The sequence below is a fragment of the Abramis brama genome (assembly GCF_963993115.1).
Source record: "Abramis brama genome assembly, chromosome: 7".
Classification (NCBI taxonomy): domain Eukaryota; kingdom Metazoa; phylum Chordata; class Actinopteri; order Cypriniformes; family Leuciscidae; genus Abramis; species Abramis brama.
The window spans coordinates 19,373,203-19,445,291 of NC_139969.1; the positions used below are offsets into that span (position 1 = coordinate 19,373,203).

The following is a 72,089-nucleotide window of genomic DNA, read 5'->3' on the forward strand; positions in this document are numbered from 1 at the left end:
TGGTAATATTTAGGTAGCTAAACATTTAATATTTGACAATTGTTTTACTATATAAATGTTCAACAACCGACAGTAAAATCCAGTGAGGCAAACTACTCAACTTATTTATTTATTTATTTTAAAGGAAATGTCGCATTTTGAATTGCTATCATTTAGATAGGCTTAATGTAATTTATAAATCACTGTGATGAGACATTTAGCGTTTTCGACTTATTAGACATAGGCTACGAATAAGAGTGAATGTAGGCTATGCATGTTTAAAAAACAACAACAACAACAACAACAAAAAACCTTGGTTTATATTAAATTGATTAGCCTACTTCATAACTAAGCCTATAGACCTAGACAATATAGGCCTACCAATTGACCATTAGTCTCCCCCCAGTGTTGAAGACATAGTTACAGCCTTTGGAAGCAGGTGCTGGTCTTAAAGGAGAAGTTCACTTTTAAAATGAAAATTCTGTCATCATATAATCACCCTCATGTTGTTTCAAACCTGTATGAATTTCTTTCTTCTGCTGAACAGAAAGGAAGATATTTAGAAGAATATCAGTAACCAGACAGTTTTTGGGTCCCATTGACTTCCATAGTATATTTTTTTCCTACTATGGAAGTCAATGGGACCCAAAAACTGTCTGGTTACTGATATTCTTCTAAATATCTTCCTTTCTGTTCAGCAGAAGAAAGAAATTCATACAGGTTTGAAACAACATGAGGGTGATTATATGATGACAGAATTTTCATTTTAAAAGTGAACTTCTTTAAGCCTTGTCACTGACATTCACCTGTTTCTTATTAAGCTAAGCCTGTTAGTAGTTCAACAGCAAGTGCCCTGTCCAGACCCATCAATTAGAGCCCAGATGCAGCATGTCAGTGGCAAATGATGAAGTTCCTCTTGGCATTAATACCGTGCCAGAGAGATAGGCCTACTATTAGGATGCTATCAGAAAATACTTTGGTAGTTAAATCATCCCAATCAATGTTTCAATATAATTTATTGCCATTTTGCATTGATGGCTTAAATTAATTAAAATTGTTATTTTGGCATTGAGAATTTATTTTATTGGCTACTTTTATGCTGATATTTCAGTATTATTATACATGGGTGCAGCAAGCTTAACTCCATTTTTATATCCGTCTGTTTTTCTTGTAGCCGTTTCTGCAATGAGGGGGTGAAATAAAGGAAGTGCTGCTTCATGTTAGCTACACATTCAGGCATGGGGTAAATGATGGTGCCCTGCTGTGCAGGATGAAGAAGCTTTAAGTTTGTGAAGTTCAGCCTGTTGAGACAACCCTTGGAAGAAACCATGACCTGCTAAATCACAGCCATGCATTCTACCATCTCTCTCTCTCCCCCTTCTCTTTCTGTCCCATTTGTCCCTTCAGGATTGTGATGTCTAATTTTATCCATGGTTATTAAATAACAGTTCACGAGAAGGCAGAATCAGAGTCGGGTTGAATAATCGATCGTGCCACTCTGGCCGCTATAAATAGAAGTGGGCTAAGTGCTTCATCAGAGGGATGGAGAGGCCTGTGAAAAGACTTCACTGTGAACAAGGCTCAATGCCTTCAAGAGGAAAATCAGAAGATACGGGTCAGAAGTAAAATTTGTTGATTGATGAGTGATATAGTGACATTAAAGATTATTTGGAGGAATATCATCACACATAGATTCACTGGCTCTAAAGCAGCGAAGTCTATTTAATCTTAAGTGTTTATTGCACTACAGAGGTGAGGTGAGTGTCACTGGCTTTAAAGTCATTTGCAACTTAACACCTGAACTACCTCACCTCACCACTTGAGGGCTTCACAACACCTCAGACATCAGTCTGGCAGACAATCATGGTTATAAATCACTGCACACCCAAGCTTGGCTGGTCTTTTTCCAGCACATTCTGATGTACAATATTAGCAGAGAGGATTATGCATCTGTGGATTCATCACTAATTGTTACAAGTTTTATTAAAGTTAATAAATGTTGTAGAAAAATGTTTTTATTTTATTTAATATGATCAATATGACAACGTACGTTGTTAGGTTGCTTTAACTCATCAAAATACCCTTGTAAAAGTAGAAATGCCCCTGAAAATCAATTACAAGTGGCAATCTGAACAGGAATACAGTAAAAACAGTAATACGGTGACATATTATTAGAATTTAAAATAACTGTTTTCTATTTCAATATATTCTAAAATGTTATTTACTGCTGTGAAGCCAAAGCTGAATTTTCAGCATCATTACTCCAGTCATCAGTGTCACATGACCCTTCAGAATCATTTAAAATGCTGATTTTGCTTAAGAAACATTTCCGAAAACAGCTGTGCTGCTTAATATTTTTGTGCAAACATAATAATTCTTTGATGAATAGAAAGTTCAAATAACTGCATTTATTTACATTACAAATGTTTTACTATCACTTTTGATCAATTTAATACATCCCTGCTGAATAAAAACGTATTAATTTCCTTCAAAATAATTTTTTACTGACCCTAAACTTCTGAACGATTGTTATTTTTCAAGTTCATGAAAAATATTTTCTTTCCATTTGAAGTATTGACAATCCAATTTTATGCTAAGGCTGTGTTATCATGAACTTGCTTTATGAATGATTCTCTTAGTCCTTATTCATGATTTTGTGCTCATTCACTCAGGCTGAAGCAGTCGAGCTGAAGGAGGAAATGATAAGAGAAGTCCTGCTGTTAATAGACAGCCTCAGATACATGCATTAAATTAACTGTAGTCACGTTCACATGCTCTGCGAAGGACTAATGGGGAATGGTTGCTTTTATTCCACAGAGGAAATGGAAGGAACTGGATTCAGTTTTGTTAATTTAAACAATATCTCAAAACATATCTTTACTTTTCAGGTTTACACAAGCAAATAGCTGAGGACTAATTCCTATTTTGTGACCCAACACAACATTTTACCAAGTAGGACAAGGATAATACAGTTTATGTGCATAAACCATGTGTATTTTACACAGCAGCCATACATCAACATACTAATGCATGAACTTTGAGCACAGAATGAGATAGAATTCATGAAAAGGCTGCAGCTGGGACTGAATGAAATGGATTAATCAACTATACACAAGATCTTGTGGTGTTCCACAGGAATCCCCTTTTAACTTCACTTGACAAGTCACTACAAGCATGTTCCTTGCAGAGAGCTTACAAGACTCAGCTCACAGTTTTCCATTAGTCATTTAGAGTCAAGAATCAGGTGATCTATGGAGTGAATTCAATGTGAATCTGTAAAAAGGTTTCATTTGTGTGTAAACCTGTTAGCAGATGGACAGTTAAAATAAACCTTGCCTGTAAAATCATCAAAGAGTGCAAAGTGACCTGGATCATGTACAGAATTAGGGATCTCCAAACTTTGACAGTCTTCTCTCTGGACTTGGTGGCGCTCGCTGTAGCAGGCCTCCTCTTTTGGAGGTGCATTATTGATGGCTCACTCGGTGTTGCTGCTGCTTAGAGAGGGATACAGAGGCACTTAGGAAATTGAACTAGATGCAAACTTCATTGCACCAAACCTTTTAGTGATGTCATTAATTAACTGCATTGTGAATATAGAGTGTTTGGCAGGAGAGTGTGACAGCCATCGGCTGCTGGACTGACTGCTGAGAGTTTTGGGAAAAGTAGTTTTTAGTCGGCCATGAATTTACTATTGATTTGAAGCCAAAAATAAAATGATCCTACATTTAAAATGAAAGTTAAACCAAAAGCTACAGATAGATAAATAGATTAAGATTTCTAATATAATATTGTCTGTCTATATTGAGAACACTTATATAATCAAAATGTATAGATGTATATATAAAGATGTAAATATAAATAATAGATGACTGTAAAATAGAAAGAAAGAGGCAGGCAGACAGACACAGATAGATAGATGAGAGACAGATATATAGGTGGATAGATGATAGAGACAGACAGAGATAGATGGATACAAATTCTTGTTTTGCCATAATTTTGACTTTTGTCATGACTTTTTAAATCATAATTTAGACTAGACTATAGATCTCAAAATGATCTCAATTTAGACCTTTTATATCATAATTTCAACTTGTCATAATTATGACTTTTTATCTCATAATAATGATTTACCAAAGCATGATTTTATATTATTCTTTTTTCCCAAACTTGAATTTTAAATTTTACTTAATTTTATATAGCCATAATCACCAGATGCAAATGTTCTGAACATTTAATGCTTGTTTGAAGAACTTTCGGTTATCTGAAGGGCTTTTATTGGCTTCTCTTTGAAGAAACTCTGTTTGTCATAAAAAGCTTTCCAGTATCCCTGCCACTCATGGTTTCATGGGAAAGGTGATTTCGCTGCGGCCTCGGCTCTCACTAAAGGTGTTAGTTAGTTTACAGTCACATTGCAGGTACCTGTGGAAGGTGTGCTGTCCTCCGCCCTCACATTGACTTGTTTCTCTATATCGTCAGTCTGACAACAGAACTGACACCCTCATAAAAGCCCTGAGCTTGTGAATTGGCACTGCTAGAGCTCCTTTCTGTACCTCCTTCAATCCCTCCTCTATCTCTCCCTCCCCTTTCTCTCCGACCTTTCTTCAGGCTCTGAATGCCTCATTTGATCTGACCGATGTTTGTTTATGGTCTGCGCAAATACAAATTGAGTTTTCCCCCCACCTTTTCACCAAAGATGTGAAAGAGCAGGAAAAGGATGTGCTCTGTTTGGTTTGCATGGTGTTCCATTCATTTGTAAATGGCTGTGGATTGGAGAGGCTTGTCCAGGAGCTGTGACAGTTCAGTGAAAGGACTTATCCACAAAGAAGAGATCCAACTAATAAGCAACTTCAGAAGGACTAATTGCATAAGGAATGCATTCGGCCAGATGAGGTGTGAGGAGGTACGTGTGTGCGCTCCATCCATCAAGCTGCCCCTGTGAAAGGAAAAAGAGAGGAGGGGGGGGGGGGAGCTATTCTTTGTGGGAAATTGCTGTCTTTCAACGTTATAATTTTCAACTGTGCACATCTGAAATGTTTATGTAAAAACACTACACCTTTTTCTTAAATAATAGCTGAGGGCAATAGATTTTCAGTGTAATAATGCTGAATGAAGATCACCTACACTAGCTCATACGGACCATCTCTGAAAGCTGGAGAACCACAATCAACTCGGTACCAAGCCTCCACCCAAAAAACTGTCTAGACGTCTGTTATATGACCAATTTTTGGTTGGTTTGTCAAGAGCTTTCTGAACAAGGAGGAAAAGCGCAGGATGGCAGGACCACAATGGGCCTGATAAAAGTGTGGAGTGGAGATGCAGCTGTTCAAATAACAAGCATGTTGCATCTAGGCTACGATGAGTCATATAAGCCCCTTATGGGATATCAACAGGTTCTGCCTCCCAGGATTTGCCTGCTGCAGTTGAATAGATGAAAAAAGGGCAAATACCTTAAACAGTTTCCTAAAGCCTCTGTGAAAAGCCTACTTGAGAGAGGAGAGGGTGGTCGGCTGCGTTTTAAGTGTGATGGGAAAGATCCACAAGCCTTCACCGTTGGTCCACATGCATGTGAATTAACTTGTCAAAGGATAAACAGAGAGATATAATTGGTGACAGACAAGCCACCAAGGAAGGAATTCTAGGTAAATGAGCAGTGTTTTTTTAACAGTTTTTGACAGGGCTAAATCAGACAAAATGTTCGATAACAACACAAACAGTCCTTTCACATGATCAAGATTTCAGCTTAAACGACATACATATTTCAACAAACACTACACTGAAAACAATTAGGAAACAATGTTCAGTAACACTTTAGTTTAGGGTCCAATTCTAACTATTAACTAGCATGAATTTATCTAGGATTTTGGCAGTTTATTAGTCCTTAATAAAGCACATAAAAAGGCATATTAAAGCCTTATTCTGCGTGACCATTTTCTTCATCCCTTAATCCTACCAAATTCCTAAACTTAACAACTACCTTACTAACTACTAATAAGCAGTTATTAGGAGTATATTGAGGCAAAAGTGAGAACTGGACCCTAATCTAAAGTGTGGCCCAATTTTTATTCAGAAATCGCAAATAAATTTCACAAATAGTTACAAAGGAACTGCAAGTACTACATTGAATTAAAATTGGCATTTAGAGAGACTGAAATAGTATTTTCTTGTAAAACGTACTCTAATAATCTGTTTGATTTACAACTACAAACAATTAAAAAAAAAAAGTACAACATGATCAATTTATTTATGACTAAGCAAATTATGTTCTTAATCTGAATAACAAAATGCTTTGTTAGACTGTTAAAACAGGGATCTTTCTGCTGAAAGAAAGAAAGTTACAAATTAGTTAATTCTGTAATAGTACATACTCTAAAAGCCCAACCACAATGGAAAAAGCTTATCCATCACGGTCAATTCAAATCCCCCAGTGACTCCAATAAACATCTTTGGCTGGTAAAACAATTCAATCAACATCAACTGAAACATTTGTAACTCATTAGAAGAGAAGGTTTCCATGGTGCCTGATTGAACTTTTGACTGAATAGGAGAGCTAGACGAGTTTGTTGAATCCGGCTGGGTGACCCTCTGTTTGCTATGCAGCTTTACATTCCCACAATCCTTCCCATGCGCCATCCTCCACTTTGATACAACGGCATAGCAACCGTGAAGACTGGCATTTTAGTGACAGAGACACAAGAGAGGCAAACACAAGATACAAGAATCTGCTACACACAATTCTGAGTTATCTTGCTCCCTCTTTCTCTCTTATACCAGATTAATTTTTGTTTCTTATGACGTTAACTTTCCAAATCTTTAATTTTTTTAACGGCATTGCAGCCTTTTTCACATTTGAGTTAGTAATCACTCAGGCAAATGCGAACCACAATATCCATCTCTGAAAGTGCCGTTAATAGTTGCACAAGCTTATTTCATTGAAGATCTATTGATTTTTGCTCTGTGCATAAAATACTGTGGCCATAAATGTTTTATTTGCTATTAATAGTTGTTTCAAAATCTATTAACACTCATTCCTGAGAGGTTAACTTGTCGTAAAAACCAGATCAATGCTTTCTTCTCTTGCGTGAGGCAGAGGAACCATTAAAACAGGACTGACTGTTACTTTGTCATAAATCATCTTTACTACTGCTTGTGACCTGGTTTCTTCTGCTTCATTGATGACAAATAGTTATTTGCATGACAGAGAAAAAAAAACATATTGTCAAATATTTATTAATCCGTCATGCTCAATGCTATGCTAGCACTGGTGGGAATTTGGATGCATTTAGACGTCCTAACGGCGGCCGCATTGTGCCACCTGCTATTTGCAGAGATGTTTCTGTTGGCTATAGATATTTCAAAAACGCAACGTAATAAAAATGACCTCGTTAACACAGCAAAAGGTTAATTCAAAAAGCGGTACAAGCCTCTCTGCTCTGAAAACAGCCCGGGGAGACTGATTCATAAAGACGTTAACCTGGCGATGACAGATAGCAGATCTAAGAGAGAGACACCTAATCCTTACATTCTTTTTTCTGTCTGTTCACATTACCATTGCCAGACTGTAATAAAAATCACAAAGTATATCAAAGAAACACTATGAAGATCAAAACCTAGAGCAACACGTGCAATTAAAATCGCAATAAAATCATTTAAAGGTTAATACTGACTAAATTAACAGGTTTACACTGCCATTCAATGTTTTTGAAAGAAAACTCTTGTGCTCACCAAGGTTGCATTTATTTGATCAAAAATAAAGTAAAAACAGTAATATTGTGAAATATTATCACAATTTAAAATAACTGTAATATATCTGAATATATTTTAAAATATAATTTATTCTTGTGATGGCAAAGCTGAATTTTCAGCAACAGTCTTCAGTGTCACATGATCCTTCAGAAATCATTCTAATATGCTGATTTGCTGCTCAAAAAACTTTTCTTATCGGTGTTGTGCTGCTTAATGTTTTGTGGAAACTGATACTTTTTTTTTTCTTTTTTTCTCAGGATTATTTGATGAATAGAAAGTTTGAAAGACAACCATTTATTTGAAGTAGAAATCCTTGGTAACATTATAAAAGTCTTTTGATCAATTTGATGTGTTCTGGCTGAATGAAATTGTTAATTCCTCTCTTTCTTTCAAAAAACAGACAAACAAACAAAACATCATACCGACCCCAAACCTTTGAACATTAGTGTATCACAACTTGCACTGATTTTGAAGGTAACTCCACCCTTGATATAAAACTCTTATCCTTCATAGGCTGTTCTTTTTTATTACTTTTACTGATCCAAATTGATTCCCATCCACAAGGTGACCCAAAAAAAAAAGCCTGACACCTGAATGGCCCTGTGATACTATATGAGCGAGTGGTATGAGACACTTCAAATGACTGATGGATCAAGTCAAGTGACTGAGAGACTGGAACAGGATATTGTGGGTAATTATCAAGATCCATAAAAAGTTAAATATTACATCTTTCTAGAGATATTAATTAGGCTCACTATGGCTTTCTTTTACTTGAGGACAGAATAGAGTAAAATAAAATCAATACTGATGTATCAATCTCTTGTGAAATACTACAATAACAGGTAAGACTAATAAAATAACAGATTAAACTAGAATGCTTAAAACAAACTAAAAACGGGTCCAAATTCTAAGACGTCATTTTATACTGTATTTAATATTGATAAGATATTAGCATCAGTACTATTGTGATATTCATAAGCTATATAATGGACAGCGAGACCAGGCTCAGTGCCAAAGTTAAGCCTCCATTTCTGTTCCATATGATATGGCATATGACACTAATGGACAGAAAATGACACAAATGCATTCACAGTTTGTTTCATGATGACAGGACTGAGAGTGAAACACACCGCAAGTGAATAAAACATGCGCAATCAGATGGATGCCGGCGACCGAACGGAGGTAAGCAGACCAGGTTGAAAGAGTTCAAATGAACAGACGTGATGCGACTTCTGTGGATTAAATACAAATCATAAATTTTAATAGTAGACTTTGGTTTTACTTCATTTACTAAGTGCAGCATTACCTCATGCTCTCGTCCTCACAATGGATTTTCAATAAATCTCGGCACGCTCTAAATGATGGAGGGCTCTACATATCAAAAAAATATGACAGCACTTATTAGCCTTTGAGAAGTTATTGATCGGACAGTTTTGATTAATATTTTACGGCCTTCTGTAGCTTTGGTGCCCAGAGACAGTGATGAGGATTGGGCAAAGTTGCCAGTCCTATAGCACCGATGGTCCACAGCTTTTAAAACTACTTTTCTGAGACTACAAATACACCCCTCAAGATGACAACTTCTTTATAGAACAGTCACAAGTAGCAGATAATACACTTTCAGTTACTTATCAACAGAGAATTATTGATTTTGACCAGTGACTCCCAAAAAGAATCAACACAGACCTGAAGAACAAAGCTGATGTTGTCTTAGCAAAGTAAGTGTACTTTAAAAGTACAATAATTATTAAATGAAAATAGTTGTATTTTTAAATATGCACACCTGTTCAAAAGTACATTTTTAATTTTATTCAGCAATGATTGATTAAATTGATCAAAAGTGACATGGATGACTTTTATGTTACAAAAGATTTGTAATAAAGATTCAATTTTTTATTCGTCAAAGAATCCTGAAAAAAAAAAACTTTTATCACAATTTCCACAAAAATTTTAAGCAGCACAACTGTTTTCAATATGGATAATAATAAGAAATGTGTCTTGAGCATCAAATCAGCATAATAGAATGATTTCTGAAGAATCATGTGACACGGAAGACTGAAGTAATGATGCTGAAAATTCAGCTTTGCCATCACAGGGATACATGACATTTTAAAATATATTGAAATAGAAAACAGTTATTTTAAAAGGGAATTTATGTTTTTAATTTGTATTTTTGATCAAATAAATGCAGTCTTGGTGAGACTAGTAGTGTACCTGATGTTCTTCAGCTGTTAGTGCTTAACATCCATTCCTCTGTGGAGTTGAGAGGTCATCCAGTTTAGAGTATTTTGTCCTGCACTCTGATCCATGGGAATATGGCTAGAAAAAAGATTATGAAATAGAAACAAATCTTATTAGTGATCAGTAAGCAAGAATTAGGACTAATTCTTGTACACATTTCCCCTAAAATCCTCTTTTGTCAGTCGTTCTGTTCATGGGCTTCGCACTACTCCTTTTCACAAGTTCTTTTAATGACTTCAAATTCCTGCTGATGTCAGAGCACGCATTTTAACGTTGTGCCTCACTGAGCCGTTCACATGGTCAAAACCACAAAGATCAAAATGAGTGGCCAATGCATTATATTTTTGATAACAAGATCAAAAAGTCACATCAAGATCATAAAGTCCAGCTGAAAATTAAGCTAATTAGCCCTAGTGTGCTCAAAACACAATGTTTTTAAAGCACGGCTCGCTACTCAGCCAAGCTATTGTGAGCATGTTGCAATTATAACTGCGTCTGTGAATGAGGCTGCCTCGTCTAATCACGTTTTAAGTAGCTTTGTGCAAAATGTGATCCCAACTAAGCAATTCCCTTTAACAATTCGCCATTGTAACATGTTTTAATATCATGCATAGTCCCTTTTCTAACAGCCTGAGACAAATCATGCAAATATTACAAAACATTAAGGAGATTCTATCCAAATCATGTTGACTTTGTACATTGTGCAGTTTTAAATCATGTTGCTCAGATCGCTTTATCACTTCTCTTTGGCAATAAACAATATGAACAATAAATAGGGGGCATGATCGTGCTTCTGACTAATTTAGCAATCATTTTGGAGGCAGGCTTATTTATGTAGTTAAGACAGAAGCTTTTAACTGCATTCTTTATCGTTTATTACATTCTTATCTTGTAGCCCTGAGGTCACGTCTAAAAACCGCAACCATCGATCCCGAGATTCCCTCTTGAACATTGAAAACATCCTTTCTGTAACACTTTTTGTTCAGCAGTCTAAACATTAGGCACTCTTTAGGAACTATATTGTTTGATCCTAAATGATTTTTCACCATTGTTCCATATTATTACCATTATTACTAGACCACAATACAATATATCAAGGAAATGTTTCACACTGTGAAGATGTTTATCGGGAGCGTTTTGGAATGAATCATCCCTGACACATCTTTAAACATGCACACTCAGTTTTTCCTTATGTTTTCCTTCTGAACCCATAAAATAATTATATTAACTTTGCTATATAATTTTGCTTTGCTGTTGTTTTTGTTGGCTTGACTCTGCAAAACAGTAAGTAGCTCACTACCACATTAAATTATTCCAAGGAAAAGTGATCTCTAGGCAGGCATCTCACCATGCAAATATTATACCTTACATAACATCATAAGTCAGATTCTCAACCTTCTTGACCCAAAGATCACCCATTGTCCAACACAACCAACCCAAATGATAGGATATACAAGATATTTTCGCTATTTCTGTTGTAATCATGCAAGGCTGCTTCTGTCCAACCAAATGTTCCTCAATAAGAACATTATTACAAAAGTTAGTAAGGTGGGGGGAAATAAATGTTATTTTAATATATTAATAATTTATTAAATACTTTTTTTATTATTATTATTATTATTATTTTTTAAGTTATCCTGCAGCTCCCTGTACGTTTGATGAGGCCCTTGACTCCAGGCATGGTGAATTGGTGAATATTGCACAAATTAAGCTTATTTTAAAATACACTAAGCAAATGTGCATGCATAATAATAATTTTTCAACAATAAAGTTTTCATAATTAAATAACCATCATTAATAAACACATCAGCTAGTGAATTCAGTAATTGAGGAGAAAACCATGTCCCTTGACATTTTAACTATTCCTCTTTCTTCCTTAAGATAGTTTGATTGTAATTTCTAAGGCTACAATTCTGCCTTCTGACCCAGATAGACAGAGGCAAGACTCAACATGGCTCTAAAGTTGTGGTGGATGACAGTATGTGAGAACTCTGTTTAAAATTTTTAAATGGAAGTTTCCGTGACTGTTTATTTTAGGGCTGTTAAAAAAACGCATGCAATTATTTTTTTCATTTTAAAGCATAAAATATTTAATGTCCTTTGGCTGGCATTACATTTATATATGACCACACTCTTATTCATGCAAATGGTTTTAAACCATTCAAGTGTACCATTCACACTGTACTGGTGCGCTTCTGTGAATCTTCTGTCTGTGTGATACACACACGACATGCACACAGAAAGCCGCTTCAGACAGCACTTGAAAGGACAAACACACACAAAATTATGCCAAAATGCCCATTTTGTCAAGTATCCTCACAAGCACAGTCTTAAATGAGTTAAATGAACGTAAAGAGTTGTGAGAAAATTGGAGTGTCAGATTCACATCATGTGTGGCAGGTCTTAAAGTGACAGCAGCCAACCTGCTTCTGTCTGTAATTAAAGGGATAGTTCACCCAAAAATGAAAATGCTGTCATTATTTACTCACCCTCATGTCGTTCCAAACCCGTAAGACTTTTGTTCATCTTTGGAACACAAATGAAGATCTTTTTGATTAAATCTGAGAGCGCTGCAACACAGGCTCATTGGAAAAAAGTACCTGTGGCAACATTTCTGAAAAACGCAAAATACGTACCAATACATACATATTCATGCAGTTTCCAACAGAATTGAACACTAGAGGCAGTAATACAGCAAGCACTTTTAATCCTTTCCATACTAAATTATGATTACAGGGGCAGATTATGGATTAATAAAGACTTATTTTCATGCGGCTCCGTACAAAATATTATATTATCACCACAAAACATGTTTTAATAGTGCATGATTTGTCAACGAATACATTGGAGTTCTCTTTCATAGGTTCACTCAACGCTGCGTAGTGATGACGCAATGGGAAACGCCCTTGGGGCGGTGCTGATTGTCTGAACCGTATAGAATCACACCAATTTATTGGCTGAGGGCGCAGGCGCCGCCTCAGCAGTACTACGTCACTCACTCTTGATATAGTGAACGCGCCATCTGCTCCTTAGATTTTCTTCAGAAGAAGAAGCGGTTTAGCTGGCCCATGCTAGTTAAACAATTTAGTTTTGGATGTTCTCTCTTTGTGCTTCGGCGACCACATATAGTGGAACTTGCTTCGTTCTCCTCTCGGTGAAGCACAATGGATCTGCGTTGTTGCCGGCCACAGTGCTCTCGCTTCATTGCAAGCGACGACCCGCACGGTAAGTGTGTGAAATGCCTCAGCCTGTTGCATGCTCTGTTTTTTTCACCGCGGCATCTGATTCGGAGGATTTTGGGCTCGCGGCTGAGACTAGAGGCTAAGAAGCGAGGCCTTCTGCGGCCTACACTGAGCTCATGGACGTGATAACCCGTGCTACTGAGAAGCTCAACATTGAATGCCTACTAGCCTCGCTATTTTCAGTCTTCCAAGCTCTATGAGCGTTTTCTGCGCGGCCAATCTAATTCGCACCCCATTGGAAGGAAGTTGCCATTTTTCAGTGATCTTCATTACGAGATCTCAGGATCCTGGAAGCAGCCTTTTTCCCATTCTGCCAACCTCGCCACCTGTCATGTTTCGCACAGTTGCATCTGAGTCAGTCCCTTGACGCTGCGTCATCGGTATGCTCGCATCCTCTGAGTAGCATTCCAGCAGTTAAAGGAGTAGTTCACTTTAAAATGAAAATTACCCCATGATTTACTCACCCTCAAGCCATCCTAGGTGCATATGACTTTCTTCTTTCAAACGAATACAATACAACCACAACTTTTTTGAGGTTCATACTGATAGTTGAAATTCACTGCCATTATAAAGCTCGGAAGCGTCAGGGTGTTTATTAATATAAGTCCGATTGTATTCGTCTGAAAGAAAAAAGTCACATACACCTAGGATGGCTTCATTTTAAAGTGAACTACTCCTTTAAGGGCACGCTGGCCACATTTCTAAAAACTTTTAAAAAAACTTCCGCTCCATCTCGGAAGTCTAAAGTCTAAGCTCCCTTCTATGCCCTGTAGGACCACTTCCAAATCCTACATGGCGGCTGGCCAGGCAGATTTGGCGCTTCATGCATAGGCCATTCTTCAGGCCTACCAAGCGGACGTCCTTAAGGAAATGGACGAGGGTGGGGGCCTGTCACCGGAAGCAGTCAAGGAGCTCTGCAGAGCTACTGACCTGCCACTGTGTGCGACTAAGCACACTGCACATGCGGTTGGGAGCACAATGGTGGGTTTGGTGGCTGTTGAATGCCATCTTTGGTTGAATCTCACTGATATTCGTGAAAAGGAGAAAGTCTTCCTACTGGGCGCCCCTATTTCCCAGTTAGGTTTATTTGGAGAAGCGGTCAGCTCAGTGACCTTACCAGAAGCGTGCAGGCTTCTGCCAGGTGTGTCGCAATTGGTTCACCGCATGATCCAATTCGGATACACTCTCCAGTTCTATTGAAATCCTCCTTGCTTTGACGGGGTTCATCCCATGGTTGCGAACAGCACCCTAGAGGCTTCTGTTCTACAGCTGGAAGTAATGTCGCTCCTGCTGAAGGGAGCGATAGAACTGCAGCCTTTTCAGCCGCTACTTCGTTCCGAAGAAGGACGGGGGTCTGAGCCCCATATGGGACCTACGCCGTCTGAATTTTTCCCTCTACAAGGAAAATTCAAGATGCTAGAGTAAAAAAAAAAAAAAAAAACTATACTGCCGCAGATCCGAACAGGGGACTGGTTTGTTACCATGGACCTGAAAAACGCCTATTTCCACATCCAGGTCATTACATGGCATAGGAGGTTCCTCAGGTTCACATTTGGGGGAAAGGCATACTAATATCAGGTCCTTCCAATTGGTCTGGCTTTGGCTCCACGGACACGCTTCCAAGCGCATGGATGCAGCTCCGGCCCCATTGAGACTCTAGGGCATTCGTGTACTAAATTACCTAGACAAAAGTCTGATTCTGGCTAAATCCAGAGAGTTAGTGTGTCATCACAGGGACGTCCTTCTCCACCACCTCTGGTCTCTTGGTCTCAGGCTGAATGCTCAGAAGAGCGTCTTAACACCTTCTCAGCGGACCATTTTCTTTGGTGTCCTGCTCGATTCTCTCTCAATGCAGGCCTGCTTGGCTCCTGCTCGAGTTTCCAGTCTCTGTGTGTGCTTGGCCCGTTTCAGGCTTGGCCATCATGTCGTGGTGGGCACGTCACAGACTTCTGGAGCTCATGGCAGAAGCCTCTCCTGTGCTGCATTTGGGTCTGCTTCATATGATGAAACTCAGGGGCATTCACCCTTCTTGGTCAGCTTTCCGTCTGCTGAGAGTATCACACAGTTGCCTTTGTGCTCTCTGGAGGTGGAAAGACCCTCTCTTTTTGCTTCAAGGAGTCAAGATGGGCACGGTCTGCTGCCGTCAGATTATCACGACAGACGCCTCCCTGACTGGTTGGGGTGCTGTCTTCGAGGACAGACCGGCTTAAAACGGCGTTTGGACGGGCGAGCTGCTCTCGTGGCACATAAACTGCCTAGAGTTGTGAGCCGTCTCTCTGGCTCTGGATCACTTCTTTCCGGCCCTGACAGGCTGTCATTTTATTGTCAGGATGGACAACGTGGCAGTGGTGTCCCACATAAATCGCCAGAGAGGTTTGCGGTCATGCACCTCCTTTCACTGACAGCAGTTCACGTTCCAGGAGCCTTAAACCTTGCAGGAGAACTTCCTGTTGACAGGTCAAGGAGTGGATGCTGCAGATTTGGAGCCTTTTCGGCAAGGCGGTAGGTGGACCTCTTTGTGTTGCAAGACTCGACTCCGCACCCCCTGTGGTTCTCCCTGTCTCATCCGGCACCTCTGGGGATAGATGCCTTTGTTCATCCATGGCCGGATTTTTAATGTTTGGGAGACCATTAAAAACGCTTGTGCGCCTTCTACTAGATGGCTGTTTTTCTAAGTGATACGTCTTTGAGTCTTGGTGTACGGCTCAAGTCGTACACCAGTAAAGGAGTATGTTGGCGCAGTGGATCCAGTCAGCTGCCCAGTTGGTTCAGTGCTGGAATTCCTGCGTGATAAGTTTGCAGCCAAAGCAGCTGCGATTACTTTGAGGGTTTACTTCGTGGCTATCACTGCATGTCGGGAGTCAGACAAGGTCCCCTTAGGTAGACTCCGTCTGGTCTCTTCATTTATGCGTGGAGTTAGATGATTGAGGCCTGAGCGTCCTGTTAGTGTCCCCACCTGGAATTTGTCGGTTGTTTTGGAGGGGTTATTGGAACCTCCTTTGAACCTTTGAAGTCAGTTCCTGACCGGATTCTGACTGTCAAGTTGGCGCTTTGGTTAGCATTAGCTTCTCTCAAACGTGTGGGGGATCTGCAGGCTCTTTCTGTGAGTGGGACTTGCATGGAGTTTGCCCCAGGTCTTGTGAAGGTGTTTCTGCGATCCAGGGCTGGTTATGCCCCCAAAGTTTTGTCCACGTTATTTAGGCTCCATTTGCTTTGGCCTGTTTGGGGTTTAAAGGTGTGTGTGGACCGCTCTGGCCAGTGGCGCAAGTCCTCTCAGTTGGTTGAATGCTTATTCACATTAAAACATTGATCAGCAAACATAATCAGAAGCTCAACCGAACCTGCTTGACGCGCGAGAACAAACCTCATTGGTTCTTGTGGAAGCTCAGACGTAACACATGAGAATGAACCTCATTGGTCCTCGTGGAAGCTCAAACATACTGCGTAAACACGAGAATGAAACTAATTGGTTCTCGCAAGTTAAGCAAACATGCTTGAGCTTCCATTTACCACAACTGATGTGTGAGTTAATGAATGTTTATAAGTGAATCAAAGCCTTAATTCAATAATTTAATCATATAAAGCGATCGTGTCTCTTCAGAAAATTTGGACTAAACTGCTCAATTTATATGGGTTAGTTTTTTTATCTCTTTTCGAACTGATCAAACTTTTTGAAGCTTCAAATTGGCAGTTGCATAGCTGTCTATGGACAGTACAGAAAGCTCTCAGATTTCATCAAAAAGATCTTAATTTATGTTCCGAAGATGAACGAAAGTCTTAAGGGTTTAGGACGACATGAGGGTGAGTAATTAATGACAGAATTTTCATTTTTGGGTGAACTATCCCTTTAAGGATAATAAAAGAACTAAAGAAAAAAAAACTCCATAAAAAGTCATTATAAGCCATTAAACAAATATTTAAAATATAGGCTACTGTCTTAATGTTCTTTCTACATTAATCTGAAGATTAAATGTGAAATTATTATAATATAAAAATGTACTAAAAACTTTAATGTTAGGTGTGATTAATTGAAGAAAAATGTGAGATTAATTAGTAAAAAAATTTAAATCGACTGACTGCACTAGTTAATTTATTTACAGTATTAGCATGTGGTGAAAACCTAAACTGTAGGTTTGTGATATACAGTAACCGTACAGGTAGGCAGGTACTGTTCAATCAAACTGCACTGGGCTAAAATGCATGACATCTTTGTAGCAAACCTCTACTGAATTCACTGTTGGTGTAAAAAAAAGCAAAAGCATCACACCGCAAAGGCTTAACGCATTGGTTTAACCTCAAACGGGAGAATTTCTAGCATTCCTCCTCCAGTTGTAATCTTCTTTCATAGTTGCTTGTAATTAGACTGAAAACACACATTAATCTGGAGAGGTCAGGAGATCTGTAGCTAATTTTCTTTGCCAAAAGTAAAAGCGTACACCGAAAGAAAAGTTTTTCAATCCCAAAACATATACATTTGGGATTTATCAATACCAACTCACAACACACTTTGGATTAGGGCCTGAATTAGAATTGTGAACAGAATGCATCACGGAATGTATCACATCTGTTTTCAACAATAATGTTTCTTGAGCATCAAATCAACAATTTAGAATGATTTCTGAAGGATCATCAATATCAGAATATACATGCTAAAATGTTTTTTAAAAACAACATTAGATAATTTGCGTTTATTTGTCTGTCACAATTTGAAGCAGCTATCCTGAGAGAGACAGGATTCAGGGCTGGCAGGATTGAGCATTCACACTCATTATCTTGGGCCTTATCGATCCTGTCTGTCTTTGCCACCTCACAGGATCCTTCCCCTCACCTTGTGGAATTACCCATCACTTTGTGCGAGTTGCCATAGCGACAGACCATTGATCCACTCCACACCCGAGGTACTGATTGATAAAAATGGCAGCTAATGGAAAGTCAACTCTTCTATAAATGAAACAGACCACCGTATTTACTTGCTCATCCATCCTATCTGCTCTGTGAATTATTAGAATACCATGGAAGGTTAGGTAAAAAACAAACAAACAAAAAAAATACACACAACATTAACATGATTGTCAAATTTAATGGAGGTAAAGGAACAAGAGCAAGTGTCAATTCAATGAAACTTCTCTGTGCCTTTACCACAGACCATAAAAAATTATATGATCAATAAGTTATGTCAACATGTTTTTACATTGCTATAACTAATCAAAATAAGTTAAGCAATTTTCAACTGTTTTTATGTTATACAAGATTCAGCTTATTTTTTAAGTCAGTTTAATGTAATTTAATTTGAAATTACTTTAACATCCAAGTTGATTGTACTTAAGGCTAAACTTTTTTTCTTTTCTTTTTTTTTAACAGTATAGCGAGCTCACCTCTGTCTCCATTTAATTTAGCAAAGGAAGGTCTGAAAGCAAGTGCTGTACAATACGCACTGAATGTGAAGGACACTGGGGTCAAGTTTATTTATCAAAAGGTCCTGATAATTATTGCAGGAAGGGAGCGACAGCATATCCAGTGGAACAAAACCTCTGTTCATTGTTGAGCGTAAAAAAAAGACAAAATTTGCGGCAAAGAGGCCTACTGTTTCTTGAGGTTTTCTTTCGGTTCACATTCTATAGATTGCCCGTTGTCTCACCAACTAATTAGGGAGTATTGGACACATTTGTCTAAAAGTCCACTATGGGCTGCCAAGCAGTGTTCTCAATTACTGAGACATGTGAATATGGTAACTGCTTTCCTGTACAAACTTAAACTCCAGGAACCTCAGGCCTGAGGGGCGGAAAGGAAATTCTCAGATAGCACCTCAATCCTAGTATTTGATTGTATTCTTCATTTAATAAACCATGAAAGGATGGAAACAGGAGGCTGCGTGGAATATGTATTTTTTTCCTCAAGAAGGAACATTTCTTTATGCAAAAATCCTGACATAGATAAAGACGGCCTCATAATTGTTTTTGTATTGTGTCAATCATATAATAGTCATATATGATCACATCCAAAAATGTAACTCGTATTTCATCATTATTCTTGTGTTCTTATGAAAACATGCAAATAAAGTTACAAAGCAAATCTAATTTAGAACTAAGAAAATGGTAGGATAATGCAGCAGTTCCAGGTCATCTCTGCCCAAACTTTATGTTACTGAGTCACCCGAGCGATGCTGGTAGGAAGATGAGTGAATTAGACGGCTTTATTGGCATTAGAGCATTCATTAGTGGTAAGACCCGCTTTGGCAGAGAGAACAGTGAGCCTGTGTGCCAGGTGAATAAGTGAATTGATATTATGCTGATTCACCAACAGAAATTCAGTTTCAGTGCTTCCATTTCACAAACATACTGCAATTCTGGAGGAAATCACTTATTAGGAACTCATTAGTTAATGATTTTTATGCTAGTTAGGTCAGAAATTCAGATTTTTACATACCGTGCCAATTTTTTCACTGGCTTCATGACAAAATCTTGTACAGTTGTAATCAAAATTATTCAACCCTCATTGCAAATCAGGTTTTTTGGCAAAATATACAGACTTTCAGCTGTTTGCAACGAACAAAAACAAAAGTAATTGAAATAGCTCAACACTACAAATGTTTCAAGTGGTTTCCCCAAATCCAATTAAAAATGCAACTTTTATTGACTTCTGCAGTCTCAGAATTATTCAACCCCTTCATGGCAAGCATCTTCAGTACTTAGTAGAACACCCTTTTGCTGTTATGACCTGTTGCAAATGAGATGTATAACCAGACACGAGCTTCTGGCAGCGTTTCTGAGGAATTTTAGCCTGTTCCTCATGAGCAATGGCCTCCAGCTCAGTAATATTCTTAGGTTTGCCTGCTGCAACCTCCTTCTTCAAATCCCACCAGAGATTTTCTATGGTGTTCAAGTCAGGTGACTATGATGGTCACTGTAGAATCTTCCAGGACTTCTTCTAAACCAAGCTTTGGTGGAATTTGAGGTGTGCTTTCATTATCCAGTTGGAAGGTCCAATGACGCCCAAGCTTCAGCTTACTCACTGACAGCACAACGTTTTCTCCTTGGATTTCCTGATGCTTTAATGAATCCATCTTGCCTTCCACATGCTGCATGTCATTATCACTGGCATGAGTTTAGTACATGCCTTACTGTGCAAGCTGAAACCTCAGTGCCTGTTGCCACCAAGTCTTGCTGCAGGTCTTCTGCCATCACCCAAGGGTTTTTTTGAACCTGCCTTCTCAGAAATCTGGTTGCAGCCGTTGAAAGCTTCCTTTTTCTACCCTGGCCAGGTAGTGTAACCACTGTTCCTTTAACTTTGAACTTGTGAACTATGCTTCCAACGGTGTCTCTAGGAACATTCCTTTGCTATCTTTTTGTATCCCGTTCTTTGTTTGTGAAGGGTGATGATATCTTCTCTTAACTTTTTGGACCATTCTTTTGACCATATTTCTAACATGCAGTCAAACATGACACTCAACAAACCTAGCCAGTTCAAATATTTTATGTGTTCTGGTGCAACTAATGAAGCCCTTGATTAGTTGCATCAGGTGTGTTTGAGACAACACCTATTTTGCAGATTTGTGCTGTTGTGAAGGATTCTTTTCAGAGGGTTGGATAATTTTGAGACTGCAGAAGTCATTCAAAGTTGCATTTTCAGTTGAATTTGGGGAAACCACTTGAAGCATTTGTTGTGTTGAGCTATTTCAATTACTTTTGTTTGATTTGTTCATTACAAACAGCTGAAAGTCTGTAAATTTGGCAAATAAACCAGATTGGCAATGGGGGTTGTCTGTGTCTGAAATAAATTTATATTTTCCACTTTTTAAAATTAAAAATGTATTTATTTTTACATCTAACAGCTGAAAATGATACTGCTTTGTAACTTCTAGAAATTCATACACATTTTTTGCTGGAATACAATGCTATTCAATGCAAACCATTACTGAATGTTTATACAATTTCCAACTTATTATAATGATTCCAATAATAAACCTTATCTATGTTAACCGATAATGGGCAAAATAATTAAATAGTAAAACACTAAAGTAAAAGACTAAAATTATTCAAAAGTAAAGCATTAAAAACTAAAACAAATCATTTTGAATGCTAAAAGTGAATAGGCAACACTTATAAATTATTTAACCAAATTAATATAGAATTTTATTGTACTGTATGAAATATGGATATTCACATATTTGCTAAAGATTACATTTAATAGTCTTATTAAATTATTCATATTTTTTAAAGATTAACTTTAAGTGAGTGTTAGATGACAGCAAAGGTAATCTAAAAGCATAAATAGCTGAAATGAGCATGCACAAATAAATATCTAAAATTGATCAGTCACTCTGTCAGTCAACACTGGCCAATAATTGATAGATGGCGCATCCCTACTGTTAACTGTCCCAAAACTCTTTCACAATGGCCCCTCCTTATCCCTACCTGACAAAGATAGTGGACTGTTAATTTAAATGTGGTAGGTACTGGATAATTGTAGATGATGGAATAAAAAGAAAGCAACTGATCAAAACTTCAGATAGTTAAGAAAGAAATCATGCATGGGTTCAAGTCACGCAACCTTGCAAAATGAGGATGAAAATCTCAGAGCATTATTATGAGAATGACATTGCTTTGTCGCATTGCTCTGCAACATTCAAGAGGTCCCTGTATAACTCTGTAACCATTTTCAGAAACCACTACAAGTCTCACAACCAGATATTGGAAGGCCATAACATTTACAAGGGTCCGTCAAAACTTAAAACGGAGGCCTCCCATTAGTAAAGCCAGGTATTTCCTGTGGATGTGAATGGCCTTTTGGCCGAGAAGAATAAACCATACCTATCTGAAACAGCTTAACTGGTCCAGTGACCCATCTGTCCACAGGTATTTTAAAGGACTAAAAAGACTTTCAGACCTGACCAGATGGATGGTCGGCACTGAGAATTTACATAAACCATGAAACAACTAAAACTGAGGCAGGGCTAAAAAATCCAGCATTTTCAAAGGCCAGAGGGTTGAACACTCAACTTATAGTGGTTTCAACAGTTATTATAGCAAACTGCTAATCCTTGTTCATGTTTAAGCATATTGTGTTGCAGAAAAATTTAAATACTATACAGCGCAATGCAATTTGCATTGCAAGCAACAACATAGCATATATATATATATATATACAGTAGTCAACATCTGAAGTGGATCAAAACCTTTCATCAAAGTTGTACATGAATTTTGAACAATACCCGTTCTTGTCACAGGACAACTTTGATGAAATGTTTTGATACACTTCAAATATATATAAATAAGAGGGATCATAAAAAGTGCATGCTATTTTTTATTTCGTACTGTCCTGAATAAGCTGTTTAACATAACAGATGTTGACATATAGTCCACAAAAAAAAAAAAAAAAAAAAACTGAATTTACATAAATTAATAATTCAAAAGTTGGCATACCCTTGAATCTTAATACTGTGAATTGTTACCTGGATGATCAACAACTGTTTTTATGTTTTGTGATGGTTGTTCATGAGTTCGTTGTTTGTCCTGAGCAGTTAAACTGCCTAATGTTCTTCATAAAAATCCTCCAGGTCCTGCAAATTCTTCAGTTTTCCAGCATCTTTTGCATATTTGAACCCTTTCAAGTTTCCTTCTGGAGCATCAGTGATTGTTTTCACCTTCTGTAATAGTCATGTATGAGTCCCTCAGTTGTCCTCAGTATGAAAAGATGGATCTCAAAATCATACAGTCACTGCTGGAAAGGGTGAACAACCATCAAAAAAGAAAAAAGAAAAGTTGTGGATCATCCATTAACACAACAGTATTAAGAATGTAAAAGAATGTAAACTTTTGAACGGGGTCATTTTTATAAATGCAACTTTTATTTTGTATTGTGGACTATATGTAAATGTATTCTATGTAAAATGTCTTATTCAGGACAGTACTAAATAAAAAATGATATGCATTTTGTATTATCCTTCTTATATTGTTACAATAGTTAACATTTTGGAGATTCTGCAAGGTGTATGTAAACTTTTGGCCATACAGTATATATATACACACACACACAGTTCTGTTCATAAGTTTGCATATATATGAAATTATATTAATTGAATCCAGTATTTATTCAATTCTGACACAAGGGACTAAGGGTGTACTCACACTAGGCGATCTGAACCGTGCCCGAGCATGTTTGAACCCAAAAGTCTGGTTTGTTTGACTAGTGTGATCTCGCCATACCATGCCCTGCATGGCCTGCTTGAAGAGGCTCGGGCGCAGTACGCATGTACTGGCAACAATGCCTAGTATGAGTATGCCCTAACTAACAGAACTGATTGGCCAAACAGGCAACATGTAATAAAATATTGTCCGATTTAATGGACTGGCCTACTTAGCCTCACTTGTTAATGTGAATGTCTGTACTTACTGCAATGTGAAAAAGTTTGTCTTTATCAGAGGGAGCTGAGAATTCAGTCCTAACATTGAAGAGTCTGTTCATTAAAGCATGTCTCATTGAGAGCTTTCAGGATTGACAGCGCTTGTTGCCAGAACAGCCAAATGATGCAAGGACGTCCTGTTCCACCATCATCCCATCTAAATCAAAAACAAGAATGGTTTCATCTCACAAATTGAACTTTTTTTGAGTTAAGGTCACCTCAGCCTTTTAAGAGTGATTGCAGGACTATATATTTTGTGTAAAGAGGTCACTGAAGAGTATAAATGTGTCTGGCTGTTTAGTGGATTCAAATATGTTGGTTTATCTTTTAAGCTGAACATCTAAACATCATAAAATATCAAAATGATTTATTTGTATATATATTTATATACATTTCTGACTGAAGAGATTAAATGGCCACTTTACTCTATCATGGGACACCTGTTGCAGAACGGATCTCATAGTCTGAGATATCCTGTAAACAAATCCTTATTTTGTATACAAAATTGTGTATAGCTATATATTCATGTCACATAAATAAATTTGTTTTAGCAAATGAAGGTTTAGCGTTTAGTGTGGCTGAGTCATCTGTGGGTCAAACCACACAGAGTGGCAAGAGGGTGAGTTTTTGCTCACTCACATGCCAATTTTCAGAAGCTCTTGAAAGGCCAAACCAGGTAGGTGTTATAAATTCAGAGATGCACCATTTATTCATTTTGCCTATATGGAGAAAACAAAACCCCTTCAATAAGAGTCCCAAAGAATATAAGATGCTAATATTTTTACTAAAGCAGCACAAACAACAGCTCATATTAACAATCAAACTCAACACACAATAAACTTTTCAGCAGTCAAAAGTGCTTTATGATCATCTTGATGATGGCAACTTAGCATTATGAGGCAGACATAGTTTATAAAGGCAAAATAGTAAATAGGAGGAGTGGGTAATTTAGCACACAGTCTAAGATGGCATGCAGGATCTAAACTTTAGGACAGGAATGAATGATTAGACTTTGGATGCCCTGATTATTCCCTACCAAAGACAAACAGAAAACGGATAAGTGTAAAAGATACAACGGCCAACAGTGTAGCTCAGCTTTTGGAACTGCGAGTGACTTACACTTTGCTGTGCTGGGACTTCATGAAGTCTACACCAGCCTTGAAGAGAAGTCTGACTAAAATAATAATAATAATAATAAAATTAGACAGTCATTATAAAGGAATGAAGAGACAGCACAAGAATATAAGTCATTTAATGTTTTTTTTTTTTTTTTTTAAGATCTAAACAATTCTTCTTAAAATCATGGCCATGTCCAAATATGTCAACTTTTGTACATTAACCTATAGTCAAACAACAATAATAATCTGTTAAGAAGCAGGATGCAGTGACCTTGATTTATGACACACTGTTTTGAAAAGAGTGGTAAAAGGTATTTTAAAGGGCTGATTTAAAATAATGCAATTCTGATGATATTTTTGTTTCTTTAAAATATCATTTGTATAACCATTTGTTATTTCTACTGATTTGAAACCGCTTCTAATAACATTTCATTGACATTAAAACATTAGAGTTTACCATGGCAACGTGAGAATACGTTTGTGTCATTTCAGCAGAAATGAGGGAGGTAAGGAGACAGTCTTTGCGCGGATGGCATCATAGTTGGACGGCACTCCGTCAAGTCAATAGACTCCCTCCCCCTGCCATAGATTTGCTCTGTAATTCATATGGGTAGACTGCCTCTACTCATAAGCGTCTGACCCTACCTCCCGTCAAACTAAGTCGCTCTTTCGTCTCCCACTTAGCAGTGACAGCCAACCTCCAATGTGCTCAGTCAGTGGCTATCGAGAGCGGTCGTTATTGCACCTGCTTCGGTAGTGGTCGTTGGGTAGCATCCATCCGGCACGCGCGAGAAGACCCTGAGTGACTAAACTTTAGAGATCCGAAGAGATCATTTAACGTCATGGACGTAAGGCTGCATCTGAAGCAAATCGCTTGTCTGTGTTTTATCAGCCTGCTTCTGACGCCTTTTGGATTAGCCTGTGGTCCTGGTAGAGGTTATGGAAACCGAAGACACCCAAAGAAATTAACCCCGTTGTCTTACAAGCAATTCATTCCCAACGTCGCCGAGAAAACGCTTGGGGCCAGCGGCAAATACGAAGGCAAAATCACAAAGGATTCAGAGAGATTTAATGAGCTGATTCCGAATTATAATCCCGATATCATCTTTAAAGACGAGGAAAACACAAACGCTGACAGACTGATGACCAAGGTATGGACTCATGCGTGCGTAATTACCCAAACGCACACTATCATAAATAATGGATCTCAATTTTTGGCTGTTAATTTTTTTTTGTTTTTTGAATTTCCGATATGGCTTTTTGGAGATTGTTAAAAAAACACATTGATGTTGCATTATGGGTTCTTTAGATCAGCAAATTGGTTTTTGTGTTCTTTAACGCACCAGAACAGAGCAGGGATGTTTTATTGCATAACTAGAGAATAAAAAGTTATTGGTGTAACTCTAATAAGTTCTTATATTGCATCAGGCTGTACAAATTTGTAACAGAACCTTTATTTAGGTTTCCAGGCACTTTGACAGCGCGCGGTAGAACTAAAACTTTAACTGTTGACAATCCGACACAGTAGTGTAGGCTATAACATTTTCACCAGGCAGCTGGGCTTAAGTGATATTCTCAATATGAACATTTACTTAAGACTTTACATGGAACGCGCGAGCTTTATGTTTTTTTTGTTTTTTACTTAAATATTCATATTAAATAAAAGTGACTATTCGTTGCCTTGGAAATTAGCATGATAGTCTATCTTTGACATTAGTGCAAAATAAGCACCGTTGGATAATTTAGTGTTAGTGGTCAAAAACATTTGCTGAGCATAAGTTTTTTTTTTTCTCATCAAGCAAGGCTTCTGACAGTTCATAACATAATTAAATACACGAAACACCCCGCCTCCATACATCGTAAGCATTGCGTAATATTTTTTTTCTCTGGTCTACCCGATCAATTAATTCGTTCCCTCAAGATCACTTCTGCGTGTCTGTTTATGAATAAATCTCATGACCTGCTTTTATTGTCTGCTTAATAGAAAATGTGGGTCAGACGTGATCTTTGTCACTGATGTTGCGCGTAGCATTGGATAATACCGGCTCCCGTGGCGAGCGCGTTTTGTTGCATTCCACTCAGCTGCTCGACTGCTTTCTCTGATTAAAATGTTTTAGGATAATTACTTGAAGCCAATTACAAAACGTTTTCTCTCACAATCTCCAGCATCAAAGTAAGCACATGTCCACAGTGCCATAGAAGATACTAGCATTTAATTTCAGCAGCATCAGCATTTAAGCGACTCATTGGTGGCAACGTCTCTGTAATTGATTACTGCTGCACATTCTGAGAGAAAGAACTTGAATTTTCAACTCCTCTCGGTTATCGATCGGTCGGTCTGGAGTCTGCGCTCTTGACCTATGGCAATAAACGATCTCTCCTTCGCACAAACTGATGATAACTGTGGCTGACTGGCAGTTATTTAAAATCAATCTAATTCTGAAATGATTACATCAATTGAGCAGTAATTCCTTTTCAGATGTATATTTAGCATTTTGCAATAACATTTGTTTTAAACACACAGAAACAACATAAAGGTCACTGTATAGGCTAGTCGTATGCATATAGCCTACGAAAAACAAAAAAACAAAAATGTTGGATACGTTGCAGTGATGACTTGGAGAGGAGGACCGAAAGACCCATTTGAGCATACTTTTTATTTATTCATATTTTTATCTCTAAACATTCAGTAAATCTTCTGACACTTTAAAAGGGTATGTATTGTGAGTATTGACAACCTTCCTCTCTCACTCATTCAGCGCTGTAAGGACAAGTTAAATTCGTTGGCGATATCCGTTATGAACCATTGGCCGGGCGTGAAACTTCGCGTCACTGAAGGCTGGGATGAGGATGGTCACCATTCCGAAGAATCCTTGCACTACGAGGGACGCGCAGTGGACATAACTACCTCAGACAGGGATAAAAGCAAGTATGGGATGCTATCTAGGCTTGCAGTGGAGGCAGGATTTGACTGGGTCTATTACGAATCTAAAGCCCACATACACTGCTCCGTCAAAGCAGGTGAGAGCAATGCCACCATAGGCCTATAGCTGACATTATACATGCAGCTTATGCTTTATAGATGCATCATTTAAATATCTCAGTCTATTTCTGTGCTAATGTGTATAATTTGAGAAACATATCCAAAAACTTCAGCAAATAGCCTGAAAAGATAGGTTTGAGGCATCATTTGGGGTTCTTCAGATTGCCACTTTGGAGAACCTCTTGGCACTCTGTTACCTCAAACAGCCTGTATAGGCTACTCAAGGAAATTAATATTTCCAAGTTATTTTGAGATCTTATATCAAAAAATTCCAAATGGTGCCATACATCTTTTCATTTTTACAGGGTAATAATTTGTGAATATGGAAAAAAAGATCTAATATTAAAACAATTATCGTTAACACATCAATAAATTAATTGTTTTCTAACCAAAAGCAGCTGAAATAAAATGACAAACCCTTACAAGAAGTGTTAAATGCTGCTAATTGTAAGCATTTAACTGCTTACAAGTTAAATGTAAGCATTTTAAACTGTTTACTGCGCGAACTGGCACGTTGGGATCTCTGCACCTGTGCAAACAGTTATACAAAACTAAAGGGATCAAGGAAAAGCAAAGTCTGTAGGCTCAATTTAAATGACAATGTCTGATCACTGTTGTGTTAATTCAGGAGCCAGAATCACAAGACAAGCGTTTCAACCCTTGCTTCTTTAGTCTACACGAGTTTGGATGCATTTCCATATCACCACCATATCAAAACCGTTTTCAGTGATTTTTTTCCTTTCTTTTTTTGAAGCTTTACAAATACATTCCTAAATTGTCTATTTTTACTTTTATCGCAGAAAATTCGGTCGCTGCTAAATCAGGGGGATGCTTTCCTGGATCGGGTACAGTGACACTTGCAGACGGGAGGAGGAAACATATCAGAGATCTTAAAGTGGGCGACCGGGTTTTAGCATCCGACGAGAGAGGAAATGTCTTATTTAGCGACTTCATAATGTTCATGGACCACGATCCGAAAACGAGAAGGCAATTCGTCGTCATCGAGACGTCAGAGCCTTTTTCAAAGCTCACCCTCACAGCCGCGCACCTAGTCTTCATCGGGAACGCTTCTGCTAGTTTGGGTGTAACAGCAACATTTGCCAGCAACGTGAAGCCTGGAGATAAGGTTTTGGTGTCGGATGGCACACGCAAGACCCTCAAGAGCGTTACCGTGAAGAGGATTTACAATGAAGAGCACGAGGGCTCTTACGCGCCAGTCACAGCTCACGGAACTATAATAGTGAATCAGGTGCTGGCTTCGTGCTACGCGGTTATTGAGAACCACACATGGGCACATTGGGCTTTTGTACCGGTCAGGTTAAGTCACAAGCTGATGACGTGGCTTTTTCCGGCTCGTGATTCAAACGTCACTTTTCAGGAGGACGGCATCCACTGGTACTCAAATATGCTGTTTCACATCGGATCGTGGCTGCTGGACAGAGACTCTTTCCATCCACTCGGGATTTCAGATTTAAGTTGAGACTGCAGCTATAGCTACAGTGTATCACTATGTGGACATCAGACTCAAATGTAGCCTATCTTTATTTTCTGTAAGAAAAGCCTTAAAGTGTTCACTCAATAATTTATTTGTATTGGATTATCTGTTTCTGAAAACGTAGGCTAAACGCCGATTCAAGCATGTGACCGTTTTTTGTGTGCATTTTGTGAAACATACAAGAGATTATAGGAAATAAGAGAAAGCATTGAAATTACAGGACTGTGCAGTGAGTGTGCGACCGACTGTTCTGTTATATTGGATAGGCTATGCATAGGATGGCGCTCAAAAATTATATTTTTATACACAGATTTGTATATTATTAGATTTTTGACGGATCTAAAAGTATTTACAGAATCATATTTCGTTATTTGAAATAGTGCAAAGTACGGAAGCGTGGTAAATTTATTTAAACAGTTGCGATGTATCAACGAACTGTTCATGTTATTATGCCGATTATGTCACGTGTCATTGTTTTGACCACTGTTCCACTAACAGTTTTTTTTTTTTGTTTAAATGTAAATTTCTTGACAAAAGTACTCAAAATAAATTCATGGTACGAAGTGTAAATTATTAAACGACCTTAAGGCCTTGACTTTTAATTTGGGGTTAAAATGTCTTTTTGCGCAAAAGTTATCTTACCATTAAATATTGTAAAGATATTTTAAACAACTAAAACTAAAAATGCTAATATTTGTGTTATTTTCTTGAAATAGCCTAGGCTAGGCCTACTATATTTAACAAAGTGAAAACGGAAACCGCTCGAGCAGCCTTCTGTTGCTATGGTTACCCCTGGGGGGAGCGCGATAAAGTCGCTGCCGACTACTTCGTGCACTTTGCTCTGACTAACTTGTAATCTAACTTTACTAAATCGCTTGAAAACGCTGTTTACTTGTATGTAAAAATAGGTCCCCTCCCTCCACCAACCTCTCCATAATTCGCTCCCGCGCAAACAATGGTAAAGGTATTTTTCACTTTTAAATGTTTTAGGAATTGAAAAGACAATTCAGAATTTCGATTAGACGTATGTTTTATTTTTCCACTGACTAATCTGTGTTTTTTGTTTTGTTTGAGGGGTTCAATAAACAAGCGCATTAAGTTCGGTTTGGGCTCATATTTTTGGAAAAGCAAAATCTCGAATAGGACTGCAAACCCGTAAATGCTGCAGTATAGGCTTATTTAAAAATACTAATTTCACAAATAGCCTTTTTGTTAGCATGAGCATCTGGCCTCGACCCTTAATCATCAATGTTTCAGCAAGACTTTCGACAACATTTAGGAAGTAGCCTATTAGGCCTATGTCTATTAATGTCTTAAGGTAAAAACCCAGATCAGCAATTTCAATTCCTTATAATTAGTGTAGTCATCATTCTGATAACCAATCATTTCTGTTGCACTATAACAGGAATTCGATATAGACTACCTACAAAATAGCCTATGCATTTTGCACATGATGCTTGTCATGTCCACCGTAAGAGTACGGTGTGCAAGGCGTATGTAGTGCGACATCTGCTGGGTCTTTACGGCTCTGACACACTGTGTGCTCCAGGTTTCCCTTTGACGACAGGCAACATCAGCGCATCTTTTCTCGAGCAACAGAGGAAGTTTATCCTTAGGTTTGAAATGTTTTGTGACATTGCATTTGAAGCTTTTTTAAATATTTAAAGTCACCACCCAACATTAAGTGGGCCTATATTAATAATAATACTCACTCTTAAAAAGAAAGGTTACAAAAGGGAGTTTTGTAGGGATGCCACAGAATAACCATTTTTGGTTTCCCAGAGAACCTTACAGTGAACAGTTTCCTTTGTGTAAAACATTTTAATAATCTAAAGAACCTCCACTAAAGACCCTTTTGTGGAAAGGTTCAGTGGATGTGCCGATAAATAACCATTATTTTTAAGAGTGTATACACTCCTTAGGGTTGGTCAAGTTTGCATATTGAATGAAAAAGCCAACAAGATAGATACATTAACTACTATGCAGATCTGTAGCTAAAAGAAAAAAGAAAAGAACACCTTGTGCATAACAAGAATAAAGCAGTTAGCCTAATTGAAATGTTAATCCCTATGTAACCTTTGACATGATTGTTAGTGCATTTCCATGGCAGTTAGCTTGACAGATGTTAGGGCAGCACCAAATATATGCCTTTAAAAAAAAAAAATCAATAACTTTGAAGGCTCCCTGGTATAGTAAAATCAAGCTCAACATGACCAACATATCCCTAAAAAGTCCTGAACAATCTTGGAAGAAATATCAAGAAGTCCGAGACTGTTTTAGGCCACAAAAAGGCTTAGTGAAGAAAAAAACACTACCGTTTCAACTGCACATATTGGTACATTTCTGATAACATGCAAGGCATTATGTAGACGGGAATGGAGATGATTCAAAGGCCATTCAACTCATTATACAAGAGCTTATGTAGAGATGTGGAAAGGCTCATTCACGTAAAGCTCTAAAATAATTGAAAGCAACGAAGCTCAACTTTGGCACAAGTTCAAGCAGTGACTAGCTCAATAACACTGCCCACCTGAGTCAGTTAATCCATCAGACTTCAATCAGACACCAGGCACAAAACCTGTGATGAATGATGCAGACAGGCTGGGAGATACACTGGTATGCTGATCTTTTTCCCTCAACATTTTAGTCAAACAACATCGGTGGTAGTGGTGGGGAGGGGGACTCAAATTGCTTAATGAGAAAAGTAAGTAACATTTAAAGAGTGTTGCGAGAAGGATTGAAATTCCACTCACATTCTGCTTTTGAGGAGGGAGCGGTGTTGACTCTGTGTGGTTGAGACTTGCTGGAAGACACAAAAGGAGCTGCGTGGAGACAGAGGGATGACCTTGGGCCCGGCCCAGGTACAAAAGCACTGCTAAAGGAACATTCCAGGGGACCAGGAAAACAAACTAGCCCCTAATCCTCCCTCTATCCCACAGTCTGCCGGATTAGAGCAGGGCCACTCTCTGCAAATGTTGACATTCCCTAAGACAAGACGTTAGAGTCTTGGAAAATATTTCAGAATGCAACATTTGTTGCGAGCGAAAGACGGAGCACAATAGATGAGGCGGTCTTGTTGTATCTAAGAAGCAGTGAACCACGTATTCTTTCAGTGGTCTGTGTGATTTCAGATGGAAGGTATTCGTTCGTTCATTCGTTCTTTTTTTGTGAAGTTAAATCAACAGCTCCATCGGTGTTTGAAAACATAACTGAATTTATTAAAAAACGAATTCTCAAAATGTCTAAGGAATAGGATTAAACAAGAATTTAGCCTCCAATTTTCAAACCACAATCACCTAAGAAATAAGTTATTGATACACAAACATAACCATTTAAAAATATAAACTAATTATTAACAGCCTGCTTGAATATATTTAGAGAAGTTTAATATCACATTTTAAACTGCTTAAAATATCTTCAAATGCTCTAAAAATGCAAAAATTAAAGCACAATTGATTAATGGACTGAAAAAAGATCAATTAATTTGGCCACTAGATGGTGCTAGACAGCTGCATGAGTCAAACCATGTGGCATAGGCAGGCTTTTATCAGAAAGATAAAAAACATATGATATTCAATTGTTGGGTCCTGATCATATAGAACTATTGTTTTTCAAATTGGTGGCTGATATTATATCACCACCACCATTGACATATTTCTTCAATCTTTCCTTAACAACCAAGGAAACTCCACGGATCTGGAAGTCTGCATTCCTTTGTTGAAAGGGGGCGACTCTACATACCTATTTCAAAGGACTTTGAATTTGTATTCTGTCAAAACTTTTGGAAACTTTCATTAGAGAACAACTGACACATTATCTACATAAACGTACATGTTCATAAACTTTTGTCTATCAACCAATCAGGATTTTGTAAAAAAACAAAACAAAAAAAAACACGGCTGTTCTAAAAGTTTTAAATGATCTTGTGGGGTCCAGATGAAAAACACCACTGTGCCTGTCTCAAATTCAGTGCTTTAGCTAATATTGTTGGGGGGAAATAGAAAACAGGCGTTTTGCCATTACTAGCAGTTTTCAACAGGCTATTCTCTCCATCATGATGCGCCTTTGTTTTTATAGGTAATTTTTATCTGCAAATTCCACAGACACACAGCTTCACTAAATTTTAAAACATTTATGAGGAATAATGCATAAGTAAGAGTGACTGCACATATCTTATATCTTACATTTTCTGCTAAATTAGATGAACAGCCACCCAGGACCATGCAAGTAGTGTTTGTTTTTAATGGAAACCAAGGAGCAAAACGTAAACAATTGCCAAACCACTGTCTTCAACAATCACAAAAAAGGCAAATATCACATCCTAACAAAAATGTTGCCAAAACTGGGAGAAAACTGAAAATATTCTTCTCAGCATGTTGTTGGATAGGATTGGTCTCCGAGAGATTTAGCGGTTCAGTCTTACTATGAAGTTGACACAGGTTTGAGCAGTAACAGGCTCTGTTCTCACACCGGAACTTAAGGGTCTTTAATATCCAGGACAAAAGGAGAAAAAAAAAAGAGCATCATGGTATATAGTACCCAATACCACATAAACAAATATGATTGAAACGAGAACATGCTGGGAAACTAATACGGAGTCTACTTACATGAAAGCACTGCGTTCGTTTCCCCTGACAGCCACCTGTGTCAAAAGAAGGTTATAAAGGTCAGATCAAAGGTATGACCCCTGTGGGACACTCATTAAAAAGTAATGATGTCGGGCTGGCGCCCATTATCCCCTTCCAGTAGTGTACTCGGTCCATTTTTATAGGGTGACAGTGGGCCTGCTGCTTGTCAGGGTCAGTGGTGTTGTTGTAATGCTTGTGACATCATAAAACCGCCAGCTCATTAGAAGCCACTGAGAATCAATGTTGCATGTAATAGCCGCTCGTTTTAACATTCCAGGTAGCCGTTTGGTCACTGCAGGACGCTGTGGGTGGTATAGATCTTAACGTCTAGCAAATACTTGAAAACGACTTTTGTGTAGATCCCATCCTGTCACCACGGATGTTGCTAAATGAATCACGCACAGATTGTTTCATTGATCACATCTACAATGGATTCAAACAAGTGAATGCTAAATACATTGGCCATATTCTAAAACTCAAATTTTTACTTTATTGAACTTTATTTTTCAAAAGAAAGGAATACTTTCATTTTAGAAAGGATGGATTAAATTGATCAAAAGAGACAGCAGAGACTTTGAGGATGTTATGACAAATTTATATTTCAAATAAATGCTGTTCTTTGAATTTTCTATTTATCAAAGATTGAAAATATATAGCATATATATTATAATATATAATACATATTATATATATAACTTTTCAACATTGATAATAATAAGAAATGTTTCTTGAGCACCAAATAAGCATATTAGAAATGTATAAAAATAGAAATAAAAAGTATTTTTAAACTATTATTTCACAGTATTGCTGTTTTTACTGTATTTTCAATCAAATAAATGCAGTGCAGCTGAAAGTTTTTTTTAAAAGTGCCATTCTGAAATTTTCAGTCACTTGCTTTACTATAGTTTGTAAGAAATATTTTAAAATTAATTTCAGCTCTGAAAAGGTTTACAATAAACAAACAATTCAAAAGAATTGTTTTAAAGTAACAAGTATCAAATATTCACCCCCATTAAATATCAGAAGTATAACTAATAGCATAGCAAATTGTCCGTCTTGACCTTTCTGTATTCACCTTACCTAGACCTCAACAAGTCGACTAAGACTGCCCTCTAGCGGAGCTTAATGAAATTATAAAATTAACTAGGATACGCAGCATCGGAACGCAATATGCCTTCATAATGACTATTCCAATCACAAAATGTTAAGATAAGTGAAAAAGAACATTATGAACACTAATCCAAGTAATGATAGGATTACCATCTTATGTAATAACACCATGATAAGTGATAGCGTAATTTCTACTTTCATTCAAAACGAATTTCTTAATCCTCATTTTATAATTATATTTTTACTTAATTAAATGAACAGCCCAGTAGTTTATCAGCTAACCAAATATAATGCATAGTGACAGCCACAGGGGGAAAAATGGCTTAATCTGGAAGAAAGAAAACACACCTACTCACATACAAAACACATATGAAAGCTGTGATTCAGATGACTGCCATGCAAGCATTGCTCAAGGCAGTGCTATGATGCCTCTGTGTCAGCGAGTGAACAATCACCTCTCACTCTCTGTGCAGTAATGCACGACATGACAGCCGAACGCCTCTCAACCCCGTCAAGCCTTTAGATCCGCGTACACCAGGGATAGAGTCATACTGTGCTGACAGGCACATCAACAGACCAGGCAACAGCAGGTGATTGGCTGCAGTAAGGATGGGGAACTATGGGGGAATACTTCATCCTCAGAGCTTCCTACTTCCTGCTCAGTCATCTGAGGGGCTTGTGCATTACGAAGAATTACATAGCAAAGCCAAACATTTATTCTGTTTTCTCAAAACAGATAAAGCAGAAGTCAGATCCAGTAGAGAAGATGCTACGTACTGTTAGGTCAAACGAGATACTTTATCAGACGGTCTCCACATCAACTTCCTTTCTAAAAATGTATTATTGTTTCATTCTGATAGTGACATTGTTTCTGGCTCTGCTTCTTTCGAGTTTAATCTCACGTGTGGCCACATCGTACCTGTCTTTCTTACTTTTTGTTCTTACTTCTTACAATGAACAATAATAACAGCATTTAATTAATAAAGGGTAATTCTAATTTATAAATATACACTACCATTCAAAAGTTTGAGGTCAGTGAGTGTTTTATTTTTATTTTATTTTTTACAAATTAATACTTAGCAAGGATGCATTAAATTAATCTAAAGTGTCAGACGTTTATAATGTTGCAAAAGATTTCTATTTCAAATAAAGGCTTTTCTTTTGAACTTTTTGTTCATCAAAGAATCCTAAAAAAAATTATGAGTTTACACAAAAACAACAGTACAACTGTTTTCAACATTGACAATAATAAGAAATGCTCATTCACAGCATATATTAGAATGATTTCTGAAGGATCATGACACTATAGCTACTGAAAAATCAGCTTTGCCATCACAGGATTAAAATATATTAAAATAGAAAACAGCTATTTTAAATTGTAATATTTTACAATTTAATACAGAAACTTTTTTCTGTATTTGTTGCATTCGACTTTTTATTTTATATATATATAAATAAATAAACTTACTGACCCTAAACTTTTGAATGATAGTGTACTATTGGTCATTGTTAATTCGTGTTTGTTGATCATACAATAACTAATATATTAGTATGCAGAGATCAACAATAACCAAGATTACTAAATGCTGTAAAAGTATTGTTCATGGTAAGTGCATGATACCTAACGCATTACAAATTTAACCTAAAGTTTTAACAAAATATGTAAATTAAGGTAGAGATAAAAGAGCATTTATATCCAGCAGACAAATTTTCAGAAAAATGTGAACATTTTTAGAAGACAAGGAGACAAACACCAAGGGCAGAAGAATGCAGTGCCAATCTTGTGATACTGTACTGACAGCGTGTCATTAAGCGCACTAACTTTCACAAAGGGGTTAAGCTGTTTCACAGTAAATTGCACTGATCGTATCAGCTTTCCAGGGTGAGTAGACGGGCCTGACAGTGAGTGGTGGAGTTGGGAGGGGAGCGGGGATTTGACCTACCTGAATGGGTCTTACTGACATCAGCAGGTTTTTCAGATGGACCCCAGCGGTTGATGAAGAAAGCCCTTCAACTGACACCAGGTCTGCAGCCTTGCCCATCCTCTCCCCCCTCTTCCCGCTCTACCGCTCGTCTGTTTGCCAGGCACCAAGTGGGCACTGCCCATCTGGCCCTCTTCGACTATACCTCGCCCCTGAACAACAACCTGCAGCGAGCGCCAGGCGCACGCCGGGACGACCAATTTAGTTTGCCCTTCTGGCGTCTGCTGATGTTTCAATACGAATGAGATGCCTCAATGTTTTTTACTCTATTGACTAACAAAAGAATAGACCTTTGTGAGGTTAGATGCCATATTAAATTTTACACTAATGGAAATGAGGCTGTAAGGAAAGGACATACAGTGTGGTCAATGGATCTTAAAGACCTTAGTCAGGGAGTAGGCGCCATATTGATTTTTTTGAAGATGAAAACGAGACTGTTATTACAATGGCATGCACTGCATAAACAGGATTCATACACATTTTTACCACTAAATTTCCATGACTTTCCCGGCAAACATTCATGACCTATTAGGGTTCCATGAAAGTATATGTATTAATGTAAAATAATAAAAATCCATGTTCAAATGTATCATATCATAGCATTACTAAAATTAATAACTATTAATGCTATTTGTTTGGTTGCTATTTGTTTTAATCATAAGTACAAGCTGTGACTGTGCCAGATGTTAGTCCACGCAAACGTCACATGACTGATTGCCCGAATGCTAAGTATTGTAATTTGTTTAACCAATATTATCAACTAAACATATTCTATTTTACAGATATTTGTGAACAAATTTCCATGACTTTTCCAAAACTTTCTGGGTTTATTTATTTTTCCAAAACTTTTCCAGACCTGAAAATTGCATATTAAAATTCCATGACTTTTCCAGGTTTTTCATTACCGTGCGTTAGGTCACATGTCATTTTCAAAACTCCCAACTTTCAAAACTGTTATGAACTGTTTACTGAGAGTTTTTTTTTTTTTTTGTAATATGTTTCATTAGACATTTGGCATGTTGATGAACAACAGTATCCACTGCACATTCCCTCACAGCCGCGCTTTCATTCCTGTCAAAACTATTAAATATGACGCTACCCTGACTAAGGTCTATTGTCTTAGGTCACCAAGACATCAAAATTTTACAAACAAATTTTCCCAGATTTTTTGGAAAGACAATGTTTATGTTTTGTCAAACACACAATCCAAAAGACCTTTCACTGGCATCGAATTACATATGGTGTCTACCCTGATTACAGGTGCTGCAAAATCCAGTTATTTCAATAGGAATCCACACAAAAGAGTGAATAAATTGTGTTCAGCAAGTGTTCAGTTTGGTAACGCAAATTTGCCGCATTGACCAAGAGAAAACTGTTTGGTTTGAGTGTGACTTCTGGGCTTCATGTATCAATAAACTATCGAAAATGGACAATTGACCTCTTTGGCCTGCAAAACATTGCCAAAATTTAGCGAATGTGACAGCACCTTAAAATTCCCCTTAAAACACGAGATTAAGTTCCACAGGCATACTTAACAGAAATAAGGAGCCAGAAGGACGAAGAATAAAGTGCAGCACTTGCCCACGTTTACAACAGGATAAGGCCGAGACACATTTACCTTATCATGGGGCTGGTTAGGGCCAGATCCTCTCTTCTCATTGGGATGGTTTAGCTTAAGCCCGTATTGCAGAAATGAAGGTGGAAATGAATCAGGCACACTGAGGGTGACAATTCTGGCCTTTGTATCAGTTACCGCTTTAGTCTCTTCACTCATCTGTGAAGAGAGATCAGAACTTGTACTCCATTTATAGTCTACAACAACAAAAGAATAGGAATGTTAAAAATGTACAGGATCACATGCATCAAACACATCTGTACCTACATAATATTCTTAAAATAGTGTCTTAAACATGTCATTTTCATTTGTTTTGTGTGAAATGTTAAAGATAATGTATGGCAATATTATTATGCCTGTCCCATTCTTTTCTTATCCAAAGTTTTATTCTGATAGAAAAAGCAACAAAAACAGACCAAACTATATATTGTGCACTGAACATTCCACTTGACTAAAACTATATAAAAACGCATTTAAAAGGAAATTCAACATTTCTGAAATAAAAAATTACATAAATGCACTTAGTATTAATCTCTTTCTCTCTTATTAACCTCTTTTTCACCACTAATGGTGGAATGCAGGCCTAAGGATGGACTTGAACTCTCAGTGTATTTTTAGTCCACTTCCACGTGTCTTCCTGACCTTCCCATGCTGCATCCACCTTCCTGTCATCCTGCCGAGTGTCCCACCTCCCACCTCAGAGCTTAATGAGCATAAACAAATCAGGATTCCCTGCGACTCTCTCTGCTTCAAGTTCCGCACCTCTCTCGGCTGGCTGGGCCTCAATGTCACACCTGACCACTACACTGCTGTGAAAGCAGTGGGCATCCCCAGGCCTACAGTCAGAACAACTGGCCTACAGTGATGTACAACAATGGAACTCCCACAGACTATGTTATGATGTTAGACAGAGCATCACAACATTTCCTGCAGGACAACAGACCTAGACATAATTGATTTTTCCCACACAGTCTATGAGGCAGTCTGTGGTATTATCAGACAATGTATTAGGGTAGTCAATATATATACTGTATATACACAAACATAGAATAAAAATACCAAAAAAAGAATATTAGAGCAAATAATTTGAATATTTAGAACAATTCAGGTTTTAACCACCTTCAATTTCTTCTTCGGCTACTACTACTGCCAAACAACACCTACTGAGAGCAGCCAATACAGAATGTGTAAACAGCCGCCTACACAAGACACATTTAACAACAGTTCGATGAAGCACAATCGAATGGAACAAAATGGAAGGTTCTCGTAATTAACTATGAACTATTAACTTTACTGCCACTATAATGTAATGTCTTTGAATTAGTTTAATTTGGGGGCAAATCCTTAGCAAATATTGATATATGCGATTCATTTAATTAATTGCCATATCATGCAATTAATTCGATTACAAAAATTTGAAATCATTCTAATATGCTGATTTGGTGCTAAAGAAACATTTCTTATTATTATCATCACTCTTTATAAAAAAAAATCTTACTGACCCCAAACTCCTGAACCGTAGTTTATTCATGCAATACAAACTGTATAATGCCAAACAGTTTAAGTATGTTAGCGCCACCAAATGGTGTGAACTAAACGAAAAAACTTGTTGCCATATGAATTTTCGTCTCCAGTGTTAATCCATACAAACGCATAGCTTCTTTAAAAATATTTGCTTTATATTCTTTTAGCTGATTTGGGTGGGATAAACTTTTGAGGCAAGGAGTTCAGCAGTTTTCCAAGTTGGAAGTTTAAGTTCAAAGCTGAAGTTTTAAGGGCTCAGTTTGAGTTGAATGACCAATAGAGGAGAGAAGAGTGGCACATCAGTGAGAAATGCAAATGGTTAGAAGTTCCACTGTACAGAGGTTTTCATCCAAAATAATTATAACTCCGAATGTATGAGGACCAGTGAAATTAGACATTAAATGGCCAGTAAATGGGTTTACTGCTCTGGAGACCCGTTTTGATGCATTGAGTGTGAATACGACTTTAGACCATATAAACATGTCCCAAGGACATCCCGAATCAAAGAAGCACAACCTGACGCAGTGAAACAGCGCTATCTGTATTCCGCTGCTCTCAGCACAGTGTTAAGTGATTAATCCCCCTCCATAGAAATCACAGCCCTCCATTACACCAATCACAGACTAAGCAGTATTATCCCGGGGTGACAACACTTGACAAATTCCCCACTCGCCTTCACTCCTGCTTTGTGTTCCCTGTTGGCACGCCTGCTATTATTCCTGATGAAAAATTAATTTCCCTTATCTGTGGCTAAGCTCTTCAATCCAAATCCGCCATACTAGCAACTCTCTATTTACAGGTATTAAGAGAATGTGCCCACACACACACACACACATTTAATGCCAGCAAACACACACCAAAGATTAATTGAACGTCTTCAGGGGGTGACATCCAACTCTGAACACCTGAAAGATACTTGATACTGGAGAGAGGGAGAGAGATAACATTGTCAGCGCGGATGAGACTGACAGCGGAACAATGTCCCTGGGTAGCATCTTGCTGATCTGTCTTTCAGCAGGCCCGCACCACTCTGTCAGATGCAACCTCATCGATTCGGCTGTCCGCAGATATTTCTCCGCAAAGAACCCCCCCCCCTCTCACCACCACAACCTCTATTAAGACTGACACCCTGTTATCTTCATCGGCCTCCAAAGCTGTGCCTCTCGTCTCAGGACAGGTTATGGAAAGGAAAGAAGGGAGAGAAAGGGCGGCTACACAGGAAAGACAGAGATGAAAGGAGAACGCTGTGTGATGTTGCATGCCTGGGGAAGATTGAATTCATATATGGGGTGAATTAAGGAGATTGTTTTGGAAGGAGGAATGATGGAAGGGACATTTTTTTTACCTCTATATTCATGTGCATGTTGTCATACAATAATATATGGACATACAATTCATACTGTGGATACGGCACCAAAATTTATTAACATACTAAAAAGTTAAAAATAGTGATCAAACTGGAAGAGGAGGAGAGCGATTATTTCAATATTTAATATATTAAATTTATTTGATTTTATTTCTTAATTCAGTTTGGAAATTACGGATTTATTTAATTCACTGAACATGCAAACGTTTAATATTTGAATGTGTTGTTTGCAAAAATTAACTTAATTAACTTTACATAACAGCCATTTATGATTTTGTTACAGAAATGCTTGACATACAGTACAGCATGATAAGCTAAATAAAAATGATTAGACTACAGAAATAAAAACATATGCATTATCAATATTTTAATAATAGTTATAATAACAATAATAATTATAATAATAATATCATCAATGATAATAATAATAATAATAATAATCACATTAAAATATAAACATGCATTGTAAATTATTGTTGTTAACAACAAAAACAATAACAATAATATCATCATCAAAACATTCATTATGCATACTTTTTGTGGTTTAATGTTTATTTAGTTATTATTGTGTCACTGGTGCAGAAATAAAACAATATTTAAAATTCGTTTCTGTAAGTAATCAGTAATCAGACACTTCAAAATAAACTGTATTGTAACAGCCTATAATAAAGCCAATATCTGTAAATCTCGAATCATGTCACAGCACTTGTGAGAGTTATTTGAGATTTTGACAAATTAATTCCTAAGTAGCAGTTATATGTGGTAATTCATGTGGAAGTATAGTACTTACACCTGGGCTGAAGTGTTTGACCACTGTAATGTTGGTGGGAACAGGCCCCTCAGAAGTTGTCTGCTCCAATATCCTCTTGCCTCCTTGCCGAACTACCTGTGGATCTGCTGCATGGGCCTCGTCATTACTGTAATGTTGGTTCATCTGATTTGGGATTTGCTCCATCCCCTGTAACATCACCCTGTCTGTGCCCCGCTGATGAGGCTGATTATGCTGCATCTCTGTTGCACGGCTTGATGGATTCCCTCGAGCCGGTGGAGCTCGTTGCCATGGCGGCTGAAATGCGGGTGCTAAAAGCTGGTACTGGTGCTGCTGTGGAGGCAGAGACTGGAATTCCGGTTGGCGCTCCGGAACGAGACAGCGAGGGGGATTATGGAAGGGCTGCTGGTGCGACACCTTTCGAGGGCAAGAATTCAGGACGCACGGCTGTTTCTGTTGATTTTGCTTGTTGTTCCAGTGTCCAGTGGAACTATCAGTTTGGAGGCGCTCCAGAAGCAGATGCTTCTTGTTCATGGCCCTCATAGATCGCATCCATTCCTTATGTTTGATAACCTGCTCCCTCAGTCGCATCTGCTTCTGGAGCCTCTGCCTGTAGAACACCTCATCATGCTGAGGATAAAATAAAACACACTAGTTAAGCAAATAAACAACTCAATGCTATAATCACAGCAAGCTTAAACATTTATCAGTACTTTTTTTTTAATAATGAACACTTCATTAAAAAGAAAATCATTATAAGGTGTAACTTGCTCTGCTGTTATTGCTTTAGGCGCAGACATTCTGCTAAATATAATTAAAGCATTTTTTCAAACAAAAATCCTTGCTGATATTGGCAAATGTCTGCTGTCTGAACATGACTGAAGGAGGAGAATGCAGATAGAAGCTAGACTGATTGATTTTCAGAGCAAGGCTTTGAAACAGCCCTGACAGTGGCTATTGATTTCCTCCTGACTGCATTGTTAGAGGTAATAATTGGTCTAATGAACAGCTTTCACACAGACTGCCTGACCTTGAGCATGGGGGTGAAAGGCTCTATTACCACACACATTTATATCAAGTCCAGAGAAAATGAGAGAGACTCCTAGCCTTCAAACACATTGATTCAAAAAAAGTGAAATGATGCTAAACAGTACAACACAGCTAATGTCTTATTCAACAAGGTTTTCATTTAATAAAGTTGTGACTGTCACAAACATCACACTGACCTCTTTGTTGTTTGTCATGTTTAGCGGCTTTGCGGGACGTTTTTGAATAGCTGGAGGAGTTTGGGGCTTCACCTTGACCTTCTGACCCACATTTCTTCCCACCACCCCTGGTGCTGGTGGAGTTTTGGCAGATATCTTAGACTTGGCACTTGCTGGCTGCCTTGCAGCAATGGGCATCCCCCTGGCAACAGCCATTGGCTTGGCACTCTGCACCATCCTGGCAACAGCTCTTACCAGCACAGCAGGTTTCTGAGTAGGATGGAGGCCGTTATTAGAGATGGATATGTGCTGCAGTTGGTAATACAAGCTCAGCCAGTGAGGCTTGCTGGATTAGTAAAGTTATATAAAAATTGTACACGTAGAGAAACGATGAGTGAATTAATGGGAAGATGACCTTTACCCCAAAAAAAATACATCTTAGAAGCACACTACAGTTCAAAAGTTGCATTAAAATGATCAAAAGTGACATTAAAGACATTTATAATGTGAGAAAAGATTTCCATCTTAAATAAATGTTGTTCATTTGAATGTTCTATTCATCAAAGAATCCTGAAGAAAATGTATCAGTTTCCACAAAAAAATTATGCAGTACAAATGTTTTAAACATTGATAATAATAAGAAATGTTTTTGAACGACAAATCAGCGTATTAGAATGGTTTGTGAAGCATCATGTGACTCTAAAGACTGAAATAATTGATGTGCTTTGCCATCACATGAACAGATTACCTTAAAAAAATTTTTAAAAAATAATAATAATAATAATAATTATTATATATAAAATTGTAATATTTTACAATATTGCTGTTTTTACTATATTTTTTAACAAATAAATGATGACCCCAAACCTTTTAACAGTAGTGTCAAAAAAGATCAAAAACTATATTCCTTTACAGAATATCTTCCTAACCATCTTATCTTAGTCAAGTGCAGCATTAAAAAACTCAAATTTGTAGCCATTTAATGCTTTATACATCTAACTAAAATTTAAACTAAATGAGTTTCAGCTTTAAACAACAAAATTCCCTGGCACTACTGATGAAGGCAGATTGACACTGTGATTTGCTTGTGACTGGCCACACTGAGGATGTTTTTTCTTTGGCATAGTACTTCCAATCTAAGAGCTGTTGTTGGATGACATTTCAATTGAATTACGGCACACTTTGACAAAGAAACTTGACAATTAAAATGGAAATAAAATCTGTAAAATTAGCTACAAGACTCAATGTGAGAATCAACACGTATAAATAAAATATCATATAAACATGGCCAGCTCCACAACTCAGTGGTGTACAAATAAATAAAGATTCAAGGATGACAAATAATACTGGGGTCATCTTAAAAGTGTGTGTATAGATACGTTTAAGAAAAAGGCCAACAGAAAGCAAAATGTAATGACCTTGATGTAGGAATGATCCAGCTCAGCCTAATGAAGCCAAACTGGAAACAGAGTAATTGCCCAAAACTGCCTAAAAACACTAGAGGGCAGCGTAGCCTATGGGTCCATCTGTCCATGAGAACAAACAGGCTTACCCTTATTCATCCAAATTTATACTTTGAAGTGCATTCATGAATCATGTATTTAGAGTAGACATTAAAAATTGTATTTACATGATATTAGCAGGGGGTTTTTTTATGTCATTTTTCACACAAACCAAATTCAAATTCATGGTGCATATATAAGCATCACAGCTTAATAAGTGGAAGTAATGTGAACTAACCTCTAGGCCACAGCTCCAACAGAACTTATAAACAGGGCAGATAGGCACTTGGTATTTAATTATGAAAAGTACATTGCACCGACAGATAAAGTAAAGGATCTAAAGAGTATTTATGGGGCAAAATACCTTAAGCATCACAAGAGGTTAAATAGCCTCTATAAGTTGTACATTAATCTGTCAAATCACAATTGCCAGAGTCGTCTCATAGACTGGAGTGGTCATTATGCTACATCCTTTAATATTACCTGTGCTTGTGGTCCAGAGGGAGCAGAAAAGTGACAGCCAGACAGAGCTGATGGATTTTTTGGGAGAGAGTAGTGGCCACGGTGGGGAGACCCAGGCTTTGACAGATCCGTGGGACCCTGCAAAGCTGGACTGGGCCTCCAGGGGTCACTCTCATATCCTGGAGGATGAATGGAGCCCATGGGAGCAGGTCCAGCGAGGAGCGGATTAGTGTCCAAGACTGAAGCAGAGTGTTGTTGATCAAACATATGCTGTCCTGGGAACACTGGCTCTTTGAAGGAGGGGTGAAACAAAGACAAAAAAAGAGGGGAAGTGAACATGCGGATGCCATATTGCCATATTTCCGCTGATCTAATGTGACATCTCTACTTCTGTTTCCACCTTGGGTGTCTGACTGCATACAGCAGGTGCTGAGGATGGAGCAAAGGTCAAAGAGGCAAATAGACATTTCTATGTAATTCAAAACATTGTAAATGCATATATCTAATTCACATTCTGTGCTGCTTAGTATTTTTGTGGAAACCATGATACTTTTTTTTAAGATTCTTTGATGAATAGTACATTTAAAAGAACAACATTTATTTGAAATAGAAATCTTTTGTAATATTATAAATTACTTTGATAAGTTTCATTAATTTAATGTGCCCTTGCTAAATAATTTTTTTTTTTTTTTTTTTTTAAATCATACTGACCCCAAACTTTTAAACACTAGTGTATACATTTAGGCTACAGGGTCCTAAAGTGTCCCAACTGTAAGAGCAGCACGGTAACAGATGGTTTGGTTAGAAAAAAAAAGAAGAAAAAAAAAGAGTGTGCACATCTAAGCATAGGCTACACTTTCCGAGACCGGATGTGTTTGCTCAACCGTCTGGAGCACTGTATGCAGTTGGGATATGTGGTCTCACCAGGACTGCGACAGGGTCTGGTGAGTGTCTCCGCTGGGGCAGGCTGTCCCTTGCAGGAGTGTTTAAGATGACGCTCAGAGGGTTGAGGAGAGAGAACCTCTCGCAAGTCAGATCCAACCTAATACAGACAAACACCAACAACTGAGCACCGAAAAACACATATTCTGACATTTTATTCGAATAAACAATCCATGTAGACCACAGTGCATGAAAAAATAAATGACAGTAGTACATCAACATCTATAAATCTCTGGCATTTACTTTAAGACACTATGAAGAAAATAAAACAAAATTATTCTGCAGGTTTCTTTGTCATTTTACAACCTCTAAAGCAAATTAAGGAAGAGGAAAATAAAGGATAAAATAAGAATTTATATTTAAAATAATAGATTTTTTAAAAAATATTATAAATAAATAAAATAGAGAAACAGTATATATATTGTTTTAAAATAGATTAATTATTTTATTTAAAGAGGATGCATTACATCGTTGAAAAGTGACAGTTTATATTGTATACAGTTTATAAAAGACATTTATAATGCTACAAAATATTTCTATTTGCAAATAAATTCTGTCCTTTTGAACTTTCATAATGCACCAAATCAGCATTTAGACTGATTTCTAAGAGATCATGTGACATTGGAGACTAAAATAATGGTAAATGTCCTTTTATGTTTTTTTTTTGTTTGTTTTTTTGGCAAGACAACATATACAATGATTGTCTTTAGTATGCTCACATTTAAGGAGAGATTTAAAATGTTAGAAGAAACTTTGCTGGCACCCTTGCCATTATAATTACGCACATCTGACATAATTGCACCGAGCTTTTCAGGGGCATGATAACAATCATATTTCCTCAATATAAATCATATAAATCAAATGAATCCTTTCAAATAAAAGCTAACCACCCTGATTTCACATTTATCCTCTTAAATATCCATCTCGGTTCTCAAATAAGCCCTTTTCACTGTACTTCACATACAGAAATGCCACTCTTACCCGTGTTAATTACCTGATGCTATCGTTCTTAATCTACATTCTAAACCAGAATTGATTACTCCTTTTTTTTTTCTCCTCTCCTTGGCCTGTGTGTGAATGAGATTCAAGCCAAGTCATCCTAAACAGAAAGTTAATCAGTAGCTCTATGCAACAGACTGTGGTTCAGAAATAACTGGCCATTGTGCACTTAATCAGTTCTCCACTCAAAAGGTCAGTTCCAGCCCCCCAGTAGGATTTAATTAAAAGCACTACACAAAAGCAAAAGCCGTTTGTATGAATTTGATAACCAAGCATGCTCTTTCAATGGCTAATCCTGCATTTACAGAGCGAGAGAGAGAAAGAGAGAGCAACGGAGCAGGAGGGAGAGGGAGAGATAGAGGCAGCCGAATCTCTCCAGGGTTGGAGCCAGGTGTGGATTGCACTGCATTCAATAACGGAGATGATTAAGAGGACAATGGGAGGATGTTTCATTAGAATCATGCTCTGCCTGTTGTCTTCCACTCTCAGTATTAGAACTGCCATTGAAACCGCACCGACAGAGAGGGAAGACGGTCATGCCGCTGGGCCTCTTTCCTGAAGGAGAGATGCTGTTGTGGAATCAGAGAGTCATAAGAGGGATGTTTGTATTCAGTGCACTAAATTAAAAAGTGCTGTAGGGCTACTGCTGAAGAAGGTCAAACGAGGGCAAAATTATTCACTTAAAAATAATTTCTGAATTTTCTGCATAATTTATTGCAGGATAGGTAACTATTTAATAATCTAAATATTATAATATGCAAAAAAAAAGAAAGAAATACATCTGCAGACAAAATCAAAACGGAGCTGAATAGAAAGTGCATCATTGTCTAAACTGAACTTCTATGACCTGGATTATTTGTGATGCGTTTTAACAAGACAGCGGGTCTGATATTTTCCTTTTCACAAACAGCCATTTAAGTGACTTCTGACATCACTGAATTAAAAACTTGCGGGCAATCCACTGATCCATAGCAAAGAGCCTTTATCTGCCTCACTCACTATCAGAGCTGTCATTCAGCCAGTGCAAACAAACAGCAGCCAACCCATTCTCTGCTGCAATTAATGGAATTAATGAGATCTTTCACTGGAGGCAATTCATCCATTTCGATTCAATGGAATACTCAATGCAGTTGTAAAATGAAGTTTAAAATGATAGACAGGATTAATATTTAAGCACCTTTCTACACAGAAAATATTCCGTACACACACACGCACACACACACACACCACAGATGGGACCCTGCATGTACGATTAGGGTGTGATTGTATGATAATGGTATGATAATCGTGATTAATCAGATGCCCACTGGCAAATGGAAGTTTCCGGGGGGCATTTTGTCACTTGCATTCTAAACGGCATCATACCAAGCCTTGGCCCGACGACACTGCTGATTGGTTTAGGCTGAGTTGCTCTCTGAAGTGCAGCACTCGATTGAGATTCACATTTGTGAGTGGAAAAAAACACACCACCACATCATGGGCACCCAGAGCACATGAACATAACCGGCTTGGAAAACAATTTTTGAAGAACAGACAAGTGTGCTTGGTCAAACACCCAGACCTTGCAGCTAGAAACGGACGATAATTTTCTCATCCTTTTCTAAAAAAATCAGCCCGTGCAATCATGTCAAATGTGAAGCATTTATGAAGCCATTTTTAAGGAGGCAACGACCAATGATTTTGGACTTTATGGAAAGTAGCAAGTTGATTGATTAAAAGAAAACAGGATTACAGGTTCAGGTTAATTGATACAAACTCATTTCTTGACATCTAATGTGTAGAGCAGAACTAATTTGAGGAGAAGATATTTAGGAATGATACTTTGACATAATGAATAAGACTTCAACTGAATAGAAATGTTGATGCTATGTACCAAGCCCGTGACCTCACATCCTATTGAGCATTAAGTCCCCCTCCTCCCTAGAAATGAAATAAACATGTGCCTGAAGCCCATATCAAACCTTTCCAGTTGCACAAGGACGCCTATCAATGTTTACAGATTCAACTCAAACAGTGTTTAGCCAGGGCACTCATGATTAATAGCAGTAGAAAACATATACAGAGCACCGTCTGTGAGCGCACACACACACACACACACACTGAGCGAGCAGCTGCTACTCCATTGGATGCTCAAGGGAACCACAGCAGGCCGGGCCAGGCTTTGTATAGACATCAAGGGCACTGCAATAGAAAAGGATAATGCCTATTTGACACTTATTTCGGTACAGACACCTTAACTTCCATTAAAGACAGGAAATGGACTTACAAGCTATTAAAGAACATTCCAATTAAAGAGGAGCTTTGCAGTTTAATAAACAAGAAATCAGTTATTTACTGTAATGACTAGAATATTTGAGAATATTATTATTAAAATACATAATGTAATCTGGAATTGTATTATTATTGACAATAATAAAAATAATATATATTTTAACATTATTATTATTATTAATGTATTTGGGAATTTGTATTATTGACAAAAACAACAATAATAATAATTAATTATTATTACTATTATTATTAAAGTATGATGTATTCTTGAATATTATTGCTGATAAACCACAACAACAATAATAAATCATTAAAATATTTAAAAGTAGCATTATTATTATTATTATCAATAATAACACAATAATATAAACATACATATTGTATAAATTATAATAATAATGTCAATTAATTTATTAAACTGCATTATTAATATTAATATTATTAATACCCATAATTTTGAAAAAGTTAATAAATGTTGAGACGAAATGGCAAACCAAAAATCTAAATCCACAGCAATATTTATCAGCTCATTATGCCATTCACAGCAATAACAGCTTGATGAAATGAAAGTAAATTTGCGAAGCCCTCAGGCAGAAAGCGGCTGCAGGCCTGAGACTGACCTTGCCGAAAGAGGGCTCTTCTGGTCCTGGGGAAGGTGCCGATTGGCTCGAAGTGTTGTGGGGGCTCAGAAAGAGAGAGAGAGCTAGATTGTGACTCAGGACTCTGAAGGGTTTGGTCTGTGGGTGGAACGTACTTGCCCGAGGGGTGCGAGCGAGAGCAAAGAGACCACGTTTGATCACATCTTCTAAAAGCAGTGTTTAATGATACTGTATACCTGTTACAATAGGGTCAGAGCTATATGATGTTCTTCTTTGAGAGATGACTTTATCAAATGTGATATCATTTGAATAAAGCCGGGCAATTCAAGACTTTACTCCAACGACGCCAGCAGACAATAGGGCTGCCACTCGTGCTGCAGAGAGAGGAAGGAGGGGCTGTGATACCTCGCCTCCGCCTGTCTGTGTCTATTAATGCCATGATCACAGATTACCGTGACTTCAGGACAGAAAGAGCAGGGGCTGAGAGGAACATGGAAAGAGAGACAGAAAGGTAAAGAAAGGGAAAGACAAAGAGAGGGCCTTAATATTTAAAACCTCTGGTGTGAGCAACCACCTGAAACACTTTTACGGACAAATACAAATGTGTCAGAGGGGAACTGCTCAAAGAGCAACAGCCAATAAAATGAACAGAGCATGATTTGAAAAAAGTATACACTTCGTATTTATATTATTTTATCATTCAAATTATATTTCAGAACTTTCTGTGACTTCACTTTTTCTAAATAAAATAAAAACAAAAACAAATGCAAAATATTAAAAACGGAGATATTGTATTACTACATTTTACATGAAAGAAATTTGGAGATAAATATCTGTCCATTAAATATGCATGATGTTAATGTGTAGCAATATTTATAAGGCAATCTCAAAAGGCAACCTTGATAATCAGCATCAGGTGTGCCGTTTTGAGACACTATAGAGGAGTTTACGTTAGAGCGAATGAAGACATCTGCAACTCCAGTCAGCTTTTTACAGATGACATTATGCTAATGTGGAGCTATGCATAATTTACACACACTCTACTCACTCCTGACATGTTAAATGAGCAGTTTCAGCCGATCCGACACCAGCAACGCTTCATTCAGCATTCGTCATGGAGTCGAGAGGAAGAGGGAAAGGGTTCTCTTCATCATCAATTAAACAATTAGAAGGACATGTTTAGAACAATACCGCAGCGCTATCAGAATGTGCAACCACTTTTGCATTAATTATATATTATATAGGGCTTTACAGTAATTGTCTAATGCAAAAGATGTTTTTACCACATGAGAGATGCTAAATCCAAAGCAAAACACAAAGCTAATTTCGCATGATCGACTCAAAGTGGAAACCTGCCAAGTTATTTTGCATAATCCAAATATCAACAACAGTAAGAGGAGCAACAACCCTTGATGATTGAAATAATTTCGTAAAGCAAACTCAACAAGCTCACATACTCGCATGACAAAAAAACCAAAGCTTTTTTTACATCTATACATGCATACACACGCTCATTCTTGCAGTTGCCAATGAAATTGCACAATTACATGTACTAAAGTTAATACATGCAAATAGTTGGCAGGATAAGCATTTTATGTTTAATAAATTCATAAATTCCCATTGAGTGCTGGTCTGCTGGGACTGGGGGTGTGTTGATTATGTTAGTATGGAGTGTGTATCAATCCCCCATACTCTTGTCTCTCTATTAACCCCAAGGTCTTTCATTCCAAAGCAGAAGATCCCTGTTTACCAAAGCAGCCCTGATTCAAGTCGATCGGTTCCACTCTGCACTATTCTCAAACAACCACAAAACATGAAGAAAAAACATCCTGATGTGATGTAGATTGCTCACAGATCACCGCTGCCATAAAATGAACGGTGACAAAACTGTACATAAACTGCTGAAGAACTTGACCAGCACTGAAAACCTGAGCCATTGCCGCACTAACGGTCAGCAATGGCGGTTGTGAAATCTATACAACAAGCATCATATCGAACCCTCCATTTTAACCTGTCTTCCTCTCAACAGGCTATGAATCAGCAATTATTTCCTTCACACTATGTGTCACAATCAATTTCACTGCTCTGCGTAACAGAATGGTTTCGGGTGACATCTCCAATCAGTAGGTAGGGAGCACATCCTTTTAATGGAAATAGGGTGCTGCACAGGGTCATAACTTCTGACAAAATGCAAATTACATTTGTAACATAAACTGAAATGTCAATTGAGCTTTGCTAGAGCTGCCCCTAAGGTTTTTATACTTGGAAATGTACAGTGCATGGTGTGCACTAGATCAAGAGTCGAATGGTGCGAGTGAGTTTTAAAACCATTTATTCATTTTCTGTTTCCTACATCTGAAAGTTGTAAAGGTTAGGTTCGCTTTATCGCTTCCGAAATGACAACACTATGAGTTTTTTTTTTACAGTTCTGGCCAACAAAGCACTCAAACAGAAAAAATAAATAAATACAAATTAAGCCCTGATTTTTTTTTTTTTTTTACAAAATAACAAAATTAACAGGAAGCAACATGATTTTCCATTGGATTACCTTACTCTGTAAAGCTAGAATAGCGCATGACCAAGCATTAAAGCAAACTGCTGAATAGGCTCCAGAGCTAAAATTATGTCAGCTTGCATATCAAAACTGAGAAGTGACCAGAGTGCCGATGGGAATCCCAGCCCCCACAAGCACAACCCCTTCTTAACTTAAAAAAAAGCCCCCCGGTCCCTTTTGTGTCTCTACTCCTGACACAAACAATGCAGCTCAGAGCCACAATTGGAGGCTAACACTCTATGCACAGAGACTGTAAACCTAACAGCAGACACCATCTGTACTGCAGGTGTATGTTTATGTTTACAGTCTAGGCTAACAGCCTCTTGCTATTACATAGAGCTGTAGGTCAAAGGTGACAGACGGATCCAATTAGCTGAAGATTTAAGATATCAGCATCTATTTAGCAAACTAAATGGTTAGGCTGGCAGATAACAAGATGGATACCAAGTTTCTGTATCCTACAAGGAAACTGTTTTTGGTTTGTTACAACAGTGGACTTGGACTTTATACTGGCAAAAGCGCAAAAGTTTTTGGTTGTCAATATCATAACAGAAATACCTTATTTACCCACAGGTGTACTTGAGACCCATTACTAATGAAAGTGTCAGCTAATATGGGGTTACAAAGATAAAGTTAGCAGTATTTGGCTTGTCATGTGATGCTCAATATGGCGGCCACCACAAGGTAGGTCATTTCAATAGGTTTAAACTTTATTAAGTGGAGATATTACTTTGCACCTTTAACATGCAGATTTCAAGTGTGAAATACAATCCTTTGCAAAAAAACAAACAAAAAAACAACAGCAATAACACTACCATTCAAAAGTTTGAGGTCAGTAACATTTTTTTATGCTTTTTAAAGAAGCCTCTTGCAAGGGTCATCAAGACTGCACTCATTTGAACAAAAATACAGTAAAAATAGTAATATTGTGAAGTAAGATTACAATTTAAATTGCCTGTTTTGTATTTTAATATATTTTAAAATGTATCCCTGTGATGACAAAACTGAATTTTCAGCATCATTACTCCAGTTTTCAGTGTCACGTTATCCTTCACGAATCAATCTAATATGCTGATTTGGTGCTCAAGAAACTTTTCTTTTTATTCTCAAAGTTGAAAACAGTTGTGCTGCTTAATATTTTTGTGGAAACTGTAATGCATTTTTTTTCAGGATTCTTTGATGAATGCAAATAAATTTTGAAATAGAAATCTTTTGTAACAATGTAAAAGTCTTTGTCACTTTTGATACATTTAATGCATGCTTGTTGAATACAATTTCTTTCAACAACAACAAAAAATTACTGACTAGACCACAACCTTTGGATCCATCTATTTTTTTTCCCGGCAAATTATCAATTTTGTAATTTGTAGGCCTGCCGCCTGTGTACTTTAAATTCACCTTCTCTTTTGAAATACCAAAACATAAAATAACTCTTTTTACTCCTGCACGAGCAGGGCTCGACAATAAGTACTGCCCGATGGCCCGGGGCCAGCGTCAATGATAGTTGACATAGCTGTCCTTGCCTGATCGGACCAGTGCTGCAACATCACAAAAGTTTATCATTTGCACGTTTTTAAGCCTTGCCAGTATAAATATTCAAGTGCAAGAAGACACTAAAGAGAACTAAATATGGTGTGTTTGCACGGTGTGTGAGACTTTAGACCTACCTGAGAAGCACTATTTAAATTCATTTGTATGTTTGTTCTATTGTATTTATTTGTGCTATTGCTATTATTCTTTCTTATTTTATTACTGACTGTTTGCTTTTCTTTATTAATTTATGAAATGTATATTGGTTAGGAAAGTAGTTTTTGCTGTGATATCAAAATTGGAATTGAGAATTGTGAAATTTCACTGGTATCTAAAATTTGGTGTCAAAACATTATTTATTAAGGTTTAATGGGTCAAACACAAAGAAAACAATAACTATTTTAACTTAGTTTATTTATTTATTACTTTTTTGCGGTGGGTCCAGTGAAAATCTTGGTAGGGCAAGTAAAAATCTGAACTACTGGCCCTTCAGACCAGTAAATAAAAAATCCTTAGCGTTGAGCCCTAATGTGTAAACTGGACAAAACCATCCATCTTTAATCCATCTTTATGTTGGCATGCTGATGGTCACTGTAGTCACCAACGTCCTGCTAAAAACACATAACAGTGTTTCATCACAGGCTTTATGTTTTATTGATCAATCATCTGAACATCTAATCAGCTGACATTTGGATAGAGCTGTCCCTGTATCTAATTAACATATTCAATAGCATTACCATTGAATTACTCACTCTGGGTTATCCAGTGACAGCTTATCTGACCTTATTTTGTATTGCTCTCAATCACTTATGAAAAGATTGTATCTCCTCCTACAATGAAAGGCAAGCCTTTATTCAGCAATGTCTTAGACGCCCTTGAAATAATGATACATTGACTTCACAACACGTATCACACCATTATTAGGGATAATCTCTTTCTCTGGTGGACAGGAAAACAAGAGAAGAGTATCAGTTATACCCTCCATATTTAAGTCACACAGATATCTTTTAAAGGGTCAATAATCTTTTCACCTACACAGGACGTTATCAGATTTGGTTTACGGCTTGATAGAAGCCTATGCATTATCTGAGGCTGATAATTGGCGGGGAGTCTCTCCTACAACACAAAGAGTTATTTTCCGCAGGGATGCGGGCCTCAAGGTCAGAGCTCAGTTCTGCCATGGAGACAACAGGGGGGCATTACCTTCCACCAAACAAGCTGTCAGCACTAACTTTGTCAGGGCACAGACAAATAAACTGCTAGAGAGTGATAATAGATCTAATTTCACCTCCCTGTCACTCCCTCCCTCCCTCAAGGGAGACGATTCCAAAGCACCGAAAGAGCTTAAGGAGGAGAAGGAAAAAAATAAAAACGACAAACCAATGCTATCTAAAGAGATAAAGGGGTAACTCACTTGAAATTCATCTCCAGAAGGAGCATTGATTTCGATGTCTAAAACTTCACCAGGGTCCACCTCTCTTTGCTCTTCTTTAGGACATAAGGTTTGGTCTTCAGCAAGGTGTGGAGTTTCGCACACAAGGTAAGGTATTGTAATCGCCTGCACTTTTGGTTTAGAAACACCTTCATCGTGACATCTGAAAAGAAAACACAACCTGTCAAATGTACCACAATGCAAATATAACCGTGTTCAAAAACATTTATTGATACATGTCCATTTTAATGAAGTATTAAGATTATTGGCCATGTCAGGAAATCAGTATTCTCCAAGTACAGCATCGTAATTCTTGTTTGGAAATTTGCCAGATGGAAAAAAAAAGGAGCAAGATAAGGGCATTCTGAAACAACATTCCCATTATGTGCAATGTGCTTCGACAGTGTTTGCTCTGAGCAGAGCTTAGTCGAAACAAAGGCTCTGGGGCACATCAAAAATCAACCTTTATCCAACAGTTCACCTATAGACCAGGTTGCTACAGGAAGAGGAAAAGTTCACCCTACCTCATAGTTTCGTTCTCATCATCGGTACACAAAAGGTCATCGTTCAGCTCTTCATCTGATGTATCCAAGAGACCCTGATAAATACACCCTCAATTTAAGCATGTTCCAACCAACACTTAAGGAGTCATTCATTTGAAAATGGAAGCTGTTGAACTAACAAGAACTTATCCAACTTCTGTAATAATTATAGACATATCTTATTATATTGGTTTACCAATCTATTTTGTGGTAATATTTCACATCTACCAGTACTGTGTAAAAGTCTAAGGGACATTAGTATTTTCACACAAAAAATGGTTTTAAAGGTGCAGTAAGCAATTTCTGGTAAAACGCTGTTGATGTTTGAAATCACCACAACAATCACGCCCCTACCCAAAAGGATTACACCCCTATGTTGATGCCTCCACCTCCACATTCACGAACACGCTATGCAACACAGGCAACGACTATGGCGGGATCTGCTGTACCTGCCGCCCAAGGGTATGATGTCATCAATGAGTGAAAACAATGTGTTACTATGTTCAAGCAAAAGACAGCATATCTTAATTCTGTGAAACACAGCAAAACCAACGTTACTCACGTACTGAGAAGAAATAAAGCAACATCGACGTCCGTTTTCAGGCCTTCTCGCACCTTAGGCTCAAGCTTCTCCGATATTAAATTTAACGCGGGTCCTACCTCTTGTCTGATCATAAAAAAAACAACTTCTTTTTAAAGTTGTATTCCCATGGCCATTTCCTATTTTCTCTGCCATCTCTCTCTTTCTGTAGTCATTCTGCTAATGTCTTTCTTGTGCACTTAGCTCTCTCTCTCCTCCCCCATCATGAGTGTATTGATTGGTGATTGGCTGATTGGCTACAAGTGTGCTTTGGTGCTCGGTCCGATCCACTTTTCAACAGCGTTTTTCAAGAATCGCTTACTGCAACTTTAAGACAGTTATATATTTTGCTGTAGAGTGTCAGTAGGAAATATCAGTTTACATTTCCAAACGTTCCTTTTGCCATTAATTGTAATAATCCAGTGAAATTGTGAAAGAGTCTGACAACCAAAACAAGTCTATATGATCCACAAGGACATCTGGGGTCCGTTCTTTGTACCTCGCTTAATACATCTGAGATGATTCGACAGATGCCAGAGCTTCTAATCGTGATAACTGATCTCTGGCTAATTTGGTTCTTCAAACGAATTTGTGGATTTTATTAAAATATCTGGATTAAGTTGTCTGAGATTACTGCGCGTGTTCCCTGAAGAGGGCACATAAATATCGATACTCGAAACCATGATCAGCAATGCAGCAGTGATTGGCTGGCAGCAAGACAGCTACGTAATGACATCATATATTTAAAAAAGACACCTGACGAAAAACAGGACGAATTTCTGGACCTTTATGAGGAAAGCAACCAAAATGATATAAAAGTTATAATAGATAAATTAAATGTGTACTGTTTTTTTGTTTTTTTTACAAGATTCCCAATTTCTAGTATTTGGCAATTCATTTAATTTTATCTTTGAAGCAGATTTATGTGACAGCATTAATTAAAGTTTCTAAAGGGTCAAGACCAAGTTATCTGCATCCCTTGGCCTGCGCTGCATCAAGCCACTCCCATAATATCCGTCACCACTCAAATTATTGCATGGCTCAGATTAACTGTACAGCATGTGTGTAAAACTCCAAATAAAATTATAAAGTAATTATTCCATCACAAATAAATCTCTCAATCAGTAAAACTGGCTGCGTCTATAGTATATAGACTACACAACATTATGATTTTCAAAATAATTTTATATTATTATTTTAAATTATAATTGCCTCTGGTTTAGTAAGGAACTCTTATAATAAAGTAGCAGTGGGTGGGACATATTTTAAGTATCAACGGCGCTTAAAAAGAGGCAATCTAACCTTGTTTACATGAAATAAGCCTGCTCCCGAGCAGGTTTAGCTTACGGACCTGTTGCTATGACAGCAAGTCCAGGATGAGCATCGAAGAACCAAACAATCCAAGATCATGCCAAATCGTCAAACAATCAAATCCAGCTAACTGAGTTAGCGACGTCCGAAGAACGGACCCCTGATCTCACCATCATCGAGTCCATTTGGGATTACATGAAGAAACAGAAAAAACTAAGACAGACTAAATCCAGAAGAACTGCGGCAACGTCTCCAATACGCTTAAAAAAACCTACCTTCACAGCTACAGTACTGTAAAGTGAGGATGCTTTCAAAAATAATGTCATAAATATATTTTATACATCAGTTAACTTCTATTAACTAAATCAAATCAATATTTGGTGTGACCACCCTTTGCGTTTTAAACAGCTTTTGTCCAAATACACTTGTCTTGCACATAGTTTTTCAGGTAGCTTTGCAGATAGCTTTCTTCAAGCGTCAAGAGACATTGCCGCAGTTCTTCTGGATTTTGATTGTCTCAGTTTTTCTACTTCTTCATGTAAATCACAGACAGACTCGATGATGGTGAAAAATCTCACTGAATTATTACAATTATTGGCAAAATGATAAATACTGTCAATTAATCTAATTGAATACTTATTGGCATTTTTAAATAAATCTCACATCTGTGGAATACAGCATGCTCAGAACGTTAATAATCTAAAGCAGGGGTAGGCATCGTCGGCCCTGGGGTGCTTCTCATTATCCCTCCTCGTCTCCTCGCTCCTCCGTCCACCATCCTATGACCTGGAAACCGATCAAGCTCAGCCATCTTGAAGAACATCTCAATTCTCTAATTGCACCGTGAGACGGTGAGGAGTGAGGAGGCTTCCTGAGGAGTTAAGAGCAAGGATACACAGGTATCCTTTGCGGAAGAGCTTTATTGACTAAACGTGACGCACATATAAATTCTCCTCCCCCTTCACACTTCATGGTCAATCATTTTAATTTATACTTTACCTTTGCAGTTTATATAAACCACACATATCATATATTTCAACAGGGTATCCTGCTATATTATTATTTATTACGAATTTCTTAAATAACCAAACTAATACAACATAAGGGCAGTTCCTTTGAGCGCAGTTGATGACGCTATGAAGTGATGCTCGAGTGATAAAGTTCTCCAATGTATAAAAAAGCTTTAATTTGATTCCTCCGTCCTCATTTTCTTTCCTTGCAGCCTTCCCTCGCATCCTACAGGGGGTGGAGCTGAGACGCGAGGAAAGGAAACGAGAATGCACAAATAAGAATTGAGAGGCACCCATGGAGTGCCGCTGCCCTGCAGAGTTTAGCTCCAACCCTAATCAAACACACCTGAACAAACTAATCAATGTCTTCAGGATTACTAAGGCTACAGGTAGGTGAGATTTTTTTTTTGCATGGTTGGAGGAACTAAACTCTACAGGACAGCCTGCACTCCAGGGCTGATGTTGCCCATCCCTGATCTAAAGTATATTGTTAAGCCCAACACGGAAGATAAATGCCAAAGAATAGATTCAGCTCTCAATATGTACAAGAAAAATATTGATGCACTAAAAAATCTTTTTGCAACTTTCTATTCAGCTAGTCTTCTCAGTTATTAAAGCAATGTGAAGAAGACTTTGCAGTTCCATTCACTTAAGATCTGGTCAATCCTCAAGAGACCTCAAACCTGTCTCAGTTAAGGCTATTTCTAGTAGCAAGGTCCCTTTATCCGCAGAACACCTTGTATTTGTGCCGTAGGACACATTTAGCAGATAATATACCATTAGCTGCAAAAAAATAGGACAGCTGGCCCTGTGAAGAAACCACCTGTCACAATCCTGAGGCAGAATGTGACACCATCACCTGAGACCTGGCATCTTAACAGATATTTACTGCTGTTTATGAGCATGTCATACTGTGCTCTGAGAATGCAATCACTTCACATGATCTTCAAGACAAGATTCAGAGGTCCAAGTGACTTAAATCTATTCAAATATAAGCAGTGTTCTGGATGTGCGGTAAGCACTCACTTGTTTGGATGTCAGCCAGTCATCCACAAGAACGCCTTCTTCTGAATCACTTTGAAAGTAAAGAAGATACAGCAAGACCAAAGAGCCATTAATAAACATAGTGATCATGCTGTCAACTATTCATCCATATTCAGAAATAAACGAGCTTTACCTAAAAAGCACAATTATTAAACACTTTGAAATGTATACCAAATGTGTACATGCTCTACCATGTTCATGTCTATATGGCAATGAATGTAAATAGTCTTGTATATAATACTAGACATTTTTATTTCTAGATAACTTAGTCATTATGTTTTTTATTACAGCTTGGATAACACACAGTCCATTAGGGAAGGCCCGTTTAACTCAGAATTAATTATAGCAGCAATACCTGTTCATTATCTGGAACTTGATACTTCCCTCTGAAGGACCTCTCTCTGCCAGGTTTGTCATAACCCTAATTTTTCTCTGTGAAGAGAACAAATCAGTTTATTTTTGTTTGAACTAAAATTAAGGTGCGTGCCGTGGCACACCAAGTGTGGTTTTAATACAAGAAAATGTACCAGAGAACGTGCAATGCAGGAATAGGCCTACTAATAATGCCTTTCTGCACACATCATACTGTCTATTTCAGAAATATATAAGCCCTAAGTGTTTAAGAAAACATAAACGTGCAATATTTTGGCAGTAAAATGATACACGCGTGACACAGCGCATACATTTCCGTTGCGCATGCGCACTTGCGCAGTAACTTATTGAGAGAGGCGTACAGTTTTTTTTAAATCCCGTTTTCGTTCCAGTTAATGTTTTGAGCGTTGCACTTTATTTATTTATTGTTTGTTTATTTGTTTGTCAGTTGAAAGAGTCAAGAAACACGGAAGAGCAAAGTTCAGCACTTACGTTACTAACGACTCGAGCACCGTGAACCACCTACCTTGTACAGTAATAATAATATAGTGTGGTTTTAGACGAGGAACCAAATGACATTTTGCCTACCTTGAATATTTTCAGCCTGCCTGACCTGATGTACACTAAAGGTTTCAAATGTGAAAAGTAATGAAAATGAAAAAGGGAGATATGCAAGGGATTGTGGGTAAAAAATGTAAACTACAACTTTTGAAAACAGACATTTAAAATTGTGTGTGTATGTGTGTGTGTGTGTGTGTGTGTGTGTGTATACTGGTCTTTAATTTACTTTAAAATATAATTTATTTATGTGATGCAAAGCTGATCCTTCAGAAATCATTATAATATGCTGATTTGATATCATCAATGTTGGAAACAGTTGTGCTGCTTATATATATATATATATATATTATTTATTTTTCTTAGGTTTCAGTGATGAGTAAAAAGTTAAAAAGAACAGCATTTATTTGAAATAGGAATCTTTTCTAACAATAGAAATCTTTACTACCACTTTTGATCAATTTAACACATCCTTGCTGAATAAAAGTATTCATTTCTTTCAAAAAAAAAGAAAGAAAAAATTCTGACCCCAAACTTTTGAATGGTAGTGTAGGCTATATTGTTAAACAATATTTATATTTTAAATAAATTATGTTACTTTTTTTTTTTAATTTTCTTTAATTAATCCTGAATTATATATATATATATATATATATATATATATATATATATATATATATATATATATCCACATGTATTTTAAATGTTCTGTAACTTTGTTCATCTATGCCGTTGCCATGCAAATTAACATAAAACAAACTTTTTATTGTAGTTTTCACAAAATAGAAGGTATAAGTTCCAACAATATTTAGATTTAATTTATTAATTTATAGAGCTATGTTACCTTATTAACGACCTCCCATACAGCTTAACCATGATCTTGTCTCTGTTTACCTAAAAGAAAACAATATTATATTTTGTTACTATTTTAGCACATGCAATTGTTAATTAACTGCAACAAATTAAGTATTTTAGGTAGTTTTTACAAAAACAAAGTATTTTAGGTAGGTTTTTATTTATTTATTTTTACTGAAAACCGAATATTAGTTTCTTTCATGGAATTATTCACATATTACTAACAGGTACTAAAAACAGATGATTCCTACCAATGCTTGATTGACACTTGACTAATGATATCTGGTCGAGTGGCGTCTGGGAACTTTCTCATCCGGGTATTTGATGTCTAGGCATTCTTTGCTCTCATTGGATAAAAGTCAGAATTCTGTGATTTCATTGGATGCCGCGGCTGTCAATTCTCATTGTGACCAGCAAGGTTGCTGGTCGTGGCAGCACGACGGACCGGCACGTAGATAGTCTTTGCTTTTTGTATAGGATAAGAAGAGCGTTTGTAATTCATTTTCAGACGGATTGTTGAGCTTTTGTGTACACTACCTCGTATCTAACTTGTACCCTAGTTCGCCTCAGTTTGTTCTTCTTTTTTTTGTAACAACGATAACTTTTACCATTAAGTTACTTCACTCACCTCTTGTTGTTCTCACGTCTCAGGTAAGACAGGAAACACTTAATCGACTGTTCATGATGTCTTGATAATGAATGTAAAATGACAGATTGGCCACTACCCTATCCAGTCCTAAATATTTAAGCCATTTTAGTTCTTTATTTTCGATTTTTTGGAGGAGTTGCTAATTTATTCTCACACACATGTAACAGGTGCAGCTGGCAGAACACATGAACAGTTTTTGTGCACCAAGTTTTACTCGGGAGTATTCAGAGCGCACTGTTAAGGTGACTCTCATTTAGACTAGTATCCTAACTCTTTTAAATGACAGAGGGGTATATATTGTGATGAGTCACTGTTTTGGTTAGCAGTACGTTTTAAAAAGGAAATTACGTAGTTGATGGACGAAAAAATAGTAGTGTTGATCAGTTGGAGGCGCCAGTTCATTCAGAATTTTTTTTTTTTTTTTTTTTAAAGATTGTAAAGTCAACTGATTGTAGAACTTCAAGACCAAAATGCATAGAATACACCTTAGAAACAATGTAAAAAAAATTTTTTTTGAGGCTATAGCTTGAAAACTTGACATTTTAAATAATACAGTGAGGTGGAGGTATGTTATAGCATTATAGCCTACGTTTTCTGGGTGTTCACCAGTCCAACCATTACTAAAAATGCTTGTGTATTTTTTTAATTCTCTCTTGAGCGAGATGCCACATACTTTTTTTAGACCATTGTTATTTCCATTCAAAGAATTTAGTAATGTTGACACTCATTGTTGTCAGAGGAACTTGTTTGTTTAAAAAGATATTTCAAATGTGTACTCATTGTAATTGTGGCATTTCATAGATTTGTTATCCTTAGTAGACCACTGATGTTTTACTCCATGTAATATATCCCATATTTTTGTCCAAACGGCCCTCTGAACACCAGACACTAGCTTTAATATATGCAAAGCTGATAGACCCAAACCGTTGGCTATCTTGTGTGTGCCAATTTGGATATATTTGTATGATAGCTGAGTGTTTGCTTAAAAGTTAGATATTTTACACAATTATACAGTTGTTCACTCAAACTGGGATTTTTTTTCTGTTTGTGATGTACTTTCAGTACAATTTCTCAGAATGTGAGTGTCTATATAAAATGGATTAATGCAATTTCCATTAATCCATGTTTTCCTAATTCAGGAGATCAGCATGTCACCATGGATTAAACAGGTTTGCCTTGTTCTTGTGGCAGTGTTCATGTTGCCCAGTTCAACAGAGTCAAAGAAAGATGAAGCATTGTACTGTTCAGGTGAGTTAATGTTATGTGGCCTTTCCACACACACACACACACACACACACACACACACACAACCCCCCATGATTCTTATTGAGCAATTCTTCACTTAGTTTATCCATGAAATCTTTGACCTTTTGGAAAGACAAACAATGGCTTGCTAAATACCAAATTTACTAAATCTCTACTCTGATTTTCTTTTTTTAAGTTCAAAATGAGGCTATAAATTGAACAGGGTGAAACTTATTTGTGTTTCTCCTAGTGCAACATGTACAACAATGTTGTTTCGTTCAGGTTTACATTTTTTCACTGACTAAAATGCCCTGTAAACAGTTCAAATTCCCTATGTTTTATTTAAAATATATATATTTTACGGCAAACAACCACAAGCTCAGTGCCAACTGATTATGCTTGTTTAAAAAGTATGTCTGCAAAAAATAGCCTCCACTTTGAGATGAACTGTAGTTAAGCCTGCTGAGTTAAACTTTCAGTAAGTAGAGCAGTTTTTATTCATGTGTGACCTACGTTACACCACTTGTTTAAACACTTATAATATCTGCTGCATGAAGTTAAATGTATTGCTATAATTAAGAGTACTATTGATTTCCTTTATCTCATCTTGGAAAAATTTGTTTAAAATTGTATAACGATTTTAGTGCGTTTGTCAGCTTGACTTTGATATAATCAAAGTACTTGGAGTGAGCTCTAAATAATAAATGAATATTTTTATATTGTTTTTAATTGGAGTAGATCAAGTTTTTTTTAAATAGTCCATACTTTGGTCTCTTCCATAATGTGTTAATTACAATATGTATGTGTATGTTTTATCACAACTTACAGCATTATTTACTTTATTAGCTGTGTTTTGGTTTCACAAATTATTTGCAGTTTTTTTAAAACAATAAAACTCAACATAAGTGTCGTCATATTTAAGGGCAAAATTGCATTATTGTTTTGTGCAAGTTTCAGTTGTTTGTTCCAAGCTGATTTAGATTATAGTTGTAATTACTTGACAGTATGAATATTATCTTCAGTACAAGTCTTTAGTCGATGGATGTTCTTTTACTGTAATTTCCACATATTAATTTGAAACATGTATTTGGTTATTTCACTTTTTTTTACTTGCCTCCAATTATAAATGTGTCTTCCAACCAAATCCGTTGTTCTAAATTTAGTCAAGCAAATATGTTTAATTGGTTAATTTTGTTGACAAATTTTTCAGATTAATCATAAATATAAATGTCATGTAGAAATCTTTTGAAAGGCCAACATGAAACCAACACTGAAACAATCTATTTCTACTGTCTTGTATGCGAATAGATTTCATTTCTTACTTTCAGAGGATTCCGAAGTTAATTTGTTTGGTGAATGTACAATTTAGATGTGTATTCCATTCTGGTCACATGGAAAGACTAAGATTATTTCAAAAAAGCCGTGCTGGTTCATAATATAAAATATTACTTGTATTGCGAAATAATAAAACTTGTGCTAGAACCAAGCTTTTTTGGAAAGTCAAGGGGTGCAAAGCTTGGCTCAGATAAAGCCTACTTAAGCTCCGCCCAGGTTTGACAGTTGCCATGGAAATATAGCAAGCATGACTAAGCACCAGCAAACTCAAGATTTTACCAGAAGCATAGCTAGTACATTTTTTTTGTCATTGCTATTTTTTTCCTTTAAAAAAAGTGCACGCAGGTAAACAATTTTATTCATTGATACAAAATTGATTCTATTTCAGATTATTTAACTACGAGCCATGATTAATAACCTAAGTTCATTAATTGTACAAGTAGGCATAGTAGTACAAGCATAGTAATGTTGCTGTATTTACTGATATAAATACTGCTTTAAAATTGTGATTTAGACGTATTTATTGCAGTGCGTATACAAAGTTTCTATTATACAAAGTGAAGGTTCATTCCTGCTGGAAATATTTTTACTTGAAGTATTTTTCCAAGATACAAGATATTGTGTTTGTTTTGTTAGTTTAAAAAAAATAAGCCTTTTTTTAATCTTTTTGTCTACCATTGAGGTTTAAATGATTATAGAATGATTGCAATTAATTTTTTTTTCTTTCTTTTCTAGCCTGTGTGGCGATTGCAGAGGAGCTAAACTATTCAATCAGTCAGACTGATCCAAAAAAGATGATTCATGTTGGTGGATTCAGACTTAAACCCGACGGAAGTCTTACAGACAAAAAGGTGTGATTCAGTGTTAATTGCTCACAACCAATGCTACATCCAGTTTTGAAGCGAACTAGTTTTTCTGATTGACATTTCAGTGCTTGCAAGGCAACACGAGAATGGTGTCAAAGTTGTTGAAACATTTAGGTTTTACACTTGGCTTCTGTGTTGTGAATCAATCACTGTGCCAGATGAAGGCACTAATGAAAGAGACAAGGCCAATCGTTATTCAGGATGCAAATAGATTTAAGAAGACCGATCACCTTGTCTGTATGTAAATATTATCATGCTGGAGACATTTTAAAATCGATAAGACATTTTCTTAAGTATAAAGTTTAGAAAATCCTAAATAAATTACAAAAATAGTTACAATTATCAACAAAACAACTTTTAATAGTGTCTGAATAAGTTGCAAAAGAGTAATGCTTAGTTGTTTTTTTTAAACCTCAACATTTGCTCTTCGTTCAGGGTAATGCAGACAGGCAACCTGGGGTTTGTCTTGCTCAAGAGCACAACATTGATGGTGATAAATTGTGAATTTTTTTTTAACTGTCCCTAGGATAGATCTTGTGTCCTTCCTGTTGGTGCCCCAGTTTTGCCGTCTTCACCACCACTACATTTATAATGAGCTATTTTTATTAAAACTCTGACAAATAAATGTTTAAAAATATTCTACTATTATACTTAGTTTTCCTTTTTCCTTAAGTGCTTAATTGTATTTATCTTCGAGATTTGTGTATTTATTTAGTGCTTAGTTGCTTTTCTTAGCTCTTTAATATTTCCTGGTGTTTAAAAGCTTGTTCTGTTTACTTGAGTAAAGGGAGCCATTTTCACTGTTTCCTTCTCAACAGTGGTGTCAATATGTAAAGGTCAGACCCAATGAACTCTAAGCCCTGACCCCTGGTATCCAGGGACTGTCATTAGGTCCCTGACTCCACTATTGATTAGGGGTTAATCCCTTTTTGATTGTAACTGCTGCCTAATAACAAGTGTTTGTTCAGTTCTGACTTTTCCCCTCACCTCTCAAGCTATTTCAACTGTGAGTAAAATGTTTGTCAGCCTGTATGATGAGAAACGTTAACGCAAGTAATGCTCTGCCCCAAATGATGATAGAACTTCATCAAGCCTGAATTTTAATATGGATTTATGTACACTGTCTAGGTAAAAACAAAAACTAACATACAGGTATTGTTAGGGATTAGAAAGAAAACCTGTTAAATATTTTGTGTCTTGCTTCAGTGCAGTTGAAACAGTTGATTAATGAGGTACTTAATTTTTTGTTTCATGCATCTGTCTTTTTTCTTAATTTGTCATTTATCAGCTCATTGAGGTGAAGTCAGGAATTTGGGTTTTAATTGCATATTATGCTTTAAATTGTTGCTCAGGGAGCTGTAACATCATGATTTTGGTCAATATCAAGTTTTCATCTTTCATTCCAGATCAAGTGGAAAGCTAAGGGTGAGATTCTAGAACCGTGTAGCCATATGTAATGAGTCCAAAGAGAGCCTTAACTGACAGTAAAGCTGCCGCTGTAAACAAGTGATAAATGTAAAGAGTGAAACCGTTTTGCACTCTACATGTCCATGCCAAGTTAAACGTCAAGCATGTTTACTTATCGCACGTAACCACCATGAGGTGCCGGAAAATGAAACGCGATCCTTGTCGACTTCTTCCATCTGACTGCTTTGGTCTTTGGTTCCTGATTATCCCATCTCTCTTCAATAATAAGGAAGCAAAGCAGAAGCAGTGTAGCAGAACTCGCTCACTGTTCCCTGAGAGTGGCTTCACTTAAAAATAAATGCTAATTAAAGCTCCCCAAATCCCTCCCTGTTTCTCTTTTCATACTTGGCTTGGTTCACTTGCCCAGAAGCTGTAGGTGAACCCCTGCGATGTGCCCCCATGTTTTTTGCAGATTCACCAAAGATAACCTTCGACGGCTTTTGCTAAAAGGTCATTTTATGTATAAATAATTACGAAAACTTTTGATTGGGTCCTATATCTAATCTATATGCTTTTTTTGTGTGTGTGCATGTTCAGATTTTGTAACAAATTTTTTGAGGGGAATTAAGGCAGCAAAAATGCCCTGTGTCCCAATACTACAATGATGCCTGGCTCTCCAATGGGAATTCAGTGAAGGATGGCATCCCTGAGAAGCCTTTTCTCTGCCTGGGCCGCCTAGCCCCCCCTCTCTTTATTCCTACAGAAATTCTTTATTGACAGCTTCTATTCAAACCCTTCAGACTGTTACGGGGAGGAATTTAATTCCCCACCATTTTCAGGATTGCATGATAAGGACTCGGCAGAGGATGCGGCACACAAGCCATCCTCTCTGCTAGATCCAAAGGCGAGATTTTTATTGCTTTTGGACTTTTGTGCATGAAAGAATCTCTCTTATTGTTCTCTGGTGGTTAGCCTAAAGTGTCCTAAAGTTTAATGAGTTGAATTTAAAAGTGTAATTGGTGTAGATCTCAAATATGATAATCCATTTTTATGTTGAGGATGACATTACACCCTCATTGTTTAATAATGCTCGGGTTAAAAGTCCTGGTGAACAATATTGCATTTTTTCATGACCCTGCATCGATAGTCAAGCGATCGGCTCCTTCGTTCAAAGATTTTTGCACCCATAGTTGTTCATAAATTGTCTTATCTTGCGGTCCATCCATCCGCATTCAGCTTTTTAATTAAAAAGATGGGGGATGTGTGGATAGGTTGCTGTCCTTCCATGGGACCTTTTATCTTATTTGTGACCAGATGGCAGCGAGCCACGGAAGCCTCTTTATGTCACCGAGCCTCACAAGAGTGGAGGGGGTAGAGACACCCTCATAATGTAATCAGTGAGACCGGAAGGGTCCATACTGTGTCTGAAAGGGGACAATGGGGTCAGGGATATATCTACATCGCAAGAAAATCCAGCTCATCTGCAACCTGTCCTCTTTCCAATAACCCCCTCGCCCCCAACCCCGCCAGCCTTTGACTGGCCTGACAAGGAAGACTTCCTGCTTTGATCATTGGAGGGTGGAAGAGATGAGCTGCCCAAGAGAACCAAAGGATGGGACTCCACTGTTTACCCTGCACTTGGCTGCTGTTGACAACTCCCCTCCCCACTGCTTACCCCCCGCTCTCCAGCCCTTTCACTTTCTCCGCCCCCCGTCACCCTTTCCCCTTTCTCCTTCCGGGGGAGGCCAAAGGGGCGGGAGCAGGGTGCACCTTGACCTGTCTAGACACCACAGTGTGTTTTTGTTCTGTTGCCAAGGCAAGGGGATCTACTTTTGCAACTTTGGAGATGCAGGTTAAAAGTCAGCGTCGTGGCACAGGGGATGTTTAAATGGGAACGGAAGAAAAAGGTCATCTAAGTGACCTCAGCGCCCTGTTATTTTTTTTCAAGATTTTTTATTATTTTTTATTGTTGTTTAAAAAGAAAGAAGAAGGGCCGATTTGATAACTTGGTCAACTTTTTCTAAAAATTTTTTTTATTATTATTCTGAAATCTTTTTCCGATAGGTTCCTCTTGCTAGGTCCGAAACTCACTTAACTGAACTGCTGGAGGAAGTTTGCAATAGCATGAGCGATTATGCTCTCTATGAGGACCCGGACACCAAAGAGAAGAGCTACAAGAGGTTTGCACCCAGAGGAAATGATGCCGGGAATTTTCCGGATTTCAAAAATTTTAAGTTTGATGGTCCAGAGAGTTCTAGTGCCTTGAAGTTTGCTGTGAGTATCAATTTTATGTTTTTCATTGTATAGATTTGTATTTATTTTTGATATAACAGAAAAAAGTGCGTTTCCCAGTTCATCATCCAATTTCCATGTAAATTACATTAATATTAGTTTTTTTTTTTTATCCTATAACAGTTATAAATCATATTTTATTAAACAGGTTTTTTTTTTTCTGAAAACCCTTTGAAAATGTATTGCATGAATCATTGATACCTGTCTTTTTCCTAAACAAAATGAGATCGCTCTTCAATAAATATATATATTTTTTTTATTATTATTATTTATTTATTTATTTATTTAATTTACTTTTTGTTATATTTGCTGTTAATTTATATTTGATTTACTTTTTGTTATATTTGCTGTTAATTTATTTTTTTATTAAATACAAATGATCAAGGTCTAAAGGACATGCGTACTGTATAAGCTTTCATTTTGGAATTGTTTCATTTTGTTTTTTTATTTTATTTTTATATACAAGATGACTGAAATTATAGACCAGAGTAAAATGACTTCATGCCATTTGCCTGCAAGTTGCCCCGTGAACCGTCCAAGATGGCAGACTTGCTAACACTATAGCACTAAAGATGGCTGCCCATTACTGTGTTCATGTGTTTTTACTGTTGTGAATGATTTCTGCTTATTTTCTGTCAACATGCTCATAGAATGCTAACTATATTTTTGAAATGTATATTGCAGTGTGAAAGCATTGTGGAAGAGTTGGAAGATGATATCATCTCTCTCTTCGCCAGTGAGGCAGACCGTGTGGCTAAGACATTGTGCAGTGAAGTATCAGGTATTTATGTATGATGTGATATACCTTCTTTTGTTCACTATTAAGCATGTTAATGCAGAAAACCTGAACCATAGTGTTGACTTGCTTTGCATTGTGCATTGTTTTCCAGATTTTGCTTTACACTTTTAGTGATTTTCTGCATGCAAATGTTAATGCAGTGTGTAAAGTGTTTTGTTTTTTTCTCTGTGTGCTTGACATTGAACTTTTATTTTTTTATTGTTTAAACGATTATTTCACAATTGTTTTTTTGTATTTATTTTTTATTTTAGTTTTAAATCAGATTGCAGACTTTTAACCCTATGAGGTGTATTATCTAAATGTAGGCTTTTCCACACTATGCCTCAGACAATATTCACTGATTTCCTGTAAAATCTGCAATTCACAAACTTCATAAAAACTAAAATCTACTAGATTTTAAATCTAAATCTAAATCTACTAAAAGTACTTAGAGTCTAAGTGGAATAGTGTAAAAAGACATTTTGCTAGAATGAAACTAAATGTAGAAGGCGATTTTTAAAATATGTAGCTATCTGAAATATCACTATTATTATTGTTAGCTAAAGAATGGGAAAGTGTACAGAAATTCATGTTAAATTTATATGCACCATGCTGAAATTTCGTTTTCTTAGCTAGGCTATGTATCTAATTTTAATTTATTCCTTTAATGCACTTAAAATCTTTAATCATTTTTAGATACCGTTATAATTTTTTTTTTTTAAATCAGCCTTGTACCTGCCAGATTTAAATCCAGATTATGCAAGTAGTTTTATAAGAATAAGAAGTCACTCTGAAATAGTATTTCAGAAGTGTGTCTACTTAACTATATTTTTGGGACATTTATACCCAGAAATGACCAAAACCTCCCTTTAGGGACATCCTCTTTTGTAAATCTGGTATAAAGTAACAGTTTTTTTTTTTTTAAATGCAGAAAGTTTTGTGTGATGGGTAGGGTTAGTGTAAAGGGGATAGAATATACAGTTTTTATAGTATAAAAACCATTACGCCTATCCCCATTTAGATAGCTAAGTAAACGTGTGTGTAATTGCTTCAGTCATTTTATGCCTTGTTGTTTTCTTTGCATATCCAGGTCACTGCAAGAGCTCTGTTTTTCAGCACAGTGAACTTTAGTTTCACATCAGTGTCTGCTGAAGAACACTCCAAAACACGGACCAAAAATGGAGACACAAAAATTTCCCTTAAGTATGCTATTGTTTTTTTTTTGTTTTTGTTTTTTACTACAAATTTTGATAATAAAAATGATTTTATATTAGTATTATAAATGAATAATAAAATGAAAAATGTATTACAAATGAATGAGTTTTCACTGCCGAGTAGTGGACACACTCTTCCACTTTAATTTTTACTTGGAAATTACCTTTTTATACATACACACACATTTAATATGTGTGTGAAAACTAAATTTATGTTAAACTGATTGCCTTCTAATGGCATGTAATTTATATGTTTAATTCTATTATCAGATCTTTTT

At 37.1% G+C, this 72,089-nt stretch overlaps 3 protein-coding genes across 3 annotated transcripts in view; 2 read left to right on the plus strand and 1 right to left on the minus strand.

The window, feature by feature from the left end:
• Positions 1-25,407: 25,407 nt before the first annotated feature.
• Positions 25,408-30,359, plus strand: shhb (sonic hedgehog signaling molecule b). Its single transcript, XM_084120889.1, has 3 exons — positions 25,408-25,876; positions 27,485-27,746; positions 28,569-30,359. The coding sequence occupies exons 1-3, from the start codon at positions 25,568-25,570 to the stop codon at positions 29,246-29,248; spliced, it is 1,251 nt and encodes a 416-aa protein (XP_083977015.1). The 5' UTR covers positions 25,408-25,567; the 3' UTR covers positions 29,249-30,359.
• Positions 30,360-33,496: 3,137 nt separating this feature from the next.
• On the minus strand, positions 33,497-56,282 carry rbm33b (RNA binding motif protein 33b; the record flags this gene model as incomplete). Its single annotated transcript, XM_084120840.1, has 9 exons — positions 33,497-33,747; positions 33,871-33,905; positions 38,602-38,757; positions 42,279-42,887; positions 43,484-43,732; positions 45,448-45,716; positions 46,351-46,468; positions 55,736-55,916; positions 56,278-56,282. The coding sequence occupies 9 exons, from the start codon at positions 56,280-56,282 to the stop codon at positions 33,669-33,671; spliced, it is 1,701 nt and encodes a 566-aa protein (XP_083976966.1). The 3' UTR covers positions 33,497-33,668.
• A 6,147-nt stretch (positions 56,283-62,429) lies between these two features.
• cnpy1 (canopy FGF signaling regulator 1) overlaps positions 62,430-72,089 on the plus strand; it is a 9,768-nt gene continuing 108 nt past the window's right edge. The window contains exons 1-6 of the mRNA XM_084119381.1: positions 62,430-62,676; positions 63,814-63,922; positions 65,990-66,105; positions 69,592-69,801; positions 70,504-70,600; positions 71,688-72,089. The exon at positions 71,688-72,089 is cut by the window's right edge and continues 108 nt beyond it. Of these exons, the coding sequence (XP_083975507.1) occupies positions 63,823-63,922; positions 65,990-66,105; positions 69,592-69,801; positions 70,504-70,600; positions 71,688-71,728 (564 nt within the window). The 5' untranslated portion in view covers positions 62,430-62,676; positions 63,814-63,822 and the 3' untranslated portion in view covers positions 71,729-72,089. The remainder of the gene's footprint in view (positions 62,677-63,813; positions 63,923-65,989; positions 66,106-69,591; positions 69,802-70,503; positions 70,601-71,687) is intronic.

Coding starts and splice junctions, on each gene's coding strand:
- shhb (XM_084120889.1), top strand. CDS start 25,568: ATGGACGTAAGGCTGCATCTGAAGCAAATCGCTTGTCTGTGTTTTATC. Junction 25,877..27,484: donor CTGACAGACTGATGACCAAG/GTATGGACTCAT, acceptor TCACTCATTCAG/CGCTGTAAGGACAAGTTAAA. Junction 27,747..28,568: donor ACACTGCTCCGTCAAAGCAG/GTGAGAGCAATG, acceptor CTTTTATCGCAG/AAAATTCGGTCGCTGCTAAA.